Raw genomic sequence first — 72089 nt, forward strand, 5'->3', positions numbered from 1 at the left:
GAGCTGCTGTGTTGTAATAGCTGGAAAAGTTAATGTAGCTTGAACAAGGTTCCTAATTGTCCCTGTCTCTGTCATATTTGTCTACTTGAATGGTCCTAAATACCACAGCGATTAATTACTACAGAGCAGGTATTACAAGATGTTATCATCCTTCCCCAACTGTCTGGGTGAATGGAGAGAGGCAGTAGATTGTTGCAGTGTTTCATCTTTGCACTTCCTGTAAGGCACTTTAACCAGAAGATTTAATGTGTCAAAGTTAACTGCGTTCTCGCACAGATATTCACATTCTAATTAAAGATTAAGAACGTAGTACATTACACTGTGATTTGTCATACATGGCTTGTTAAATAGGAAACCTACCGGGATTCCCTAACATTTTATAAACATTATTCAGGGCTTTTAATGTGGGCAAAGGAAAAGATTATTCAGCTGCTCTGCAGAGTAGGAGGCAGGTCATTTTTCCCTCACTCCTCCATCCTGCCCAAGCTTCCCCTTTTCCAAATAAATGAATAAGAAAGCTCAGGTGGTTTTCAAACTGGAATTCTGTTGAGATCTCTTTAAACTATTTATCTTCCCAGCGTGCATGTGTGCACATGGATACATATATATGTATATATTTATATATATATGTAGAGAGGGACAGAGAGAGAGAAAGAGAGATAATATATATGTCTTAATTATTTTTTGGCATTTTTCAACTTTTGCTGTCAGCTATGTAAACTGAGGTAGGAAGTCTTTGTTTGAATTACAGTGGCAAAGGAAGGAAGAAAGATGAAACAGTTTTTCAATATGCAGAATGTGCTTTCAGATTATTCTAGTAATGCTGAGCAGCGTACCACTTCCAGTATTAGTAGCAGAGGACTGGTTCACATTCTTTGATTGCCTGAGGAATAAATTAATGAGGTTACTAGAGACATTGAACATTTGCATATTCACGGATGCTTATTAGGTATAAAGTGAATGCCAGGTGCATTGAATTTTGGGAATACTAGCTATGTATTTGGTCTTCTATTTTTAAAGCAATCACATCTTGCTTTTTCCCTAAAGTGGGAAGTTCTGTGAGTGGAAAAAAAAGCAGCTTTTATAAAAATAATAACACTCAAAAAAAAATCAAATTAGTTCAATACAGATGAAGATTTGCTGTAAGATATGCATCAGAATAAATAAGATACAGCATGAGGCTAGGGACTATCTGAATATTTTGTTTGGTACAACAGTTAGGATGATTACAAATATAAAAACAGTTGTTGCAAGACATAAGGAGAACAAATGTTATATTTTTCACTGTGCTCCTTATGGATTTTTAGTTTTAAATAGCAGTAGAAAAACTCATTATGAAGTTACCTTCCATGACATCCAATGCTTAATTTTTAAAACATCAATATTTTCGCACATTTTGTTCCAGCAAGTCTCAAACTCAGGCTGCAAAACACTGAAGATAGAATTACAAAATTTGCTCGACTGTTTCTCCAAGGAGTATCTGCACGTGGTTGCATTGTTGTCAGTGGCTTCCGTCATCGCAGTGTGAAAGCACATTGTGTGAATGATTTGCACTGTATCTCATTATTCCTGCAAGTTTTTATCTATATTGCTTATTTGGGATCTTGCATTTTTGCATTCTGTAAGATTCTATGGTATTTGGGTTTTCTGGGTTTTTTCCACCCCATTCTTTAGCTGTCCATAATCTACATATAGCGCAGCATTAGCACTGCTTGTCCCAGCAGAAAAATATCTGTCAATTGAAAACATGTATTGTTTGTGCTGCCTTTTGCTTCTCCTTTACAGTGTAAGCATCAAGCATGTACATGTACACAGACTACAGGCTTATATGCCCTGCACACAGATAAATACAGACACACATTCCCACACAGATGTGCACTTGCAAAATTATTGGTATCACCTACTTCCAAGTAGCTGGTGTAGCAAAATCAAGCAGTGATAAGTGTTTTCTATGGATAATAATATGTATCTACAAACAGGCTCCCTTCTGCCCCCTTGTTTCACAGAATACTGTGCTCAACTTCCCTTTCCTGGATGTTGCACTGTGCTGATCACTGCCCTGCCTCTGCAAATCCTATTTGAAAATCTCATTTGCAGCATAACTGACAACAAAGGCATTACACGGTGTATGCCCTGCATTTTCTGCAGACTATTCCTTGCCTTTGTAAGTTATTTCTAACTTCTAATGAAAATACTGTGTGATCAGTTGATGATCTTTTTTATTTATTAATAGTCTGTAAAATTAAGTGTGTCTAATCAAAGAATGGGTCCTTTTTTAAAAGTGCAAGGTGGAATGCATTAGATCAGTGGCACAAAAAGCAGATGTTCTTTACTGCAGTAGGCCTTTCTTTAGGTACTCTAGGAAATCAGGGACTTAAAAATTAAATTGATGAGGATTTTGAGGTGCAATCAGTCCCAGCCACTGCAAGACACAGAAATCCTCTTGAGATATATATTTTCTCTGCATTTATTTCCAAACTGTAATTCTGTTCCACGATTAAAACAAAAAAAACAGAAAAATTATTTGATATTTCAGTCTCTCAGGGCAGCTTCTGAATAATTATATGCAAAGTGATCTATTAGGTATTTATTGAAAATAGTATTGCAAAGCACAAATCCGCATTTTTTTTTTTCAGGAAGGTCATTTTTTAAAAACATCCTTTGTAGCTGCTTCTCTGACGTCCAGGGGTTTTTGCAATCCACACAGCACAGATTTTTTTGATTATGTAGATTTTTTTTTTTCCTCCTCTATTGCAGTTTCATATGCAAAGCATGCATCAGCCACATCCATGCTATCTCCTAAAGCAGTCATTCTGAAACCCAATCTGGGGACAGTGCAGACTAAATAAAATTTCATTTTGATTTGGCCTCCCGCTGAGAATGGGACTGCTTTGTTTCAGCCGACAGAACCAGCAAGCCAGAAAGGTATGTCCTGTTTTGCATGGCTGATGGTGTGACTTGAGGATCACAATCAGGCCGTTCATGCTCTCAGGGCTCGGCATCTCATCCACATCCTGTACCGTCTTTCTCTTTTCCTTGCCATTTGCTTTCCTTCTGTGCCGCCTGCCGTCTACCTGCAGGGCAAAGCTATGGCAGACCCTCACACTATTGTTTACTTTGGCATATGTTTAATAGCTGCATGGCTGTTTCAGGGTAGGGTTTGTCTATTCCCCCCCCACCCCTTCCCTCCCGCCCCCTTCCCCCTTCGCCTTTGTTTTTTCCCTTCCCTATCCACATTCACTTTCCTTATTTTCTAGGTGTTGAATACACAAATACTGACTTAACAGAAAATTATGTAAGTACCGCTTGCAATGCTTCAGAGATTTTACTAGGAGATCTGTAATGCAGAATTTTATTGTGAATCTGAGGAAATATTTAACAGCTTTGAAGGACTTCAGTTTTCATAGCCCTTTAGAGATGTTTAGGCAGAAAAGCAGCCACACGTTACAGTTAGTAGGAAAAAAATAAAAACACTCTAAGGAAGGGGTCTCGCTGCTTTGCCATCCTCACATGCCTTGCAGTTACAGCTGCAGCGTTTGGCATGGGGAATATCTGTAAATATTTCTTTATTTAAATATTAGTATTTCTCTTACAGCCAGTTTGCATTACTGTAAGAGAGAATGTACAGCACTTTCCTTGCTGCTGCTACCCCATCATACAGAGGTGGTGCTGGCATTGGGGGATGACCTCTGTTTTAGCCTCTGGACCATCTTTTAGACAGGGCACCAGGACCTCTGAAAGACTCCTTATGATACAAACTTACTCCTCAAAAGTGTATTTCTCTGATAAAGCTGTGCTATCCCCTGTCTGTGGTTGTTTTGTTGGGTTTTTTTTTGCGGGGAGGAGGGGGAAGTTTTTAATGTGAAATAAAATTAGCATAAAATTTACCTCAAACTAAGGGCAGATTTTAGTTTTGCTTACAGTTTATTTTAATATGGATAATGTCCTGTTTTCTTAGTAAGGTAGACTAGAATTATAACTCCAAAGAAAAATTCAATTCTTAACAAAAAAAAATTTAAAAACTAGCAGATTTTATAGAGTACTGACATAGTGCAAATTTATATATTCATGGTGATTTACAAACACAAAATTATGATTTTTGTGTGCAACATGACTTTGTGCTGGGTGATATTAGTAACAGCAAGTTTTTCAGCAAAGTCTTATGGAATGTAGATGGTAAATTACAACACTCTCTGCACAGCTTAGCAAGTTTTGTTCCCAGCTTTTATATGTTACTTCAACTCCACATCTTTCATCAGTTTCTGAATCTCCAAAATGACCAGGGATGCAGCCCCTTGGCAAAACCACACATATCCTTGCATGGCAGAGTTTTGTGACTTGAGAATTCTCTTTATTCCTAGCTTGGTTAATTAAAAAATTAAAAATAAATAAATAAATAAATACATATATGAGTTGGGGAATGAAAGCAGATCCAACCAAAGTTTGGGGAAAAAGAGGTAAAAATAAGATGACTCATTGGCCTCCAAGTAAGGGAGGGTATGCCAAATTTGAGTTTCAGCTACAGACATTCACCTTGATATACCACAACAGGATTTCCTGTACCTGACAGGATCCAGCCCAGCATGTTTTGTTATTCAGAGATATTTACAAAGTCAAATGGAGTTTCGGAAAAACTTTAAGAAGCTATCTGTAGTGATGTCACATTTTCTTTTAAAAATTAGGGGCTGTTGAGAAACTAAAAAGCAGCTAAATTTACAAGAAACAGGAGCTACAGCTTTTTAAAAGGATACAGTGGGGAAAATGATCAGTTCTGTGGGGTTTCATTCAGTATCTCCAATCCTCCTGCTTCACCCCTCAGGTATGATTGGGAAGTTTTCCAAGTTGCCACTTCTGCATTTTAATCAGAATTTCCAACTAATAATTTCATTTTAACAAATAAATTCAAGTTTTAAGAGAAGCTAAAATCAGTATTTTATTACAGAATATCCCGGTTTATTTTTGTCAGAACTCACAGTCCTGGCAAGATTTTTGTTCCACAGAGTATAGCTGAACTGAAATTAAAAATAGATTAAATAAATGCTACACGTGCATGAGTTGCAAACATATGACATTTTGATGTTAAATACTCAAGGAAATTAACAGAAGTATTATGTATTAATTCGTGAGGATGTACTACTTTTTAAATGAGTGATATTCATTATGGTAAAGTAAAATAATCTTAACTCCAGAATGTGCTTACTGTTCTGAATAGCTTTTTTATTAATTTTCTAACTGTTGTATTTAACCAGGAATTAATGCAAACCTTATTCTGGTACTCTTTGGAAATCAGAATGTCTTTTTTAGATTGGTTTATTAGAGCTGTATCTTGCAGTCATATCCTGGATAAGTAAAAGAGGTGTGTGGGTTTTGGAAGCGAGTTTTGCATTTATCAATTCCACAGAAAGAAAACTGTAAAAATATCCACCCAAAGTCCAGAAACAAAGACTTCATTCTTTGACAGACATATAAGGTTGCTGTCAGTGGACTTCTTAGAGCTCTTTCTTATATAATCTAACTATAATTCACTATTAATTGAAAAAAAATAACCAAAAAAAAAAGGCAAAAAAACCCCTAAAAACGCCCAACAAACCAAAACTAATAAACCAAACCAATCCAAAAACCAAGTATTTGGGCATGTAATAGATTTACCTTTGTGTATCTTTTTTTTTTGATGCAAAGGACTTAGGAATTCTAAGTTCTTTCATTTTTCTCTGACTTTTTTTGTTTTACCTGAATGAGGTGACATGGCTGAGATAAGTCATAAGCATGACCAGATGCCTTTGGAGAAAACAGATCATCTCAAACAGAGAATATATAACAAATAGGAAATTTGACAATCACACTCAAGACACCAGTGTTTACTTGTTATAATGCATATATATATATATATATGTAAATTGGCCCCATGATGCTACATATATATATGTAGATGTATATATATATGTATACATGTGTAAATATCTTTGTACAAATGCAGAGGATGAGAGAGAGAGGGATGGAGGACACTGTCACCAAAAAGTTCCTGGGCCCCATCAATGCCACATGGGCGAGTATTGTTACTGTGACAAAATCCTGCATGACCTGTGCATTTGCTGATCTCCAGACTATCTGAATTTCCCAGAAACTTCACAGCTGATTGTCTCATGAAATTCTTCTGGGACAAATTCATGGTTGTCTGATGTTAGCATCTGCTTAAAAACTTGCTGAGGTCAATGTGATCCCACACATGAAAATCTGACTGCAAGATCAGGGCCTAAAGTTTTGGTAGTAGCCCTTTGGCCAAGCCAAAACTAACTAACAAACTTGGGGAAAAAGGTGGCAGAATTCTGTGATAGCGTTGGACTTGGAACCTGCCAGCAGAATTAATAGGCAACTCATTCTCATTGAACTCAAACTCCTCGTACTGATGTTCTTGCTTTATACACCTGATTTGACCAACACCAATAAAAAAGGTCTAAAAAACCAGGAGAAGATACTATAAAATTGCATATCAAAGGGCAATTGACTAGCAGCAGATACTATAAAATTATATATCAAAGGAAAGCAGTAATATCCTGTCAGCAAGTATGAGCATAGGAATCCATTGTGTTCACAGTCCTATAGGGTTAAGGAGCAGAATTGCTTTACTCTGGGATATTTTTATTCAATCTCCTTAGATACAAGAAAAGCAAAACTCAAAGTTAGATTTATTTTTTTTTAAAGAGAAAAGTTAATCATAGGCTTACTGATGAAGTTCACTGAAGTAACAGAATGTTAAAAAAATTAATGCCATTGCTTAACCCTTCATTTGATAATGTTTCAGGCTTACAGAAAGTTGCATTTCTTGCTCACAAAAAAAGCAAAGCAGGGGCTTTCTTAGCTTTAAGGATGTATTCTCTACTATAAGAAGGTATTCTTCCTATAATTATTGTTTTAAATAAAAATTTAATAAAACAATCTAAGTAGCTGATCAAATGTCTGAGTGTAAACTGAAAATAAGCTTTGGACCAAAGCTAAAAAAACAGAGACAACAAGCTGGCATTAACTTTGTCTAGGAGTAGAGGCAGAATGAAAGCTTAGCCCAGGAGCTACTGAGAAATTTAATATTTCCTGAGTGGGGAGAGAAGGAAGTTTGGAAACTGTAGGAAAAAATGGACCAGAAAATCATGTTATTTGTAACCTATACACACCACTGGGATTTCCACTACTGGGATGACCTTCTCAGAAAAAAGCTACACCTAGGTAAACTGCTTCTAAGAAGTACATTCTGACAGATATTCCAAGAACAGAAGTCCTGGAAACGCGCATCTTGAAAGATTTTCTGAACAAAAATGCATAATGGCCTCCCATGTAACTGGGAATATAAATGTGTCAAAATGCTACTGATTATATTAAAAATAATATAGAAAATGTGTATTAGTCAACTGTTTATCAGCCTTTTCTTATTAAATGTTGAAAGAATATTTTTGTCTCCAAAATAAGGGTTAGATGGAAGAAATTACTGGTGAATGTCTAATGCATGTTATATAGACCAGAAATGGATTGCAGATTAATAGAAGCATCTTCTCCTTCATTAAATGTTCTTTACCCGATGGGGGTGGAGAAGGTTGGGTTATAGCAGCATTATGTCCTCACAATAAAAATACATTTAATCTCCTAGTGTCTACTGCAATTGGTAATTCATTGTATATAATTTTCTTTATTTTTGAAACCCTTTCCATCTACCAGCTGTCTGACAAAAACAAGCATGAAACATTCTGAAAATAAACTTTTGAGATTATTTGCATTCAATGGGAAAATTCCACTACTAAAAGAGCATTCATTAAATTTTTCTAGTGATGGACAAATCTCAGAAGATTCAGACTATTGTTTCAAACTTGTATAACAATATCAATGTTTGTCTACAGTGTTTCAAAAGACTGTCTCTGTCCTCATTTTATCTAGGAACCTCCAAATAATCAGAATTTTAGTTCATTAATGATGTCTAGTTTTACTTCTGTCCCCTCCTGAGGTTCCTTTACTTTATCAAGCAGAGTAATATTTCCTTATGGGTGACAGACTGCATTTCAGAGGAAATTCATTCCTTTTCCAATATATGTTTCTTTCAGAAGTAACCCACAAAATCTTGATGCAGAGGGCAGCTACAGGAGGTACTAAAAAACATTTTCTTCCATAGGTTTCATTGGTTGGTTGGTTGGTTGGTTGTTTTTTTTTTCTTCTCTCTCCCCTGAATAAAAATTTGCCTAGGTATGTGTAGTGTTCTTTCTTCTGTGTAGGTGATAAAAGGTGATTTTTTCACCTTGAAATGGGAACAAGAAAGGAAAAGCCACAGGAATATTTACAGTATTCTTACAATCTCTCCTTTTTTCAAATGGGAAATCCAAAATAAACCAACCATCACAATAAAACAAAACAAAAAATATAACCTAAGACCTCCTCTATAGGATATGGCTAAACAGGATCTAACATGATCTCAATTCTTTTGGACATACTGTAAATTATAAACAGTTTATCATCTAATAGAACTGAAAACTTGAAGCTATTTCTAGTGGGCTTGTGGGGAGAGAAGGGATCTGAGTTTTTGTGTTTCTTCTCTCTCTCTCTCTCTCTCTTTTTATTAAGACATTCCGTTAAGGTCCAAATTTGAACTTTAGGGAGGTAAGACAAAAAGACTAAAAGCTGTTTTAGTAGGATCAGCTAAAATGACAAAATAGATCTGGGTGTTAGCAGGTTAACAATGATAACTCACCTTAACGTCCTTAAAAATAGAAGTGAAAGAAGCACATCAGTAGTGAAGAGCAAGGGGTCCAGAACAAAATTCTAAAGATCCCCATAATTAACTGGCAGAGGGTCATATGAACACTTATTAAAATGCAACAAAGCACAACGGGGTGTCTCAAAGATGGAGTTTCAATCTCAGCTGTGAATTTCTTGGTTTTCTCAGTTCTAGCCAGGTCTGCCATGTTATTTTAATAAGTACTTTTCTCTACATAATACCTTTGAGAATTTGGGGAGAATATTTATATTAAAGGGTTAGAGGGCAGTTTATAGACAATTCAGGGGACAAGCCTCCTTAGAAAGTATAGGAAGAATGATATTATGGTGATATTTTAAGATGCATCTGTATCTGATATTGGAATGCTGTGAGATTAGTGCATCAATTTACCTTCCAGTTTCAAAGGCAACAGTAAGTCTTCAGTAAGAAATAGTGTTTCCCAGGGCAATATCCCTACCTTACTCTAATGCTGCTAAATACTATACATCATCAAATCCTCCTTTTACAACATGAATACAATACTCTTTAGCTGCCCCTGTCAAATAATTGCAATGAGGAAAAATATAAGCCCAGGCAGTAAATGCAGATCAGCCATCTTGAAAAAAGGATTTTATGGTTTTCTTGGACATAAATATTGCTTTTTAGCACAAACCACACCTGTGTTTTAAACCATAAAGTCCATCTAATTTCACTGACTTTAACACCATTCTAATTTGGCTGATCTCTTTTGGTTTTGGATTAAAAAGTGTTCCTGGAATTGATTAAAGATAACTGAAGTCAGAGAGAATTGTGGGAACCTCTGAGACACAGGAGATCTGAAGGGGACGGGACAAAGGTAGGGCAGGAGGAGGATGAATACTCCCTCACTTTTAAGAGCAGAGGGAAAATTACACTTCATTTCCTAACACTCAGACATGTTGTATGCTATATATTTGATATATTGGCTATTGAAAGTTTTTGGAATAGAGTATATCTCAGAGTACCTTCTTACATCATGATTTACAGATGTTTTCTCATATCATAATATGTTGGCAAAACCAGAGAATATTATGAGTAGCTGATCTGGCTGAAGTCCTCAAATTCACTGTTTCATGGCAGTGTAAGTTTCTTAGACCAGCAGGCTTTTCTTTATCCCAGGAGTATTTTGAAGTGCAGTACTGTTTATCTGCTCATATGTAGGAGGAGTTTTTTGGTTTTGTTTTTTTTTTCTTTTTTTTTTCTCTTTTTTTTTTTAGTAAGTAAGATTATGGCATCTTGGATTTTAATTCCTTCATATATTATTTTAAGTTTTCTTTACATATGTGAATACCCCCACACACATATTTACCACTTGGAGGACAAGTTGGATGAAGCAGAAGTGTAATATCACACCCCCGCTCTCCCGAATGAAGGACTGGCCGTCAGCGGATACCCAAAGTGCTATTTACTCTCTGGAACACAAAGAGAAAAATGCTCTAGAGGCAACTGTCAATAATCTGGCCTCAGATCCTCATTGCTGGGTGACTCCTAGTTCTCTTGCAGTCACAACTCACAGTATTGTGGTACACTGACAAGCAGGATCGTAATCTTCCAAAAGCCTGCCTTCCCTACCCATTATGTTAAAAGGCATTCAAGTAAACTCTGCCCCCAAATGTACAACCACAGCCCATGATGAATGTGGTGTGCAGCTTTCTAGTGGGAAAATCAGGGGTTGTAGGTTGTTTAAGATGGACTGGTTTTTGCTTCAGTGCAGGAAGTGAACTAGGAGAATAGGAGGAAATGAGAGAAACAGTCATGAGAATGGCCCAAAGCAAAGCAGAGACAAAAAGCCTTGGGAGATAGAATTGATTATGTGTGTTAAAATAAAAGAAATCTAGTGAAGGGAAACTTTTCACTCCAGCTTCTCATATGATTAAGGGGACAGAATTTTGTGCAATCTTTCTACCAGGTTTGCATCAAAGGTTATATTGCACTTGTTTTGGCCAGTCCTCAAAAGCTGCCAGTTTACAGGAACATGAGTATTTGGGAATCCACTTGAACCAGAGATTCACAAACACCTCTTTGAAATTCACTACTCCTCACTTGGGTATTTTCTGATCAAAAGAGAGATTTTCTCCTCACCCGTCTTCTTCTGTCTGTGAATCCTTCTCATCTTTGCTTCAGGTTATCTAAGAAGGGTGCAATTAAAGAAGCAAGAGGAAAGAGACAAGTCCTTGTGCAGTTCTGCTAAGAAGCACAAGAACCACAGATGTGGTTACAGCATAGGCCTCATGAAACCGATATTCATTACTTCATGTGGATGGAGTGGATCTCATCCAGTTTGCTGAGGAATCTGAGTCAGTTTGCTCTCAGAGTTTCCAGAAGCACATTAGAAACCAAGATGCCCCTATCATGGAGTGGTTCCTGAAATTAGTATTGTAATAAATGCACCTTCCTGACTCAAGATTCTGGAAAGTCTGTCAGTTTTGTTTGCAACCCTAGAATAGGACAATCTTACCTAATTTCCTTGAGTAGAGATGCAGATTTCCTCCAATATCTTCACAGTTTCCCCTGACTCTCTGGTTGTTTTCTACCTTCAGCTGAGACAACAGAATAGCCCTTACACTACTTTCATCAAAACCTCATTCTCTCCTAATCCTCTGCTGGCCCTCACCAGTATCTCAGCTCTAGATATACTTATACATGTTGGTTTTCATTGATCCCAACCTACTTTTTTCCCCTAGGTTTTCTCTCCACAGTGCCCAAAGCTGCCTTAGATAGTCATGTTCTGTCAAAAGTCATTATGCATTTAAAAAATTTGAATCCATAGCCTGGCAAAAGGACTGATATGTTTTCCTGTTCTAAGCAAAACCGGACACGAATAATTTGCTCAGTATTTTGAGCCATTCACAATTCATAAAGATAGAGCAATGAGCTACCATGCAGAAATCCTGTAAAAACATCCACTCACTAAGCACAGGCTATCTGTATAGCACCATGATCTATAGATCCAAACTTGTTACACCAGACATGCACCACATACCCTCACAGCCATGGTGGCTTGATTTCTTTGATCTCCCAGGCAAACCACAATTTTCCTGTGAGGAATAGGTAAATCTTAGTTGAAGCCCATCCTCTAGCCCAGGCTTATTCATAGAAAGAGAGAAACTATAACACATGAGTGATGCCATGTGGCAGGTGCAGGGCATTAAAGATAAGTGGAAGTCTTGACTGAGTACAAGTCTCCCATAAGGCATGCTTTCCCTGCAAAATTCCTTTCTCTTGGCCATTTTCCATCCCCATAACCTCTGCTTCAGTCTGCAGGAGAATTCAAAGCACTGTTTGTCTTTCAAGCCAGAGAGAAGACCTCAGTGCAAACTCTCAATAACTGGTCTGTCATAGCACAGAACCCCTCCTCTGAGATTTCAGGTTCCTTCCTGTCCTCCTGGAGCACAAATTCACCAGCATTCCATCTATTCAGTCTACACAGAGCTACTTCCTAGCAGATGCTTGTAAGTAGAAAGAGAACAATCCTGGGAAAGTCATCCAGCGATCTTGGCTACTTCACAGAAAGAAATTTCCAGGGAGAATTAATTTCCTGGTCCTTTTCCTGTCAGTCAAGCAGGATTCCCTCAGCAATAGGATATCACCTCCCCACACTGAAATGAGGGTGCATATTTTTGGAAGGTCCATTAGACTTGCTTTTCATTAATGGCTTTTCATTAGTGGCTGGTCTCTAGCTCTCACACAAACAAACCATTTCTCACTACCTGTACATATTATACAGCACAACTTAGGAAACAGGACTCTCTTCATCAGTTAGTCCCTGTTAATAGCAGGACCTTGGATGTACCCGAAAGATATCTAAGATATCTGCATGAGTTGTCCTTGAAATCACCCAGCGGTGGAGATCCCACAGTCTCCTCAGGTGAGGTGAGTGTTCTTCCCTAGTGCTTAACTTTCCTTACAATTACAATTTTTTTTTCCTAATGTTTAACCCAAATCCCTCTTGCTATGACTCAATGCTAGTATTTCTTGTCCTATCCACATTGGGCTTGTCATACAGATTATTCACTTTCTCTTACATATTTCTCTGCTGCTATCATTTCTTTCCCATTCTTCTTTACTTTTAGATAGAATAACTACAATGCTCTCACTCTACATTCAGAGGTGTTGCTTTCTGGTCATTCTCATTCTCTTCTGATGTCTGGTCTCCAAATAGTTCGCATCTGTTTTTAAGGACAGTAGTCAAAAATAGACAGTACATCACTGGAAATGTCATTGGTTTACAAGAAGAACTCAGATCATGGTTATGTTCTTTCTTCCCTGAGAAAAAGGTCTTTTATTTGGTTTAATTCACAATGCATCTGCTCTTCTGGCTGTAAAGGGTTGCTACCTAGTAGCAGTTGGATCTTTAAGACACTGTTTAGGCAGTAAATGAATGGATTTTTAACATTTTTAGCATTTTAAATGCTCTCCAAGCAGTTCTTGCAAGATTTTGTAATTATTAACATTTGCAATACAAGTGTAAGGAAGAGAAATATTATTGTTGCCATTTTTGCAATGAAGAGGTTGCAGGTCTTAAAAATGTGCTTTGCAAAGGTATATTTCTTCCTGTGCCTTGTGAAAAGAAAAAGCATTGCTGGATTCTTCTGTACAGGATTCTGCAATGCATTTGAATTCTTCTTCCACAAAACATGATTATTCAATGAGTGTGTTCATAGTGCAGATTTTCAAGCCAAGTCTCTCTTCTCAAGGGCTCTCAAAGGTGCTTAACTGTAAGCTCATATGATTAATATTTTGTTCATTTCTGCATTTTTCATTTAAGTACCTAAGTTTTGGTCTTTCATGCGCTCCAGAGCACTTTGCCAAATTCTTTTATCCCTCTTGGGACAGTTAGTCAAGGAGAAAGACAGGATGGCAGCTGGAGAAGATAGGACCACTAAAGAACCTGAGGGAGAGGCTTCAACACTCAGCAGAGATAAGTAGAAGCATCCATCTTTAGGTCCTACCAGATTCAGAACATGGATTTTTTTCCAAGTTTTATTAGTTTACAGTATCACTCTGATGTCAGCAAACACCTGGAACCCACTTCTGTTTTACTTCCCTCTTGTGGCAGATCCACCAAAAAAAGTTGGTAATCTGCTGGTGCTACTAGGTTTTCAACAGCTCAAATGAGAGGTCTTCATTCTGCAGCAGAGGTTTCCAGCTTCAAAAGGACATGTACCAATAAGAATGATTCTGTCTGACCTCATTCATGCCATGACTAATTTCTTTTTCCTTTTCTTTTTAATCTTAATTTATGTGTTCAGTGCATTATGTGAACAGATATGCATTGTAAAATGTGCTGTGACATCAATTTCCAGCACTGCTAGTTTTTGCACATGGTGCAATCTGGTGCTTTAGTGGCATGTTCTCATGTGACATAAATTGAAATCACAGTGGGTCATAATGCAGCACAACAGGTGCATCAGAATGTTTTAAATGGTTTCTATTTTTTTTAATCAAGTCAGAATCAAGAACAATGGCAGCCATTAAATTAGTTCTGCGTAGCAGCTGGAAAGAGAGGATCAAGGAGAGGATGCTTTTTGCTATTTGCAGTGGGGGTACAAATGCAGTTGTGCAGTGTAAATCACATATTTTTTTTCTTTCATGTGCTGTGATAAAAGTAGTTTTCTTACCAGTATAGCATGTTTCATTAATACAATGTTTAAATAATTAAATACATCAACTCTGGAGGCGATGGCTAAGATAAAAGTTTGTAGGCAATCCATTATTGTGATCAGACACTGCTTCTTAAAACCCATGGAGATACAATTTAGTAATTTAACTTCTGAAGTCAGTTGTTTAATAAACTATTACATTTTAATATGGTTTTGTTCTTGTCAAAGGGAATGATTCATTTCCCCTCTGTCAATTGTTCCGGCTGAAGTTATTAGTGGTTCCAGGGTTGAGGGGGTGCTGGGTTCTTGTTTGAATATCACTACTGTGCTGCTCCCTTTCTCTAGACTTTACCACTGGAACATTATATGAGTGATCTTTAGTGGTTATAATGATTTTGTAGGCAAAGCAACTGAGATAATTTCTGTCTTCAATATTAATATATTTCATTAAGTTTAATTCTGTTGTCAGAGAGTAAGATACTGGTTAAAGGGAAAATATAATTAGTTGTACTAGGATTAAATGTATATTAGTATAGTGTAATAATGGGTGTCCCAGAAAGAAACCTGGCAAAACAATTAAATGAGGGAATATAGACATAGATAAACTAAACAATACCTCTGCTGCTGAGCTCTTCATAGTTTTAACAATCATTGTTTGCTCCAGTTTCAGTATGATCCTCTCATTCATTTTCCTTTATTAAAAAACAAAAAACTTTTGTAAGAAATGTATTCCTAAAAAAAATGAAGGCTGTGTTTCTGTTTATTTGTCTCTCCTTTTCTATGAAGATTTTACTTATGTAATTTTGGGGTGTAGGTTTAGTATTGTCTGCTGGACTCCTTCTGCAAGTTACTGGCAATGGATAAAACAGTGTTAGAGGCAGAGCTGGTAATCAGTCAGATCAATTTCCATATGCCCATCCATTACTGATAGCAATCAAGGGTAGTGAACATTTCCATACTACTTGTGCACAGAGCAGCCCAGGGAGCAAAGAGCAGGACAGCAGGAGCTGCTGTGCCCTGTGCTGATCACTGGGACTCACCTGCTGTGGAGACTGTCCTAGTGCAGGGTGACAGGTCTGTGAAGATAGGGGCAAGGCCCTCTCAGTGAGCGTTTGCTTATCACTAGGCTTGGTGACATGTGGGATTATTTGTGGCCAAGCACACACCAGGGTCCCCACCGCCTCTCCAGCTGAGATGGAAATTGGCATTATTTGAAATTCAAGGAGTTTTTACTGTACACAGGAATAATCCAAATGTGGAACGGGATTTGTTATTAACTGTAAATCCCCTTTCCCTTAGGAAAACCAGAGTAAATGCAGGAAATAAGCTCCCATTTATATACCATAGAGACAATGCTTCATTGTCACTTATATTTTAAAGTCACAAGTGAAAAGTAAATGGAAAGTGGGAGCAAATATCAAGGTGTCAGTGGCATTGATCTTTCCACAGTGCAGTCAATAGAAATTTTGTAGCTTACTTGCGACCAATAAGAGACAGCTTCCATAGAGAGGATATTTGATGGTTTAGTCTTTAGAACATGTGTTAGTCTGTACCCAAGTCAAAAAAGAGGGGGAAAGATTTCATTCCTTTTTTTACTATTAGCTTAAAAATTTCATATTTATTTACTCTTTGCATTGCAGTATTTTAATAAACTTTTAAATATTTCTTCAAACACAGAGGTAGGAACCTATGTTAAAAGGATTCCACGTGTGTTCCCAGAATGCCTGAAGGTTATTGTTAGGTACTTATGAGGCAAGCAATTTTAAAAAGGTGCTATAAACAGGATACTACAGAAATTTTGCTCAGTCCAGCTTAACTCTGTTATCAGCAAGTTTTCCCTCATCTGGGAGCATTCCCAAAAACATTATTATTCTCCCACAGATATATGCAAACTCTCAGGCAAATAATAACTTTCTTTCCTTGCATTTATTTCTTCTTTTTAAATTTTATTTGGGATCGCGTAAGTCATAGCCTGCCTGGGGTCTCACATGGCAAAAGCCTTTCTGGTTCTCTCTATATCCTGACACAGAATTGTTTGCAGATATAGTGTATGTTTTCAAACTCACATTCTGGTCTCTAAAAGTGGTTCACAGCATTCCCATTCCACTTTTCTGTTGTTTGTGCTCCAATTTCCCTTTTCTTTTACAGTCCAATAATTTCAACCTTACAGGAGACAGAACACACTTGTTGTACAATTTTGTCTCCAGGCAAAGGGGCATCTTTTCTGTAAGAATCTGCACGAGTTACTGAACACACCCCTTCCCACAGTGATAATATTTTTTTCTGTTTTTTGGACACTATCTCAAACTCTCTAACCCAGATAAATGTTTTCTTCCAACACCTAAATTACATGCACTCTGCTCGTACTGAGTGAATCACACTGAGAATTTGTGTCCTAGGAATATTTGTCAATATCATTGTTATCTTGTTTGGTGTGGTTTTATCCTACTTCTTGTTCCTGTGACTCTGCAGAACTGTGGGTATAAAACCTGTGGCATGCTGCAAAGATTACAAACCTATATTTATTTTAATATTATTATCTCCATTAGCATTTACTTTCTTGGGAGGCCCTATGAGTTCTAAAAAAATGTTTTCTGCATAAGAGAATGTAGGTGCAGGGAAAACCTAGTTTGTTATCAGTATACTAGTTAGTGTGAGCATCTGCCTAATTACATCTCCCTTTTTTCCAAACTAACTTCAGATATATACATGTAAATTTTATCAAACTCCTAGAGCATGCATTAGTAAGACTAGAGGTGTTTAGTGTGTATACAACAGCAAAAGCTTCCTTGTTTTGCACAAAGTGGAGGCATAAGAAGCAGTGGTGCTCTTGATATCTATGCATGATGGTATGCTAGCCAGTGGCATAATAGAGGCATCAGATAAAATAATAATACTCAAATGATGTTTGCAAAGTTGAGCTCGTAAATGTCAAAGGTGATTTGAAGTGGACAAGAGTGAGTCTTAACAAATCAAGTAGCGGCTGCTGGCAATTGTTTCTTTTCTCCGTTCTTATTGAAACTAATATTGGACAAATTGAAAGAGTGATTGCCTTAGAGCCTTTGCAATGTCTTCACCAATCTGTTGCCCATTTCCATAAAAAATGGGAGTGAAAATGGCAGCTGACTTCTTTTGACCTCTCTCAATTTCACAGGAGCTCCTGTCGGAGGCCTGAAAAAGCAGGTTTTCAAGTAGGCCATTATCTTTCATAGGAAGTTAGTTGGCAGAGAAATTGAAAAATATCAGTCAAATAATCTATTTAAGCTTGGCCTTTCTGTATGCACTATGATGTGAATGGAAGCAAGCCGGCAACAGAAAAAAAAAAAGATAAAAAGAAGGAAAAAGCCCCTAACCTCCCCCCCCAAAAAAACACAACAAAAACCAAACAACAATAAATAAACAAACAAACAGAAAATCAAAACCTCAACCTGAAAGTGGATGAACGAGATGAGTTAGTCCCTTTACCAGGGTATTTTGGTTTTGTTTTGTCAAATTCTTTTTCTGCCCCTCTGTCCTCATTATTTGATTGTCAGCATCATAGCAAGATGCTACTTGGAGTCCCCAAATCCTAGTCCTCTTTATCTTCCTGACTGATTGGTTTCTACTCTAATAGAATCATGGAACATGGCTCTTTTGTTCCACTTGGCTTGTAATTCATTGTCTTTCCATCAAGTATCTTTCCCTAGGTTCACCAAGGCGTCATCACTCTCATTCCATAAAGTAGTTGCAGAAACAACTCCTTCTTCTAAGATTTAGAACAATGAATTTTTTCTTCTTAGAAACTTACAGTCCCAGTAAAGTTTATCTTCTTTACAAAGTCCAAGATGCATCTTCCATGCATATGAAAGGTGTGCTGATGCTTAGTTTCTCCCAACTTCATCTGTAACCAACAGAGATATTAATTTCCTTGAAACAAGGTTAGCTTATCTAGTAACAGAATTTACTCTTAGGAATTTTGTTTCTCTTCTTATTCTCCTAACCTTCACTTGCCTTTCAAGTACTTAAAATTAGGCAGAGAGCTGGAGGATCCATGAGTTTGGAGAACTCTTAAAACCCTTGGGACCCTATTCTATGCTGCAGATCACTCAGCCTAACTGGGACTACTCAGGAAACACCAAGGGAACAGCTTGGACCCTATTTCCATCTCAGCTGTCTTCCATCAGGCTGATTCTTTCTGTCTAAACCCCATGTTGCTCAAAGGCATCAGGAACCTGTAGTCATCTCTTGCCTCCCACATCTTCCAGTAATACACCTCTCTTATCCACTCTCAGATTAACTGTGGGGTTTCAGACGTTCTCTCACAGCTGTTTCTAGCTATCACTCTGCTTGGGTTTCTAGGTCTAATTTTCTCTGACTTCTGTTTAGTCACTAATGTGTTTTTGTCTTCTGGAAGTAGATATCTCTCAGTCTCCTTTCACAGAAAGTAGGCACTTTATACAGAAAATCGTGATTTCTTCTGAGAAAGGTGCTTAACCTTCCTTTGAATCGCAGTCACAGATTATTCTTCTTGGCTTAGTTTCATGGCTAGAGGTGCCCAGGTGCACTTTCTTAAAATTTCATTTGCTTCCAAACATAACCTTTCCTGCTGTGAATCTTAAAAAAGACATATTATTTGTCTTTAGAATATCTTAACTAAAGAATTTTGCTGAAATTTCAAGGTTAGAGAGATGTTACTGAAAGTAAGATTTATCTGGTTGTGCATTCTGGGTTATTTAATGTAATGTGATTGCTGTATCAGAAGAAGATTGTTTAAAAAAACAGATACAGAGCTTTTCAGTAACAAAAAAAAATCTTATTTCTTATTGTGAGAGTAGAAAGAAACAATTTAGACTTCAGAGAATCCTCACTTTTTTGCATTCTATTATGAATCTTCACCATGTTTAATTGAGGACTCAAACTTACTAGAGTTACTCAGGAAAAGAATATCAGGATCATTTGGTTTCAATCAGCAATATTAGGATACAGCCAGGGAAGGAACTGTGTGAACAATAAAGGAACTAAAATAGCAAACCCAGAAACAGTTCTGGCTGCCATTCTAAGACCCACTGGAGATAAGTTATTTACTGGCCATGTTATAAAGCTGTAATACCACAGCAGCAGCTCAAGTTTGCTGCAGAGCTGTCCTAATTTTCAGCGAGTTATAACATGGTTGCCATGTTATAGCAAAATAGATTTCTGTAACTAGTAACCATTAGTTGATGTGCTGCAGCTGAGCTGAACCATTTCTTTGACTCCTGATTTCAGAAAAGTTGATCTTCACAAAGGTGCAAATTTTAAAGGTACATCACTGTGGTTATGTGTGCTAAGCTCAAAAGTTGACCCATATTTTGCCAGTTTTGCCCTACTGTGTAGCTTTTCTCCAAATGATTATTTTATTTTCATTTAATTTATTTTCATTTTTGGTTTTTTTTGGACTTTAGAACGCAAGGGCTATCCAGCTACTAAGGGATAATATAACCAGATTAAGCACAGGTTCCAACAGACACTATTCTCCCTTGCAAAGCTTAGATGTCATGGATCTACAAAATTTACAGACTGAATATCATTATTTCACTCACAGACAACCTTCTATTTCCATTAGGCTCTAATATTAACGTCCTACTTTTCTGTCTGTCCCTTCTAAACTCAGAATTTTTTTTCTACACTCCCCACAGTGATTCTGAAAATGACTCAGTCTGATCAAAGGTTCCCACTAGTCAGAATCTAATTGTGGCAATATGTCTTCATAAAGATGTGTCTAAACCTAAACCTGACCATGGTTTTTATTTCTGCAATTATTAGTTCACTGCATGATGTAATGCATGCATATTTCGTATTTGTTTACTCCAAAAGAATGGAGTAAAACAAAACATAATATAGCTTTTATCTACATTTTTCAATCCTTGTGCAAGATTTAAATATCAGACAGTGATTGCCAGTGATATGCAGATCTCATATAAATATTTCCTTGATATTTAAGGCAAGAATCAGGATACAGTCTTTGCTTTCATTGGGTCCAAGTTTTTGATCTTGGTGTTTTGGTTTTCCCTGTATAAACTTTTCTGCATTCACAAAGGAAGAGGTAAGATTTTTGTGTAAGTGTTTAACAGGGAGGACAAAATGGGACTGTGTTAGCTACTGCAAGCAGTGGACTGACCAAATTGTGCCTTCCAGGACAGGTTCATTCTCTGCCTTTGCAGGTGCTGAGAAGTTAGAAATAGCATAGTTCACCTCTTGGACAGGCATGGCGTTAGATTTCAAAATCCTCATCCATAGTAAGAAACCAGAATAAAAGGGCATTGTCACAGACAGCAGCATGGGAGGTAGGGCTTAGAATTCTTGGAAAGTGAGCTATCTCTGCAAAAGTATTCAGTGTGACCTGCTGTCCTCTTACTCCATTTGCAAGGCTGTGGTCCAGCAGGTTTGCAGTCTCCAGGGTCATAAATCCACATACACAGACATTCTTCCTCCATTCCAGCAGTTCTCTCTCTGGAAAAGTATGATTTTTGTGCTGTTCCTCAGCTGATACAAGGGAAGTGGCTGGTGTTGAGTTATAACAAATTGTGACAGTGCCCTGGCCAAGGCACGACTCATTCTCAGGCTTGTGAAAGGGTGAGCAGGCAGTATCCTGCCCACCCCAGGGATGGGTATGACCAGCACCAACCATTTGGGGTATGAGATTGGCCTCCCCTTCTGTCTGTCTGTCTGCAGGAGCCATGGCTTGCCTCAGACGCAGCTTTGAGTACTTCAAGCTGCAGTACTTTGTGGGCGACAGGCTCTTTTCCAAAAAGTCTTTCTCACACAGACATCTCGCCTTTCTAGTCATGCCACCCTTCTTTTTTCTATTCTCAGAGTATTCTTTTTCGGGGGTTCAGTGGAAGCACAGAAATCCCCTGAATGTGACCTTTATAAAAGATGAGAGAAGGGTAAAAAGTACTTCTTTTTAATGTGTCCTTTAATGTGTCCTTTACTGTCCTTTATTGTGATTTATAAAGAAACAACAGCCACTGAGCTTACTCACTTATATATTTGTTTTTTCTTTTTAATTTTAGCAGTATCAAATCATGATACCCTCCCCCCTTTTAATGAAGACTTTCCAGGGAACTTTACAACTGGCAGTATTCAGAGCTCTTTCTCAAAGAGCTGACTGTCTTTTTCTCATGTGTTTGTCAAGAATTTAAGTAAGTCCTGTAATTGCTTATGAGGAAAAAAAATTAACCAGTATGATTCAAATATCCCACCCTCCTATCATTAAACATCTTCCAATCTTTTGTCCCTTTTGATGTCATAATCCTAGCAGTTCTCCAAACTCTTGGGGACTTATCTAGGGAAAACATGGAAATCAATACCTGGAAAAAAAAATGGGTTTGAAGGACAGAAAAAAAAAAAAAGTGATGGCTTTTCTATATGTTTAAAGGAGACAAATAAATACATTGTATATGCACACACACACATGTATATAACTGTTTTAAGTTCCTCTATACCCTGCTGTCCTCAAGGGAGCATGAAGAGACAGTTTTAATATTCTAGTTAATAGTACATACTGATCATAAGAATTCCAAATCTTTTTTTATATATTATATTCACTTATATTTTTGGGTTTTTTTATGTACTTACTCATGTATATCTGACATATTATCAAGTGCTATGTAAAATGTCATAGATCTGAATTGCTCATTCAACTTGCCAATCGTGTCAGCTCTAGATATGATTTTTGCTTCTCTTGTAAAATCTCACTTTTAAAATATGGATGTAAAATAGCAATTAGAGTACTGTGTCTATCAGTGTCCATTATTTCAACCTGTTGCTTTCTCTTAGAGCAGCTTATACATTACACTCTATTCATGCTGTGGAACTACCATGCCCTAGAATGAATACAAACTAGGGATAAAAAGCTTTTTGTTTCAAGGCTTCACAAATGTGGAATCAGTTACCAGTAAATTTAAGAACAATTGAGAGCTTTTCCTGTTTTAAGATGGAACTGAAACAATACTTCATGATGACTAGAAGTTGTTGTAATTGTTTTAATTGATGTTATTCTAGAGTTATCTTGAGTTATTCTTTATTTATATGCATTTGTTTATCACAGGTCATGCTTGAAAATGGGCTTTCATCTCAATTTACATAGTCAGCTAACAAATATATGTATGTATGTGTATCAGCTACACTTGTTTATATTTGACAGCAAAACCATATGTATTCTACAGCTATTTCTTGCCTTTATGTTTGTGCTATCAATTAAGACATATGACTTTGATTTCAGCTTGACTTTTAAGTTTTCAGGACAAACCAAACAAGTATGTATCTAATAATATCAGCCAAATTATTGTTTGGCTCATAGAGCACAAATTAGGTTAAAGCATTGATCAAGCACATATAACTGTGCTTTATAAAGCAGTTCACTCTTTTTTTTTCAGAACTCTACTCCTGTACTGTGCTGTCTTTAAGCAACCTTAACTTTCAGAAATTATTTCCATATCTCTAAAGGCAAAATATGTATTAAAAACAATGATAACATCCCTTGTAGAGAAATACAGTATTTATTAATTATTTATTATCATAGCTCATAAAGTAATGACATGTTTAATTTATATTCTCTGTGAATGATAAATATCTACATAAAAATTTGTGCCTGTCTTTAAATATCTAACAAGCAAACTAGCCAATATACAAGAGGAATAGAGAGGAACAGCAAGTCATTATTTCATCTGTTTCATTTACAAACTCAGAAGTCACAAATGTGCAGCTGGGAAATGTGTTTGTCTCAGAGCTTCAAATCTGTGACATGTTAATTCATAAATAATTGCAGTCACATGGTCTTCCTCGAGGGCATTAGTTCAGCGTTCCCAATACAGTACAATCACTTGTAGTAAGAAAGAGTGGACAAAAATGTTTTTCATAAATCAGATAAAATTGATCAATAAATCCAAAACATCTTTCATTATTTCTAATAGAAAATGAGCTTAGTTATGTAAGCAACATTTTTTAAAGTTGAATGATCTTTGGAAACTGGCAGGTGAGGAAATAAAGGGCAAGGCTACATTATTTTTGGTTATGGAATCTGTCATCTATATGTTTCATAATCCTGGACCAGAGAGTGCTCTGACTTGCATCCCATGCTATCCATGGACAACCTTATATCCAGATACTAAATACTTCTATTAAACAAGAGCACTTTTCTATTGTTGCAGTCACATGATAACATCACTTGTGTCATTGCCTAAATGTAGCTGTTTGCAAAAATATAGGCTTTTTCCCAAAAATTTTGTCTTTGGTAGTCTAACTGCAGAGTGAATGATACAGTATGAAAGGAACCTGAAGGAGCCATTAGGGTCCATTGTGTCAATCCAGCTGCTACACATGCGTATCAAGTCCACATTTCAAAATGCTTGTGAAGCTTTTTCTGTTTGTTTTTTTTTTTTGTAGTCCATTTTTAAACATTCATACTTCTTCCATTTTTCTTGCTAGAATACCTAAACTAAAAGAAAAATACCTAAACAAAGATTTGATACCAAAAAAATTATTTATATTGGTTACTAAAATAAGCATCTCATCTCATCTGAGAGCTGGTTGTCAGACTCCAGTCAGCTTTGGATGATTTAGTCTCCTGAAAGTAAAAATTAGAGTGGAAACCTGACTGACCCTAACTGTAGCTATTATTGTTCAAACCACCACAAATTTCTCTTTATAAGAAGAGTGTTTTGTTCAAATATCAGATTAATTCATTGTAGACATATGTTTGTCAGCCAAAAATTTCATATTTCTAATAATTCATTTGCTAGAATACTTTGAATTCAGAGAATCAATCTTGTGAGCGTAGCATAAGTACGGCATCACAAATGAGAATGCCAAATTTAAACTGTTTAGTCTGGGAATTTATTGCTGGCACTGGAATGGTAGTTGGCAGAACATGTCCATATAGGGGGTTCGTTCAGCTACTTCATTTCCAGTCTATGTCATTAAGCAGTGGTTTGAGGACACTTGGTATTTCAATGCAGTAGATAACAAAAAGAAAAACATCCCCCCTTTCCCTTTTTGTTAATTGTATATTTGTACCTCTGAATTTTGGCTTAAATATTAATCTGATTTGCATTTATACGTGGGAATTGCTTAGAGTAATTTACAAAGTTTTTCATTAATATAAATGACATTTATCCTGGATTTTGATAGTAGTCCTCATTTTGCAGATGTTGATATTTTAACTGCCAAAGCTACAGAAAGGGTGTTGATCCAGCAGATAGTATAGGGCTAGAGACTTTGTGTTCCTGAAAGAAATTTGCTTTAGCATTTGCCATGCTCCGTGAAAAGAAAGTGTATGCTTAGGGTATAGACTATGCTTTTACAAGTTAATGGAAAGTATGGAGGTGAAGGCTTGAAAGGGCTTGAAAGACAAACCTTGCCCTTGCCTGCAGCATGCTGCAGAAAGGTGTCAGGCACAACCAGTCACTACTTAGACCCAAGAGTCACCCTGTGTCTGGAAGGTATGAAAACTTCTGTTTCCAGCTGACACCTAAGTGCATACCAGTCACTGGCTGCTCTGAGGATGGGAAATGTGGTCACGGCTCTAAATGCATAAGGTGGATACATATCTGTTTTAATTAAAGCCTGGAAAATGCATTTCTGCAGTTTCCCTTTCAGATGAAGACAGGAATTACAGATGGGGGAAAAAAAAATAACAGTAGCAAATAAGCCTCTCATTGTACCACACAGGGTCAGAGAATCACAGTGCTATTTACCAGCAAACATACCCCATGCAGGTCATTCAGCCCAGTCTTTTTTTCTTTTTCCCTAATGCATTGTGTCAAGAGTGATTTCATTAAACTTAAAACATTGCTGATGGATCAACAGGAAGTCTGGCCTTAAAGCTGCCATGAAGCTGATTCTGCAAAACTTCTTGATGGTTTTGTCCATGTCCTTACTCTTCCTACAGTCATAAGGATTTTCCTGATATTTAACCCTATTATCTATGTTGCAGCTGAAATCCATTGCTTTTTGTTTTGTCCCATTGCCTAATGAGAACAATTTGTCCCTTTCCAATTAATAACGCCCTTTTATGCAATTATCAAGAGCTATTTTGTCTTCCTTTTGGTTTCCCTTCTCTAGCCTGAATGCATCACAACCTCTTAAGCTTCCTTCTGGGCCTTGTTTTTAAAATAACTTATAATTTTCAATGTCTTTCTCTTAAGTCCTTTTAATTTGTCTGCATCCTTTTGAAGCCCCTAAAACAGTTACTTTCAAGAGATGATAGGTTAAAGCATAGAATATAAAGCAGTTATGGGAAATATTCAATGTTAGAAAACCACATAGAGCAATAAATTGGGTAAGGTATGGAACACAATGACAGGGAAGAGATAAGGACAGACAGTGATAAGTTCAGTGCATTTCAGAACCAAGAACAACTGCTGGGTAAAGCACGTTTAGGGCCAACATGTCAAATTGACCCTGAGACCCTTGCCAAGGCCTGGAGACTAAGCCAACTACACCGGGAATTGACCAAATTTGGGGAGAGGTTCAAAAGTTTAAAGAGGAAGACTCCTCGAAGCTGATGAAGGCCGACCGGAACGACCCCTGAGAAGATCCTCAAAAGAGAAGTCCCCGCCCACGCTCCGCCTACACCACTCCCCATATGTATATGCATGAATATGATGTAATCCCAAACCTAAAACTGTATAAGAAGGTACGCTTTTACTGTAAGGATTCAGAAATCCCATTTTAGGATTTCTCCGACGTCGTAATAAAATACCTCCTGCTTATTTGACTGAGTCTCTTAAGCAGTAATTTCTCGCCTTTTGGGGCAAAAATCGGCATCACTTTGAAAAATGTGGTAGTCCAAACTGAATGCATCTCTCTGGATGAAGCTCAGCTGAACCAAGCAGAGTGGAAAAACAGTCTTCCTTGAATCAGACATGATGCTCCAATTAACACAACCTAGAGCAGTGTTTGCCTTTTCTGTGACAGCATTGTCTTTACTGCTTGTTCAATATATTGTCCATTATTACTTGTACTCCTTTCGCTGGAGTTTTCTGATCTAACTAGTTTTATCTGTAACTTTGATCTTTCTACTCTTAGGTTGTTCCACCATCTGCTTTAAGTTTCCATACAGCCACATATGCTTCCCATCTTCATACATATTTGTATGTGGCTTTTCCTGATCTGAATCTTTGTCCTAGTGCCACCAATGTGCCTGTAGCCATTGGAGTAATTTTGCTATATCATCTGTAGGATAGACTTGTTCCAGTAGCTGAATTCTTTCATCAGCAATACCAAAGCCCCATCAGATGCTTATCTCCATAAAATCTCAACTATTGCTACTATGTATGTTGAGATTAAAGAATTACATATATATATATATAGGTGTGTTATTTCCTTGGAATATTTCATTGTATGTAGCTAATCAATGATGTATGAAAACGGCAAAGAGGCTAGAATATAATCATGTCAAAACAAATTTTCTTATTTGCATGGACTTGTGTATTTTGATAAGGTATCTCATCCACCTTGACTATAAAATCAAATATTCAGCAATCTACTATGAACTGGAATGAAACCTCGTTTCAGAAACCTAGACAGGTGATGTTCCAGAACTGGGATATGCACGCATTCCAAACCCATCTGGGAGGCAGGCGGGAGGGAATGCAGCCACTTTTGAATTCCAACCCTCTGACTTTGCAGGACGAGCTACTTCTAGGCTTGCTGGCATGAAAGTCTTGGGATTCTGTTTTGTGTTGGAACTGCTACAGTATTACTCTTGAAACCCAGATTCGGGGAGATGCAGCTTAAGTTTTTAAGGCTTCTTTTCCTTCAGCAGTAAATGCGGAAGACTTCAGAGGCCCAGAATGGACCAAGGAAATACTCTTCAAATTAGATCTTCAACAGAACAATATTTTTCAGTTTTGGGGGCAAAATTCAGGTTCAGTATACTGATATTTTTCTCAGAATACATTGTTTTATTATTGTGCACACACTCAGAAAGACTTCTGAAGTACCATTGTTTATCTATACACATTTGAGTCTTTCTAGGGATTTTCATGGTGTTTTTGCTGCAGAGGAGGGCTCAAAACTTCTTTTTATTCTTACTTACCTTTTACTTCCCTTACTCTTTATTGTACATGAAAGAATGGTCTTTGCTCTCACTAGGCTAACGAAGATTTATACTCTTCATTCATTTCCTTTCCCCTCCTAACATGAACCGGAACAGTTTGCCTTACTCAGGTTTCCAGAGGTGTGTCTAACTCACTTGCTCAAAGTGCATTCCCAGGAGCAGACAAGAGCGCATTGTGCCTGCACGCAACCCACACCAGGGCCTTGGGCAGTGTGCCCAAACATGCCTGGCAGGGTCCTAACCATCTTCTTACATATTAATACTTCCTAAGAATGCCCCGTGTGTTTGGGCTCACGGGATCTGAAGAAACATTTTCCGTCCAGGCATTCACTGTGTGCAGAGCAAGGTCCAGCCCCACTGACACCCATAGGGCACCTCTCAGAGAAGGAGTTATTCCTCTTCTCAGGGTGAAAAGACATTGCCAGCACAGTCAGTGTAAGTAAGGCATTTTAGAGTGAGGAGTAGGCTACCCAAAATATGAGAATTAACAATGTGATTATAAATGTCTATACTTAAACATGTTAATATTTATAGCATTCATACATTTCTAGTGGAGGATGATTACTAGGGAAAGAGAGAACTCTTTTTCTTTTTTTGTTTTGTTCTTCTTTTTTTTTTAATCTTTTTTTTTTCTTTCTCTTTTTTTTATATCTTTTCAAAGGAGAAAAAGAGAAAACAAAGTCTGTCTTGCTATATTCTCACTCTGGAAGTACAAAGCAGTGCTGGGATTTCTGTAAGAAAATGTTCATAACTCCATATGGTAGAAAGTCCACGTAAACAATGACTTTGAACAGGCCACATGCCGAGATAGTGACACTAGGTTAGTGTAGCTATCCCCTCTAGCACAGCTGTAACTTATGCCAGCAATAAAGGCTTTCTGGTAGTGTGTTATTCCCCAATACTGAAAGCAAAGAATTTTTATCAATAACAGTACTTTTAGATCAATATAGTTGCTTAAACATTAAAGCTTCTGCAGCATAGCATTTAACAGCATAGTTAAAATTAAAACCATGAATAAACAGCCCATCTCAGACTGACATTATGTTATGAGGCTCTCCTAATACGGATCTGACCGTTATTTTACGACTGCCTATGCCAATAACATTGCCCGTAGGAGTAAAATCTTTGCTTGCACAGTGGGTCTGTACTTCAGACCCATTTCTTACAAATGAGAGTGGGAGTCAAACCCAATGTCCTGAGTCATGGTAAAGATCTTTTCAAGTCTGAGGAAAGTGTAACTCACAGCATAAATTGCCGTACACAACATTTGTTTTTAGGCCAGTTAGCCAGTTACCACTTTGCAAGAATCATTCAAGTGCTCTTATCTCCTGTTCTAAAAGGCTTGCTTTGACGTGTTCAAACATTAGCTGCTTGTTACAGGAAGACTTACTTTCCAGGAATACAAAGATTCAGTCTTTCATCAAACTGTTCGTAGCGGTACATTTACTCTCTCTGAAAAAATTGTTTCTGTTGATACAGTTCAACTACACTGAAGAAGAAGAAAAAGTTCAGTTCTGAGCAGATGGTTGGGATGACTGACTGCAAGCCAGGGCTAAGAAATTACTAAATATTGCTTGTGTTAAGAGCACTGTAATATCTCAATATATCTCTCTCATGATTCTTTAGCTCTTTTCTTTCTCCTCAAGAAAAATAAGAATTAGGAACTATTTCAAAATGTTTTCTCTGTCTTTTTTTTTACCTGTGCTTTTACTGTCTTCTATTTGTCATAGCATTTTCCAGCAACAGGAGCACCACAGAAAAATTTTGTTCTGTGATGTGGGAGGTAGTTCTCCAGAAACGGGACCAAGATAGAAATTTCCCTCAAATTATGAGTATACAAGAAAAGGCTCTCAAGATCTCTTCATTCTCAAAAATTTCCTCTGACTGATTTTAGACAGCTAAAAGTTTAGGTCTTTATCAGTGTCATTACTGGAAGTCTCATTCTTAATATATTAGGACTGATGAATAAGGCATGGGACATTCCACAATATCCCAGCTAGGGGATTATGCAGCTGGACAAAATTATCCCTATTAGTTTAGTTTTTAAAATAATAAACTTTCTTGTTGTAGCTGAGAAGTAGAGACATTGTAGGACATAAATAGGGACATAATAGAACAAAATAATTCCATAAAAATAATGTTTTAATTTTGAAAAAATGAGCCTTTAGCCAGAATGTTTGTGAGACGTCTTGTGGTTACTGAAAATGGGAATAGAAAGGGATTTTTGAATTCTGAAACATGATGATATAGAATAGAAAATCTGACTTTGAGTTGCTTGCACTCACAGAAACACAACATGCAATGTGTTCTGCTCAAATTAACCAACATAACAATATTGAATGCCAAAACTTGAATATCAAGCACTTGCAATGAAGTTCTCATAAATGTTACACCTTCATTCAGGGAATAATTCTGAATAATAAATCTAAGTCAAAAACAGCTCTAATACAATTTACAAATAGAAAAAGGAAATGAGGTTTGTCTAACAAATTATTTGGAGTGAATTATGCATCCAGCAACTACCTTGAGTCCCTAATCTGTATCTTCTAAAATTTGCATGGGACGTCTCCTCTAAAGATTCTGCAACATAACTACCTAGATCAGCCCTTTCCCAGCTGAATTGTCTATGGCAGCATCAGTGTGCTTATGTATTCCTGGTCAAGCCTGCTTTATACACCTTTTCCTTAGGCCACTTCCACATTACCTCTAAGCAGATTTGTCACCTGTTCTGGGAGACACTGTGGCCTCCATTTCCTTCAGTGACCTAAAATAATTAAGAGCTAAATCTCCTATCTTCAAGGACTTTTTCATAATCTGAAATTTATGCACATGAGTAGTTTCATTGATTTTAGTAGGTCTATTCATGGGAGCACATTTAAGAAAACTTATTTGAAGTTTTAGGCTTTTAGGAGGTTTGTCTTCAAATGTTACATGCTTCCTACTTTATCAGTAAATAGACTGTTATTGCCCAGCTATGTCTGAAACACACACTGCAACCAAAGAAACTAGGAATAACATAAAATAAAGATCCTCAATAAAATTAATGGATTTTGCTTGCATTTATATAACTATTTTCAGTTAGATGTTTGTGATTTAGATGGAAATTTATTGGATCAAAAAAAGACTTCACGTGTTAGGATTTTCTTCTGCTTTTGAAGGGTACTTTGGGTCAGATGCCCAAAGAAACCTCAGCATATCATTGCAGATTACAGAGGTGCTTGGTAGTAAATTTGGCTCTGTATTTTAAGAAAAACTGTGAATTTTTTCAGCCATTTGTGGAAGTAACATTGACACCTTGACAGGTATAAATGAGGATGGCTGTAATTCATTTCACTGCTTGTAACCTATGCAGACAGCGCTGGAGTGCAGCAGTCAGCTGAAGGAGCTCGCTTTTGGAAGGGAGAGGCGGAAGGAAAATCTAAATGGGTTGGCTGTTCAGAACAAGAAGCTTTTGATTTAAGAAATATTAAAAGTGAGTTCCTGGATTTTATTCCTGACCCACACCCAATTAATATATTTTCCATAACCAAGACACTGTATTTGCAGGATTTATTTAATATTAATAGAGATATTAAAGGGATAAACTAGTACTGGTAAGACGCTTTTAATTTTTTTTTCCCCAGGTTTTGTTTCAAAAATACAGAAGCTGCTTCTGACCTAATTGATCAAAACTGCTTTTCTTCAGGAAACAGTGCAAAATATCTTCTTTTCAAGGCAAATGAATTTGGGAACTGGCGTGAGAGAGAAAGGTAATATATGCTAGAAGATGTGCCAGAATTTGAAAGGGAAATGAACCTCTAGCATAACATGCATTTTGATATTGCGCATACAACCATTCAGAACTTGTATTTCTTCATTCAGAACTTGTATTTCTTCATTTGAATGCATAAAACTGGTTAAAAATGTCTGTTACAAGCCTTTTCTTCCTGCTACTTTTCCAAATTTCCTCGAAAGAGTATTCTTCAAAGTTATCTTATGACTCTTAGAAATTCCACTTCTAGGAAATCTCACACAAAAATAAGCTTGTTAATTAAATAATTTCACCAATTAAAGAAAAAGTGTTCAGAAAAAATTATTTCTTTTTGCTAGGGTTTTTTGCAGAAATGTCCAAGTACCTTATCCCAAACCTATGCAAACATTTATTTTTCTTCCAGCAGCAAAGTGCATCAGTTCACTTACTATGGTAATTATATAAATATTTTAATCACCAGAAAAAATACTACAAAAGGACTAGGCTTATTGCAATACAATAATTATCACCTCTCTGTTAAAGTATTTAATTTGAAGAAATTTTTCAGTAAAATAAAAAGCAGCAAAAATCACTACAGTATTACCTTACTGTGCACACTTATGTTTCATAAACGAAAGGATTGATTTTCACACACTTAGATTCTGATTTATAAAAACCCAAACTATTTACACAATATCTCCTCGTTCTTTAGATGAAGTACCAAAAAAAGAGTTCTGAGACCTCTCCCAAAAGGTTGACCTTTCCCCTGTGATCTAACCTCACTTTCCTCTCTTTTCTTCTTTTTAATAACTGCATGGACACCATTTACCGGATACAAGAGGAATAGCTTACATAAGGACACATAACCCAGGACTCATTTTAATATTCATGAGGTCATTGGCATTATTAAAGAAATTCAAGTAGGTAGTGAACACTGAATTGTGTTCTTCCACCATATATCTTTTATCTGGCTGTTAAAGTGAAGCATTACTAATGCAGTTTTAGCTTCTCCTTCTTTGGAATTGAACTCTTTGGTGGACATGTAATACATGCTCTGGATTCTCCAGTGTGTGTACCTACATTAACAACCACAACTATTTCTAGTTGCTACCAGGGTCCTAAAGAGATGAGAGTTGCCAGACCCAGCATGTTAGCTTTGAACTCACAGAAAGAAAGAAACAAATAATTTAGAAAGTCCTTCCCTCAAGTCAAAATCTAGAGACTCATTTCCCACATAATTTTTTTTTTTCAAAACTTACTACGAAAGGCCAGATTTAGATTTCAAAAACCACAAGGTAAAAAGGAACCTCTTATTGTTACTGGATTTTTTTCTGTACAAATCTTGACATTTTCCAATTTTATCTCTCTACAAAACAAGAGATCATTTTAGGAATAAAAAATACAATTACTACATGAAAGGAAACGACATTCAAATGTTGTTAATTAAATGAGGGAGTGGATGTCAATGTTAATGTGTAGGTACATAAAAAGAACCTTATTTTGCAGATGTATGACAGGGCTCCCTGAAGAACACAAGTTTTTCTATATTAATTCCATGGTAGTTGAAAGCTACATAATCAAAAACACCTTCAAAGTTTGGCAGAAATTTAACATTGGCTGTTTAAAATAAAAGGTCTGTATGGAAAGTTCAGTTTTGTTTTGCTGGGTTTTTTTATTCCCCTAGGGTGGTTGTGGTAGGGGAAATATTTTTATCCAGGCCTCAGGAAACGGTGGTCTGGCTGCAGTGGTGTGGATGGTTACATGAACAGAATTCACTCAGGGCAAAGCCTGCCATCACTTACATCTGCCCCCAAACTCCTGGCCTGCAAGAACTAATGTCAATATCCACCTGGAAATATCCAGTGAGGAAGGGCTGGGGAAGCTGCTACCCTGAAACCACCCTTCAAGCTCAAGTGAGGTGAGTCACAAATGTACAAGATATTGGTGTGGATAAGGAGAATCCTACTGACTTATAGTCAAAACAAAAAAAAAAATCTATGAGAGGTCATCACATACCTAATAAAAATGGAATAAAATGACCAGAAGCATAGTTTTCTGATTAAGTCTTTGTGCCTTTCAAGTGAATACTTACAGCAGAGTCAATGTGGCATCCTGAAGCTTGCAAAAATTCTGCAGATATTCTGAAGGTAGTTTTACCAGTTTTCATTGGAATTTCATTTCCTCTTTTTTTGGAAGAGGAATTTAATTTCCTCTTTTCAGGACTTTACAGCCATTTTAGCTTGCTCCTTTTAATACATGAAAGTCTATTTCCTATTCCAGACCAGAAATCTGGTGCATATAAATCTGTAGGTCTATCTGAGTTCTTCCGCTGTAAGTCTGCCCATTCTGAGCACCTTACAAACTGGTTGTCTTTTTCTTGGCTTGTTTAGAAAATATGAAATGAAAATGTTGACATCAGCTGTCAGGCTTAGAGTGCACATAGTTTCTTAATTCCCAAAGGGTCTTCCACATATAAAGTTCACTTATCATTTATGAGTTTAATCAACACTGATAACCAGTCAGATAACACTGATAAAACAAGCAGACAAGTATCTATACTGATGGACTTAATTTATGAAAATACTCTTTTAATCTATTATATTTCAGCTTTTCTTTTCTCTGTGTATTCCATTTTTGAGATACTTCCCATCACGTTACAGTTTAATTTTCTCTGCAGCCCAATTTTTAATTTGGCATTTTTTCTACAAGAAACCCCTAGCTTCCAAGCTTAAGAGCAATAAACATTGCTCCATCTTCCACTTTCTTCACCATAAAGTATGAGAAAATATACCTTATTTTCTTTGTGTGGTGTCCTGTGCTTGTAGATGCAGCATTCTTTTCATTTTTGATTAATTTTGTCAGCAATTGTCTCTTAGCTAAGTCATACATATTTGGAACTACAGGAATCTCAAAGGAAAACCTCATGGCAGGTCAGAAATAAATTTTGTAAGGGGCAGGGGGAGGGGCATGGGAAGAGGGGAGAAAAACTGTTAAAATATTACAGCTGATATCAAGCATAATTTTTACAACTGGCCAATACATTGAATTATTAATTCCATACAACTCAATTTAAAAACACTATAGTGCATTAAGAACAGATGATAAAACAGACTATATTCTGGTTTACCTCTTTATTTGCCAAACCGAAGTATTCCCCCTAAGAACTTGTATCTGGAAAATTGCTTGGTTTTAACATGTGATGTTTTGCTGGTGGTATGGGAAGCTGAGTTTTCACTGTAGTCGTGATGGATTAGCAGCAACATTGGTAACACTATTGGTAGACCAGCAAGAGTCCAAGATTCAGAATTCTATTTTACATTCACCTTGCTTCAGACTTCATTTTTCTTTCTTCAGATGTTTTAGACTCAGTAGTATCCAACAAAGAGTCCAGGGAGATAAACTTGTTTTGTATACATTGAAAAAATTCTAGTAGTCTTTCCGTTGAAGAATTCCAAGCATTCTGTTCTTGAGAGCAAAGTTTTAAAAGGATCCATTGGATTGATATAAATCTAAACCCATTCTAAATTGGACAACTGAAGAACTTCTAGGAAAATGTTTTCAACAGAGGTTTCACAGTATTACAGGGCTGTGTAGTTTTAAAGAGTATTCAGGAGGTCTCTGGTTCAACCTTCTAATAAGAACAAATTCAACATCAAATTCAGAAGCCAGGTTGCTCAGGACTCTGTTCTGTCAGGTCTTGAAAACCTCTAAGAGTGGATTCCATGATGATCTCCCTGGGAAATCCATTCTAGTACTTTATTTTCTTCAGTTAAAAACCTTTTTTCTTAGATCCAGTCAGAACACCTCCCTTTCCATCTAAGTCCATTATCTCTTGTTCTCTAGCCTCACACTTCAGTGATAGAATTATCTCTGCCATCTGAGTAGCCTAGTCATAAATGTTGAAAGTTGGCTTTGAGGTCCCCCTGCAGCCACCAGTCCAGGCTGAACAAAACCCAGCTGCCAAAAATGCTCATTCTTTATGGGAAACATGCTGTTAGTCCCTGGATTACACTCATTTATGTATTTCTTGCTTTGGGCTCCTAAAACCAGACACAGTTTCTGGATGTGATGATACAATAGGAGGATAATCATTCCCTCAATATACCACACACACACCCTTCCCACTAAGCTGGGAACTGGAGTGGGTATTTAGGAAATAGGAAGCCCTCACCCTCTGAGGTAGGGAGTCAGGCAACGGGCAAAGCCAGTAAAACCAGCACAGAAAAGGTGTAAAAAAAAGCCAACTGGGGATCTTCATGGGTAGAACAGAGATCAGGACAGCTTAAGGATGCCTAAGCCCAAGTAAAAATTCTGAGATGAGACTGTTACTGTGAGCAGTGAATCTCATGCTGAATTGGCAAAGGATTTCACTACAGTGAGTGAAAATGGAACTGAGTTAAAGGACTACCTATGAGGAAGACATTGAACTGAGAAGGCTGTGGCAGATTGGAATTTAGAGGGCATCAAGGTTTGGGAAAATGCAAGGTGACATCTGTAAAAATAAATAATATGTGAATACATAATCAAATGCAAAACATTATGCATATTTAAAAGGCAAATTTTTTTGAGTTCTTGACTATGTCATTAGAGCTTTTGGTTGTGTGTAACGTGTATCATTAAAGTCTATTTTTTATTTGCATCATATAATATGCTGTTATAAGCATTTGAATTTAAATGCCAAATAAAACTAAGAGTAGCCTATTTCTCCATACACCTTAGTTTTATTGATAAATAATGGAACATCAGCAGAGCTCTCTGAAGGAAGCTCAGAACCTCAGAGGTTGTTCAGCCTTTGTTCTTCTTTTTAAAACTGAGATTTTCATTTAAAGGAAATACTAAAATTTTCTACTTTTCAATTCCCCCCAGCTGGAATCAAGAGTCATAATCTCTGGCTTCTTGAAGAGCAAAACTTGTTTAAACCATTCACGAAGGTTACTATTTTGTGCACATGGGTAATGCAATGTAAGTTGAACATGATGTTATCTCTAGAAAAATTATGCATAAGATTTATCTTCAAAGATATTTCTGAACTTAACTTATGCATATCTTTGCACTTAAATTTGATTTGATAACCTGCAGAACAGATCTAATTTGTTTGTGATTTTCTGTGCGGTAACCATATTGGAAAGTAATCTTTACTAACTACACTTTGGTAAAAGTTGTAGTAAGCTTATTAGCACCATCCAGAGTTCCTCAACAAGAGAGAAAGGGAGACAAGAAAAGGCTGAGACAAGAAGTAAAAAAAAAAGAATGGATATGGAAAGGGATAAGAAAAGGGAAACAGAAAGGGAAAAGGAACACAGAAATCTAAAATATCATCATAAATCTATCAAAGAGGACTTGGAATATTATAAAGAGCATTGAAATACAGTAACAAAATAAGGAATAAGCATGCAACCACAATTCAGCTTTTTTTGAAGGCTGCATAAACAGTCTGGGTGTTGAGAAGTCAGGATGATTCTTAACTAATTTATTTCTTTTTTAAAAATGCCATGTGCATGTTTAAAACATTAATTTGCTATGATTGTATCAAAACTCTACATACTTCATTTAAAAGTGTGCCATCTTGCAGAACTTGTAAATTCACTACTTCATGCTTCCAGGCTCTCCTGCCTGACTCTGGCTGCTTAGCTGGGTTCATCTCTTGCAAGGTGTCACTGGAATGAGGATCCCAAGCAGCACAACCAAGATCACCAATGGAAGGAATCAGGATGAATCCTGGAATATGTAGACCAGGTAGAAACAGTGTCCTGGAGTGAAGGTTGGAAGCCTGAAGGACTGACCTGTCATTGACATGAGGCCACATGTCAGTATTTCCACAGAGAAATATTTTCTTTCTCAAGTGAAATATTTTGGGCGTTGATTTTTTTCATCAAATTGTCAACATTTCACACACATAATGTCAATTTTTCAGCCATTCTACAGTAAATTGCACCTAATACAAATGTATGTGTATCTCCTCTATTTTTCCATACTAGCTGTTTTTTCAATAAGAAATTATGGAAAAAAGTCAAGATATGTCAGGATCTATAGGCTCTAATAGTGGAATTCATCCAACAAAGTACAAAAATCTATAACTGAGACATCTACATCTGAATTTGTCACTCTGGACCCTTTTCATAATCAATAGAGAGAAATAGGCACTTTTAGGGTATGATTCATCTCATCCCGAAGTAGATGGGTAAGATAGGTCAGCTGAATCATGTTTTAAAAGCATCTCTTTCTCTCCATTGGCATTAGAGGGAATCTATGATGACTTCAGACACTGACAGCTCAAGTTAAATAAAATCACTTATGCCTTAAGAGTCCATAGAACTGTTATTCATAAACTTGTCCCTTTGCACTATAATTTCACCAGTTCATTTTATTTGTTTCCAAATATATGATGACTTTTTCTTCTCCCTTTTTTCCCTGTTAAACCAATTTTATCTTCATTTTTTTCCTACCTACATTGCCTTGCACATCCTTTTTCTATTCCCCTCACCATCAAAAAAAGGGTTTTAAGCCAGAAATTCCAAGCCAAAATCTGAGATAAATAAATGCATGCCAAATTACCAAAACTATTCTGAAGTACTGACTGCCTGCTTTTCTTGTAAGTGTCATCACTAGTCTGTGGTCTTTTGAAATACAAGCCCTGTAAACAAATTATTTATACCAGTTGCCTGATATAGGAGGCCAGGATCAGAGAAAATATTCTCCTGTTTTGTTTCCCTACCTGGACTACACAGCACCCTTTAAGAAAGGATGTCACTTAACACAATAATGAATTTCCAACTTCTTTGTACCTATCTTTGGATGCCACAAATTATAAAACTGTTCTTTTTGATGCCTCTGTTCACATATGGAGCAAGGATTTTCCAGTAATTGCAGTGGATTGGGAGTAAAGATTGCAAACATAGTTTGCAATCATATAATTAATGACCTTAATAGGTATTATAGTCAACACAACTTTCCTGCATTTTGCCATGCCATAATCCTAGAAGTACATGCCAGACACATTGATATCTCTTTTGAGCTCCTCTGGAAATGAAGCATGAATGAAAGTCTAAACAGTGGTTACAGACCTTTTCCATTAATTTCTCCAACATGGAGCAGCATTGCCTTAGCAGCATACTGAAAGAAAGCAAACAGCAATAAATCTGTCTTCCCTCTGGGTAAACCCTGCAAAGGAATATGAAAGAGTGAGGGATGGGGTATGAATTTCACTTCAATGCACCAGTAATCTGATTGGACTAAATCCGGGGTGGAAGACTCAGATTGACTCCCAGCTACATACTGCAGGTTTTCAAATTTTCATAGTGCAAGAAGCAATGAGGAACTCTTAGATCATCTAATCTACTTTCTTCTTGATCACAGACACTTATCTTTCAAAACAGTTATCCCTACCCTGAGCCAAATAGTTTCTCTGCAGCTAAAGTATATCTTCCTGAGAGTTATCTAATCTTGATTTGAAGATCTCAGGAGATGGAAAATCCACCACTTCCCTCTATAATGTGTTCTGATAGCTAATAGCTATCAGCATTAAAAGTGTGTGCCTTATTTCCAATTTGAATTCATCTGGCTTCAGGCTCCAGCCTTTGGTTCTTATTATGCCTTCCTCCACTAGATTACAGAGTCCTTTCATATCCATTATTTTCTGCCTGAGAAGGTATATATGCCATAAGCAAGTCACCTCTCAATCTTCTGCTTCATAAACAGAAAGATCCAAATCTCTCACCAGAAGGCATTTTTCCTATTTTTGAAACATTTCTGTATTTCCTGTCTACCCTTTCCAGTAGCTTCATTGAGTCTTTCCAAAAATGAGGACTGCGGAGTTGAGGCAAGGCTCCAGAATTGTCCTCCCCAAGTTGTAACAGGAAAATCAAGTCTCCTGCTCCCTCAGTGATCATTCAGCAATCATTTTGGTGATTTTCTACATCATGCTGGGGATTTTCTACACCACCCCATTCTGAGACATTGTTTGGCTGCTTACCTAGTGTGAATCTTCTGTTGTTTCAGCCAATCTTTTCAGTCATTCTGTTCTGTGGTTTTCATCCTCACTTCTAGAAATGCAAGTAAGGATTGGATTGTATTAAAGTATCCAATTTTTAATAACTGAGTTAATTAAGCATTCTTTTCTACCTCCACAGTGATCTCTTTTTTTTTTTACCACTGACTTACCCATAATTTCTTCCAGGAGTAATGTTATTCTGAATTCTGGACTGTTAACAAAATGCTTGCAATTATTCCTCTGGTACAAGTTCTTGAGAAATCAGAGGAGAAACATCCCATGTTAGCTTTGCAATGTTTTCCATAAGAGCAGCAGGCAGCAGGCAAAGATGTCTGAAAAGTAATATTGTCTCATTACCTTCTATAGCATTTATTATATGTTAGGACTCGTTCAGAATTACCATCACTGTGTTGAAGATTTCTCCAGCTGCTCATAGAAATTCTTAAGTGCTGGTTATCCAATACTTTGGATTTCAGAATGTTAATGACTATTTTTTGTTGTTCAACACCTTTTTGGATTACTAATGGGAAATCCTCTTCATTATCTTTATATGATACAAGTAGGCCTGAACTTTTTTTACCTTGAATTGTTAAGTCACCTAAAGACATTAGTTTTGATGCATGTAAAAGTATGCAGAATTTAAATGTCATGCCCAAACCATAAAGTAGTCTGATTTCTTTAACTTTTAGGTATATATATATTTATGTATATATATATATATATATATATATATATATATATCACCCATGACCTGGGGAAGGAAAGCTCAAATCTCCTTCTCTTGAATGGGAATAAGGTTCCTGTTCTCTTGTCTCATAGAAAATGGTGTAAGCACTGAGATAAAGTGATCTTTACTAAATGAATTCTGAAATTTCACCACATTTTCTAAGTACTTAGATACATATTTGTCTATTAAAAGCAAAACCAAATGATGTTTAAAATATTTGGGGGGTTTTGTGTTGAAAATATAAAGAAAAAAATACATCTGTTCATATTAGCCTGAAATTAAATATAACCCTTATCAAAGAACAAAATATCAATTATACATAAAACATACTTAAACATTTAATTTTACTTTATCAGATTCAAACCAGAAATGCTTATTAAGTCTGCATTTTCAATATCATACTGAGAAATGTTTCCTCTTCACCTTTCTGAAAGTTCTGCCCTATATGTAGATTATTTTTTGGCAAAAATTAAAAATGCTGTCTTGTTTATACCTATGTTTTTAATACATTTTGCTTGGTTTCTCCAGCCACTTATATTAATTTTCTGCAATTCATGGGTTCTAATGGGGTATACATAGCTTAGGTCCATATTACATTTGTCAACACAAAGCCTTCAGTTTGTAAAGTTATTTTGTATCATCCACAAGACGGTAACCTGCTCTGCCCGTGAGCTGAAGCCCACTCTGTCAATGCAGCTCATTGGCCTAGCAGAATTAGGTCCCAATGCCTCCAAGATCCACAAAAGAAAAACTTTCATCTTCAAAAGTATTGTGCAGCCAAAGTTTCAAGATAAGTGTCTTTTGCTCTTGCTTTTGGGGTCAGAAAGATTTCCCAGAAGATCATGTTTATTACCTCCTTCACAACTATGCTTACCATCTGCTATTTCAATTTTTTCTGGTGAATACAAAATTTACTGATTTTGTTCTTAAAGCTTCCCAGTTGTGATATAGTTAACTTATGGTTTGCTCTTCAGCAAAACAATTGTGAAATGTCTGGAGGTGATCTGAAGCAATGTGCAGTGGTGTTCCTGGTCTGTGTCTATAACAGTAATTAGAAGAGGTTCATGAACCTATCTCTTCCCCAGAGTCCAGTGATGCCAGTTGGTGAGGTCTACACTGTTTATAACTTTTCCTTTTTTGGAGGTGCAGATTTGTTTTTGAATCACCTTCAAACATAGTCTGCAACCACTAATCAGTGCAGACCTTCAACATGATACTTTCTGGATCACAAAACCATATCCATGCTGTGCCTAACAATTAGCACACGCTCACAATTCATTAAAGTCAGCCAACACACCTAGAAGTTTCCTATTTACTTAGCTACCTAATCTTCCCTTTTACAGGGTGTTAATTTAGAAAACTCAAAATTCATACCTTAAATGTCTTTGCTGAATCACTTTTGGGTTTTTTTTGATCACCTATGGCTTAGACTCTCTAACACCCCCCTTTATCCAGGGTCAGGCTTATCTGAGTGTCATTACTGAGCTCCATTTCTTCAGTGGCACAAGAAGAGTTTACACCTGATAGGATTCATCTTCAGATTATGCTAAAAATGGGAGACTTCCATTTGGGACCCTGTCAAAGGCACACAGATTTGAGCCACCCCATTAATGGCTGAGATGAACTCCTGGGGTAAGGAGGAAGCATCCGGCAAGGTCGATGACTCTGAGAGCCTGGCTGAAGTGTCCTGCCAAGCATTGCCACCCAGCACTGCTCCAGGGAGATTTCCTAAACTAGCTGGGAACCACCCAATCCAGATGCCTGAAGATAGAGATGATTTCCATTTTGTGGGGAAAACAAACAAACAATAAAAAGGCAACTAACATGCAGTTCAAAGACCTTTTGTCCTGGAATGGCTGCACATTCAGACACTGACAATTTCCTCTGAATCATGCTGTACTACAGCCCCAGATAGAAGAGTGAATTAAATAATATTGACAATCAGTGCCTATTCAAACGCCCATTTTAACTTAAATAAATACTTCCAGTACCAAAGAACAATATTTAGGTTAGAAAAATCGCACCTGTCTCTATTATGTAATGTAATATAAGTGCATATATTTAACTAACTAAAATGGTTACATACCACCTTGCTTCTTATGACATTTATCACAAAAAGCCACTCAGGGCAGTCCAGTACTGTGTTAGGGAAATGAGAGGAGCACTTATTCCTTCACATTAGTTAACATGTCAAAAGCTTTTTATCTCAAAGATATTAAATGGTAAGAACAGTGTGTTTCAACTTCTAAATTGTCATACATCAAAGGTTTTGGAGAACTTCTTTTTTAAATTGACAGTTGTCATTTAATATACCGTATGATCCAAAGCATATTATTTCTGAATGTTACCAGGGAGATTTCATTGGCTTTTGTGACATTTCCAGTCTTTGGTATAATTGGTTAACAGCTTTCTTAACTTAATATCTTTTAAGAAATAGTGTACCTGGTGGTCTGGGGTATCATATCTACTGTTTTCTCTTTTCTTTGTTGTCCAAAATGTTACCATAATGATAAAAAGTGACATTATTTTAAAAGATAAGAAACACCAAAATTATTTTCTGTCTGACCTTTAGAGTTACCAGAACAAGCGGCTTCTGTTAGCAAAATAGTTCAAGCTTTTTATTACAAAGGATATTTGGCAGTATTCCATAAGAAAAAAAATACATGTAGTTCTTGTCAAGGGAAGTCATTAAGCCCTCTCTCCTTATGCCATGCTAACATTTTAACAAAAATAAAATCCTGGGTATTTTTAGATAGAGGAGGAAGTTGACTGTGAGAGGCAGGGATATTTCACATAACGCTCTTTATGAGGGTACTAATGCAGTTTTATGTCTTTGACTGCACCACTTTGAAGCAAATATGGTGGGTTTACCCAAGAGTTCAAGGAGATTTTGGTGACCTTCATTTCCCAGCTACACATTTATGCATTGAGAGTTTTCTTCTTCACCCTGGTCTGTTTTGTTATTAGAATAATGTTCCTTCTTTAGGGGTGGCGGGGACATAAGACAGATAAATGGCTCAATGGCTCAATGCATCTAAATTGTTATATTTTTCATTTTTAAAATAATTATGGCTACTCCTCATTACTTCTGTTTTTCCCGGGTAAAAGCTTACAAATCAAATTGGCTCCACTCCATACCTCTCATTTTGGATTTTACAGGTTTCCACAGAATTTGAGAGGTGGAAGTGCTTGAGATTTCAAAGTTGCATCCAGCACAGATCCTTTTAACCGCTGCTGTTGTTGCTCTGGTTCTTCAGCCCAAATAAGGATGATATATGTCTTGCTTTCAGCTCACATGGCAAAAATATGACACTGTTGTCACTGATGCTTAAGAAAAACTCTCTGAGTCACATTACAACAGCAACAAAGTTAGAACAAAGCCTTCTTTTTTGTTGAAAGAGTTTGCTGGTTTGCTGGTTTTTTGCTCAGCTGGTGGTACTGAAGATAGCCTGCAAATGGATGAAATATATTTTAGGTGCATGAAAGCAAAAAAAATTTTGAAAACATAACATTCCTTTAGGAAAATAATTGGAGGCAGCTATAGTCATTAGCTCTAGAATATGTAATTCTTCCCATGATTCTTAATATAAATTGAATGCTGTTGCATGGCACAGTATTAAAGAATATATGGGTTAAATATCTTCCTGCTTAAAGACGAGTGGTCTAAACCCTGAAAAATTACAGTATATGCAAATGAACATAAAGGACTGACTATACTGACCATTTCTTTGTGTTTGGGGGATAGATTTCTGCATGGCATAATATTTCCACTTGCATCGGTTTCCTGGCATGAAAATGTTTATTGCACTCATTAGCTAAGAGGATGTCGGCACTGGTCCAATGAACACAGATCTGCCTTCTGATTTCAGCCATTAAATTGCAATGGGATTCATAGGCTTAACATTGTGGGTGTGAGAATAATAAAATGGAACTCCATCTTTAGCCCAGTTACCATGGATGCAGTTAAAGGTCATAGTGGCAGCTGCTAACTAGTTGCCTTTTTAGCTGTATTTCCCCTCCTGCTATGTGTTTTTGTGTACCTTAGTTTCTGCAGGTCTGCCTTAGAGCAATTCCACTTCCTTAACTTGGCATATGGGGTGTCTTCCTCAACACGATTGCTGCATTCCCATAAATATGCTTGTTATGGGCATCCCTTTATTGAATTATTTGTGATTTAATGAAAAATGAATGCAAAGGCCTTAGCAAAAAACCAGAAATGCAGCCTGCTCAGCACACTGAATTATTTCTGTTTTCTTCACTCTGCTTCACATTCCTAGCTGGGGGTGGGGGGAAGGAAAGAAAAAAGTCCTGTAATAGTGAATTCCCTTCTCCGTTTAAACTCATAATGGGTTCAGGCACTGAGGCATTCACAATGTGGAACATCAACTACTACTTCTCCATTTGGCCCAAAGTCCTAGGAGTTAATTCCCTGTACTGCATGAAGTGTCAGAGTAATTACTGCTGATCAGCCCTATTTCTCAGCATTCTGTCCTGCTTTGAGAGGCACCCTGTTTATTGATGCACCGCCACCTCATCACAGTGCTTTCATTCAGGCAAGCTGCTTAATCGAAAGGGCTTGGACAATGCAGGATTTTCAAAGAGAAGAAGTGGGAAAAAAAATTAAAAGTAGCCAAGTAAAATAAAGTGAATGGTAAAGAAACCTGAAAGCTCTACAAAATACTTCCTTATGTCAACACTTCATTTCAATAGATTTTAAACTCTTATTCATTTCCAAAAGAAGGTACTGTGAGTCTTTTCTGAGGTGACTCAACCATGTGATCAAATCTTTTGAAGATTTTTCAGAACACAGTGCTGGAAGCCCTCCTTGAGGAGCATTTATCAGGTTTTGTTCTGTTTATATACAGGCAATGACTGTGTCAACCTTATGAACCACAATGCAAAGAAATTTTTTTTAAGTTTTTGCCTCTCCGTTTTAGAGATACATTTATACAACTTGTCATTTTCTGAAAATAAATTAAGTACTATTTGAGCCAATTTATTCCACTTCCACACAAGGGTGGCTTCTGGTTATATTTGGCAGGATGCCACTTTATTCATTTTTATTTCAAACACAATGTGAATCTTTTAATTTGAATATAGTATAAAAGTAATGGCTATAAAGCCTACATTGTGACTTATTCATGCACTTCCTCTCCTTACACTTCTGTGAACCTTAGAGAGTGGCAGAAAGTTATACTGAATTCATTTCAGATTAAAGACTATCATGCTTTTTGTGTTTGTTAGAGAGAGAGAAGATAGAGTTATTTGGGCTAGCATTTTCATTAGGACTCGGTGCTCTCCTTGATTAAGTTGCTTTTGGGCACTTGTATATCTGGGGTTACCAAGACTGTAGTAATTTTCCAGCTGATCCTATTTTGACTGGAGGAGTGAAATATACTGCACCACAGAAGATGAAGCAAACAGGTAATGGCAAACCTAAATATAACCAAACCAGTTATCTAACTGTGTGCTGAGATTCTTTTAATGACATCACTCCCCTCTGTGGCATTGCTTCATTAAAAAGTAATTTTTCATAAGTTGTTCAGCAGTGCTGTTGAAAGTAACAGAATAAGACTGCTACAACTATTCCAGTGTCCTGTTTTACTATTTCCTCCACCATACTTTAAATCAGAGAATTTCTTCTTGTGCCTTGTTTACTGTTGATATTTTCTGGCTGATTGGATAGGAATGACATTTTGACAATTTACTGTAGCAGTAAGCACTGTAAAAACAAAAGGTGCTGATGAAAACTCAGAACCCATTATTATGTAAATTATGGCTGACTAACACAGATTCCATCTCCCCGTCACCATCATTGAGACCAGTTTTACTCAATGATAATAATTTTCATGATTGCAGTCTTCAGAGAGATCAGAAATATGCTCTAGCTGTTGCATTTATCTGCAGCGGGTACTTGACCCTTAATTAAATTCTGAAACTTTTTTATATAATAAGGTAAAATACAGCTGACACTTCTATTCAAACAAAGAGCATCAAACATAGATCTACCAAATAAGATAAAGCTATTTCAGACTTACCTTCTTGTAATGCTAGCAAACACGAAGACAACAACTTCCTTTGAAAGAGAGCTTAAAGTTTAAAATGCAAAAAAAAAGAAGGGAAAACATTCTGTTGGGCAATTTAAATGTTGCAGTTCAGTGCTGTGTCTGCTAAATGTTGGGCTTGCTCTGCAGAATGGTCTTGAACTTTACATTAAAATATGCATGACAGGTAAAAAACGAATGAGCTTTGAGTACATAAATGATGTTTGCTCCCCTATATTATTGCATTAGTAAATGCAGAAAGATTATAAGGTAAAATAATGTTATTCAATGTTCATTACTATCTTTTATATAACGGCAGTCTCCAAAATCTTGAAAACTGTTCTTTGTAAAACTATTCCTCCTAAAATCAACTCAATTGCAACTCAAGGTTCTGCACTACTGAGCTACTGTTCTGCTGCGAACTGAAATAAAAATCATTAAATATTGCACAAGCAATTAATATGACATATGTTTATATATATGTTTAGAAGATAAGACTGGGGGAAAGGGGTACACTGTAGAGAAAAGGAATTTGGGCTTTTCATTTAATATTTACATACTTTAAGACAGCCCTGTAAGCTTTTGGTATTTCTTTCCTTTCTCTCCTCCCCATTCCAATTTTTCCCCCTCCTTAACACTCTCCTCATCCATTTTTCACATGAGAAAATGGCCATTTCAGGTAAGCAGCAACAGTCCAAGTAAGCAGCAACAGTCAAGCTAAAAAGGTAGGATATTATAAAAATGGAGATTCAGTATTTCTTTAGACATAGCACTTTGCTAAACTGTCAGTTCATAGAGCCAATGAGCTAAGAAAAGTAATTACTTAAGTGGATTTCATGAAGAGTAGAAAGATGATTGTGCCACATTAAATAACAATTGTATCCTTAATGATGTGTTGGACTATAATACAAACATCCTTCTGCCATTATATGCACTACAATATACCTTTCTAATTACTCTGGTGGCTTCCTCTTCCTTTATTAAGATGCTATGCATTCAGAGACTATGTGAGCATTATATGAGCTTTTTTTTTTTAAATTACAGTGCATGCAGCTGCATGGTCATTGATAAATTGGTTATAAATTACTGACACATTATATGTGAATGGAATCTTTTTTTTCATTTTATTGTCTTCATAAAATATAATTTCTCTTTGATGATATGTAATGAAATTCAAAAAAAAAAACTTTTCTGTAGTTTTTGGCATTTCTAGATATGTAAGGAGCATAGTAATATAAGCCCAGATAATTAATAAGGCAGATCTGAGACAATATGTCAGACCTATGAAACAAAGCTAGAATAGGGTAGATAATTTGATATTATTAATTTCAGTTATTTCTTGCTTATAGCCTGTGACCCCTTGGGCATCCTTGGGCTTCCTGTCAGTGGTTCCTAAAAAAGCTATTTTATCATCTGCAAGTTTAAATATATTCCTTTCCACTAAAAACATTTTTAGATTGTCTCAAAATACAAAAAGGTTGAAAACTATTTTATTGCTTATATTCTGATTCATTGCTTATATTCTTATACCCTTAGAAATGGAAACCCTACACTCTTTAGCATAGCCTTCTATAAATCAGTATGGTTTCTATGATTTCTAGAGTTACTTTTGTGCACTCTCTGACCACTCATTAGACTTGATTTCCTAACATTTTGTCAGCACACAGAATACTTGGTTGAAATTTATACACATTAATAGTCCCACCGAAGGAAAAGGAAACATCTTTTATGTTGAACTTCTTCCAAATGTATAAAAGGACTGAAGAACTAGGGAAAAAAATCATAAAACTTGACAATTCGGGATTCTCTGTCAGAGCCTCACTTCACCCTTGCAACAGAATTTTTTGTGCAAAACCAAACTTGAATAAATGAGTGAACAAAATAAACCTTGAAAAATACACTTCTCTGTTGTCTCTTGGTAGAAATGCACTCCTTTAACTCATAACTCATGCTCTTCTGCTGTCAATTAATGCCATTAATAACAATAATTCTATGAACAGTTCAGACTACTTTTATGCACACTTCCTTGCAGTCCCAGATTAGGTAATCAGTTGGGAATTTTATCTGTAAAATCGATACAATATTTTCAAAGTTCCTTACCACTGTTGGGTAACCTGAAGTTAGTTTAGAGGAAAGAGGATAATATCCTGGTTTTGTAAATCACATCTGACCCCTCTGAAACATAGCAGTAATAGGAAAAATATATCATAGCATGACCAAACTATTTTGTAATTCTCATCAATATTATATTCCTTTTGTGAAAAAGTAGGACACACTATACAGCTAGTTTCACATTTGACTGTTCACACATTGTCAAAATAAGAAGAGACAATGTCCACAATTTGAAATAAAATCCATGTATAAACTTCATCTGCAATTAACATAATCCATATCCTACTAGCAGCTCAGCAAATATATTTCCTCTTTAGTCACAAATTCTACTGGTACAGTAAGAGCTCTGTGCTTGGATCGTGTGCTAGGTAGAATTATGGGAATCTTTATAAACTCCCTGCTGCACTGCTTCGTTAGCTAAATTCAAGATTAGTAAATGGCCCTTGGAAAGTAAGCAGAGTAGTTTCCCTGTTGCTGCATTTGAAACATATATACATAGCCATATATTCTTCTGAAATCAGCCATATGAAGCCCGAAGGAAAAAAAAGTAGTGTTGCCTGGTAAAACTGCAAGTCAGTGAAATTTTTTTACTGGGGTGAGCAAGTAGCAACTGAGAATAATCTGTCGGTTTTACCTGTACTCATTATGACCTGCAAACTATCCATTACTCAGTACTACTCAGAATTGGGCCCTCTGAGGTGACAAATTCTGTAGCTCTGTTTTCTATAAGAGAAGGGTGGAACAATCTTCTTTGTTCTGAAGTTTAGCACTTACCTACTTGGATTTCCTCAAATCCAAGAGCACTATATCTTGAAAAAAATGAAATAAATTATTGAAAATGTGTTGCTTACAGCACTTTCAACTGCTTTTAAGAAACAAGTACTGCTGGAAAAGGAAGCAAAATGTGAAACTGGACAAAGATAGCTGCATATAATGATTCAGGCACACTTTATAAATTATAATTGTCACACATATCACAGATCTTTCTGACTGCCAGAGAAGATGGTGAATCAGTCTCTCTTTATGTTTGGGAAAAGTTACTTCTTCCCAAATTAGTAGCTCATGTACAAGAATCATATGAATTACATTGAGAATTCTGTTCAGTAGGGAACTTCAACTGCGTTTAGGCACCTAATTGAAAATTTTCACTCTTAAAAATCCTCAGTCAGAGGATGCCTTGCTCCTAAGTGCTCAGACTCTGCTGAGATCTTGATTTTCAGCAGGGTGTCTAATATTCTTTGTTGTCTGAAGCTCTTGTACCTAGAAATGCTTCATTGTAAAAAAAAAAAAAAAAAGAAAAAAATTATAATTGCACAACTTTCATTTACTGCTGGGTTAAAGCATCATTTTTGGTTTTCAGGTGCTTGTTTTTGGTTATCTCCAGATCACATTAAATAGGCTAAAGATAAAACTCACCTCATCTACTTCCAAACATTGGCATCAAGCCTCCAGAACAGCATGAATTAGACTGAAATAGAGAAACAATTTCCTGGAACTTATCTATTAACTGCTACTTGCTAAAAAACAGATTGCCCACTGTGGTGATAGCAGTGAAGGATGCAGGTAGGGATACAGCTCCTAAAAGCTCAGCACTTGCCTTCTTGAGCACCACAGCCATTTCTGCTTATTTTCATCATCTCAGAAGCTGGTCAGACCTGTTAGGAGCCAGTGCTGGTTTTGCAACGATCCAGAGTAGATCAGTCTTATAGACAGATTTGCTGATAGCTAAAAGTCCTGTATGACTCTGATCATGAGAGTCACCTTTGACAGCCAAGAATCAGAATGCCTCATTGGAAATTATGTAAAAATTATTTTTTTCTGTTCAACTTTCTGATCAAATACTTGGAAATACCACCAATTTGTCTTGGCAACAGCTCTGTCACATGGAAAAGTCATGTTATCAACATTATAAAGGCAGTCAAGCTTACCTAAGATCATAAGGCAAGCTGCTGTGGAGGTTAGAGAACTGCCTGTGTTTGAAATCTGTATCTGAAGCACAAGTACATTCTTTTCCTTCTTAAAGGGAGAATACTAGGATAGTCTTTAAAAGTCTGGGATGGATTAATCTTTGCAAAATTCACTGTTTAAGTGTGTTGGCTGCTTAGGCAGTACAGAACATCTACCATGGTATGCAGCACTGCCTCCTCACATAAATGGGTGGAGAGCTACTTGCATATGCCAGCAGTGCACGACCTTTAGAAAATAATGGAAGTATGAAACTGGACTTGTAGGGTGACTTTTCACCTTGATTTTATCCAAATTTCAGGATAAAGTTTGTTGTTGCCACTTGCATGCCTTTGCCTGATCCTTAGCACAGGTCCTGAAGGTGCTGCAGAGGTTTTGCATTCCACCTTCAAGTGAGTTGGACTTATGAACTGGAACTAAGATCAGAACTGGCAGCTCATGCCAAATTGAAGTTTTATTTATTTGATCATTTCATTGCAAGGTAGACACTGTGTCTGTGGTTTATATCTTTAAAATCAAATAAACTATTTATATATAGTGAAGAACTGTAAAACACATAGGCCTTATTCACTAATATTTTTATGGTTTCTTTACACTTGACAAGTAAAGAATTTGTGAAAGTGTTTTTGTATCCAAATCCCACAGATTTCTTGGGGTATTTTTATAATTAAGAAAGGGTACAATCTAGATTAGTAACACGAATTTAACTCCTGTTTTTCCTTGACATGCAGCATGAAACCCTCTGAGTGAATTTCTAATACATATTTTTTTATGGGATACATTTGATGAAAACTTAAAATACCATCAACTTTTATCTATTTAACATTTTCATGTTATTAAATGAGAATACCTCATGTGAATTTCAGGTCAGAGTGGAAACATAAATTAGCTACTGTTTTCCTTCCCATCCTGATAATATTGTTTTGTTTACATCACCATGGAAAGCTTTATGCAAATTTTCTTGCCACACCGTATCCATTACACCTTAAAGAGAAAACAGTCTAATAAAAATTCTCAAAACAGCTATTACTTGTAGGAAAGGAAACTAAAGGTCTGCAGTCTTTCAAATTGTCATTGCTTCTAACTGGAGCTTCATAGAGGAAGAAATCAGAGTTGTTTTTTCAAAGAGACAAATTGCAGTGTGCTCCAGATGAAGACAGCAAAGCCATAGAGAGGCTGTAGTTTGCGTGCTGGGTCTCATGCGATATTTTGGTCCTTTGAACAAGGGGCTCCTGAATGTTTTTGCCATTCATGCTGACAGTTTGTCAGGTCACTCCTGCACACATCTTTACAGCTGCAACTCCTGCTGCATATGTTGCAGGACATGTGGAAAGCCATTAGTTGTTTCTGTCTGCATTACTGTCATTCTAAAGTACAATCTTGCCATGCACTTTGCACTATAGGGGCTAGGGAACCAGTATCTTTTATAGTAATGACTTCCAGTTTACAGCCTTCATTTGTTATATTTCCTCAATAGCTGTTGTGTTGAGATTAACTGCATAAATGGTCTGCAGCTGGCTGTTATGAATTAAGGGAGTTTAATCAAAGTATTTCTAATGTACAGCATAATGATAATACATGGGGGAAGTACTATTTAAGAGATAATGATGGCTTCAGAAGATCACTGTTGTAATGTTTAGTGCATATGCCTTCAGCATTGAATTTGTTGTTGTTCTGAATATGCTTAATGGATCAGTGAAAAGCTGCCTAATGTGGGATTGTTTGATGGGGCTGACAGAGCTGGAATTAGCCCATTGCTGTTTACTGCATACAGCCATTAAGATTAATTGCTGCCAGATAATTTTGACTGTTTTTATCTTCGGGAAAAAGTGTCACTAATGGGTTTATAAATTGGTTCACTATTACTAATAGTAAGGCCAGTGTAACAGGAGAGGATGTGAGCAGCTAATTCTAAAGATAAAGGTAAAAAGTATAAAGTACTATATGACTTGCTAGTTTTAAGGGATAATGTTATCTAATAACAGACAGACTGATATATGATGCTCATTAATGCTATTTCCCGGGCTTTGGGTTGAACCTAATAGATGCTAATAAAGTCTTATTTGATGTACCATTAAAAAGCTCAATCTGTTTTCTGCATTAATGCACAATGTTGTTTATCACATTTTCAGTGACTAAAACCCAAACCCTCAATCTGTTACATAACTAAACGGTATCAGGCTAGTTATACCTGTTTTTGTCTTTGTTTAGAGACACAGAAAACATTATAGGGCAAACACATTTCTGAATATGCTATATGCAATTCATATCACTTGACAGCTTCCTGTCAACAGTAACACTTCAGGTTTCATTTTAATGTATCCTCTTTTACATACATCATCACAGGTAAATTCAGTAAAGCACTCCCTCCAAGAGATAAATTAATTGGTTTGCAAATGTTTGAAAACAGTGTTGGGATGTGAGCAAAAGATTATCCAAGTAGGAAGAGCCCACATTAGAGGTTAATATTCTGGTACAGCACATATAAAGGGTAGTGCAGTGCCTCTAATTTGCTGTGTATTAAAAAGAAAGTTCTTCGTGCACTAAGTCTCAAATATATCCCTTGTATCTAAGGGCATTGACAAGGGAGTGTGAAGAACATGCACTAAATAGATAGAAACACAGACAAGGAATGCTTAATGAAGAAGGGAAAACCAATAACTCATGAGTAGTGAAGTTCTTCTCTTTTCAAGTAGAGATAGTGTAAATTATGAAGTAATTCCCTTCTCAAGTTGAAAGAGCATTTATATTTTTCATGACCAGTTTTTATTTTGTGTTGAGAACATCTTCATTTTTTGAGAGACTCTAGATAGTAAAACAGTTCTTGTCTAAAAAAAAGGCAGTTGCAAACAATACCAGAAAAAACTCTTTGCATTATTTTCCCCCTCCGCAATGTTAAGACGTGAAGACTTAAGAAGTTAAGAGGAAAAATTGTAGGGAGGTAAGATCATTTCTGCTGTATTTGCTTGTATTTGTTTCCACAGCAGTAATCCAAGTGGCATTCTTGCTTCTTTGCCATTAAGGACAGGAACCCTTTATTCTAGTTTAGACCATTTCCCCATGCACCCACTTTTAACTTTCATCCTTTTTGCCATATTTATACCATCTGCCTGGGTATCTAATGTTCCATATTTATGTGTTGGGACCTTATATTGTGTAGGGAACTGGCTACAATCTAAATATTCTTTCCCTTATTTATGTATCTGGATATTGCACAATACTGCCTGGACATATCCATTCAGGTTTTTTTCATTATGTCCGGATCCTGATTTCTTTCTTTCTCATATCCACCACCATTGCCTGCATTATCCATATTCAATAAATCATCTTCCAGTTAAACTTTTGTTTGTGCACAGTTCTAGCACAGCTTTGACTTAAATCAATTTAAAATCAGTTTCATTAATTCAGTAAAAACTCTATGTAAACACATTAATGTTGGGTTACAGACAGCTTATTTTGGTTTACTTTGAATGCAGTATAAGTTAAACCAAGCTCTGGCAGCCTTATATTGATTTAAAAGAGCTGACACTACGTACTTCAGTGTTTCAAACTACACTGATTATAAATCCTATTCTTAGTTAAACCAATGAAATTTTCACATTGAAAGTTCCAAGCTTTGTTCCCAAAAAGTGTTGCACACATTTCTGTGCAGGGCCCTGCATAGATGGCCATTAGCCTTTCCTTTCTATTGCTAATGATTCTTAATAACATCTTGAGGTAAACATTGATTAGGTTTTTAACTAAGCTATATGTGGCAGGCAATTTAGGATGATAGCTCACATGAAAATTATTCCAGAATAAGATACAGTGTTGTGGGTTGTCTTAATGCAGTGTAGCTATACTGGAATGATTCCAGGTAGAAACAACCTGAAGGAGATTTGAGTGTTCTTGTGCCAGTTTGGGCAAAACAGGTCATCCTTGCCTGCCTCCAGTGGGAATGGACCCCCTGGCTTAGATAAGCCAGAGATCTCGAGCAGCCTAGAACCTCACAAGAAATATGTGCTTGGTGACCTGAATCCTTTCTATTCTCCTGTTAAGTGATATCATTCTGAAACAAATGATCAGGCAAATTATTACCTGGGACGGGAGAGAGGGAAAGAGACAGAGGGAGAAATAGAGAGAGGAAGTGGCGGAAGTGGCGGAAGTGGCGGAAGTGGCGGAAGTGGCGGAAGTGGCGGAAGTGGCGGAAGTGGCGGAAGTGGCGGAAGGAAGTGGCGGAAGGAAGGAAGTGGCGGAAGGAAGGAAGTGGCGGAAGGAAGGAAGTGGCGGAAGGAAGGAAGGAAGTGGCGGAAGGAAGGAAGTGGCGGAAGGAAGGAAGGAAGGAAGGAAGGAAGGAAGGAAGGAAGGAAGGAAGGAAGGAAGGAAGGAAGGAAGGAAGGAAGGAAGGAAGGAAGGAAGGAAGGAAGGAAGGAAGGAAGGAAGGAAGGAAGGAAGGAAGGAAGGAAGGAAGGAAGGAAGGAAGGAAGGAAGGAAGGAAGGAAGGAAGGAAGGAAGGAAGGAAGGAAGGAAGGATATTTTAGGTGAAATTGAAAAACAGGCAAGTTAGGCATATCACACAATAGGATGCTATTTCACTAAGCAGAGCCCTCCTAGTCCTGTACCTTGCAGGTGCATCTGTTTTGGGTCATGCTGTACATGACACAGCTTGCTTCTTAATCTTCTATTTACACAAAGCTGCTCTGATTATGGATTTGCAGAAACAGCATGTTAATCCTGAACTTTCTTTTCAAACCAAACACAGATTTTGGACTGCTTAACCTAAAAACAGCAGTCAATGAAGTTACCCAGGTCTTTCTAAACTAAAATCTGTTGGGTAAAACAAATTTACATTTTGCGGAATGCAGGGCCTGATCTTCACTGCAGTAAAGACAATCTGACATTGAATAGACTTCACTAAGCATACACAATAGCACCAGTGCCAAAGTTCAGCGATCAAGAGGAACACAAGTTTACATTGTAGTGCAGTATAATTGCAACTTGAATAGGGTTTTTTTATGAAAAACATGACAAATCTTTCAAGAAGAGAGGCTGTCAAAATTCCTGTTCGTTTTCAAAATTGCAATGGACATGTGAGTTTCATGAACTTCCTGTGCATTCAGCTTTCTGTGGCTCTGCATTAGATCCACGTGACAAGGTTCTAGGACTTGAGGGAGTTGTAAGGATGGATCCTCTGAGGCACTTCCAGAAGTTTACTTTTTTTTATTGGTATAATGGGTAATTCCCCCATGTCTGAGAGAGCCAATTCCAAATGTCAACAAGATGGACCTGCCACTTGCAAAGCCAATCATCAGTGGCTCTGTGATAAGATATTTAAGAAGAAAGTTATTATGCAGGAGGAATTGCAGTCAGAGGAGAGTGGAGTGAGAATATGTGAGAGACACAATTTTGCATATGCCAAGGTCAGTGCAGAAGGAGGGGGAGGAGGTGCTCCAGGTGCTGGGACAAAGATTCACCTGAAGACCACAGTGAAGATCATGGTGAGGCAGCTGTGCCCGTGCAGTTCTTGGAGGTCCATGGGGGTGCAGAGATCCACCTGGAACCCATGGAGGAGATCCACACTGGAGCAGGTGGATGGTTGTGACCCCATGGAAAGTCCACACCAGAGCAGGATCCTTGTGGAGACCTGTGGAGAGAGGAGTTCATGCTAGGGCAGATTCCCTAGTAGGGCTTGTGACTCTGTGTGGAATCCACACTGAAGCAGTCTGTTCCTAAAGGACTGCACCCCATGGAAAGGGACTGGAGTAGTTCATGAGGAACTGTCTCATTTGGGAAGGATCCCATGCTGAAGCAGGGATAGGACTCCTTTCCATGAGGAGGAAGCAGTGACAGAAACAACATGAATTGACCGTAATCCCTATATCCCATCTCCCTGAACAGCTGTAGGGTAAGAGGAGGTAGAGAATTGGGAATAAAGTTAAGCCTGGAAAGGAGGGAGGGGTGTCAGGAAGATGTTTTAAAGATTTGGTTTACTTCTCATTATCCTACTCTGATTTTAATTGATGATCAATGCAGTCAACTTCCCCAAATCAAGTCTGTTTTGCCCGTGATAGTAACCAGTGAGTGATCTCTCCCCATCCTTGTCTCAACTCATGATCCTTTTGTTATATTTTGTTATATTCTCTCCCTGTCCAGTTCAGGAGGGGAGTTATAGAGCACCTGGAGTGCTGGCATCCAGCCCACGTCAAACCACCAAGGGCTCTAAGTGAAGGACATCTGTCCTTCAGGAGCACTGTAGGATTCTACCTCACATTCCTGGATGATTGTTGAGATTCGGCATAGCCCAAATCAGCTACTCAAAAACCTTAAATGAAGGTACCAGCCAGTTATTAATTTAGTCTAAGCAGTACTCTCTTTTGTCCATATGAGCTCTCTGAAGTATGAAGTCAGAATAGCAGAGCTTTCCAAACTTCCTCCTTCCCCTAACACTCTATAATTCCAAATACTTGCCTAAAGCAAGCCCTTTTTCAATGACTTTTGGAGCAAAAAGTAGTACTGCAGAGCATAGTCATATCCACACAGGTCTTGGGATTGTTCATTTTGCTACTCCTTTCCCATCACATGTCCCACACTAGTGACACATGAAATTAATGGAACAAGGAGCACTGCTCAATATGAGGCCTGCATTATGCTCCAGGAAGAAGGATGTGGTGGACATTGAGAGATGCCTTCAGAAAAGCAGATTTTCTCAATATCCACTTCAAAGTAGAAACTTCAGTAAGGTGTTTTACAGGACTGTCTCACTCTTTCTATGGATTAGACAGGAGGCTTTATGAAATTACCCTCCTACCTCAGGCACTTCATTTAAGGATCTTAATTTAAACACTGGGAAGTGCTTTATGATTTTCTTTTTTTCAGGAAAACTTTTGGTTTGTTTTTCTTCTTTTAGGATGACATTCACCTCTTTGCAGCATCCCAGTTCAGGACAGATTACCCTTCTAGTTTTCTGCAAACTCTGATTCAAATACCTTGTTACAAACTGGAGCAAGCCCCATATAAATCACAGAACCACAGAACTGGAAGGGACCTTCCAACCATCTAGACCCAATACCCTTGCCATGGGCAGGAACACTTTAAGGTTTATCCATCCCTGCCTTGGAAAATATCTGAACCTAGAGGGATGCATGGTGTTTAGTTTGACACCTTGGGCAAACATGAATTTATCACACAGCCCTGTCTCTCACTTCAACCTCATCAACAACTGTGATCCTGAAAAGAAAATCTTGTGGGAAATGTGTACTTTAGTTGAGGGGGAAAAAAAATCAAGTTGAGCCTCCAAAAATTATAAAGTGTTACATTAATTGCTCCTTTTCACTTTCCACCTTCTTGATTTAAGCTTTTACAGCTCATATTTTTAAACTTTCCTCTGCAGTCAATACCATTAGGAATGTTTTTCTTTTTCTTTAATAAAAACAGCGATTATCAGGTAATAACAGGATTTTTGAAGCTAAGACACTAAAAATACCGATTGTTGCAAAATGCATGATTAAATTACAAGTCTTGGCAACCTCATGAAGAGTCTTTCCTTTCAAGACCAGTTTTCTCATATTTCTGAAGAAATTTCTCAAATGAAACTGCTTTTTCTCTTTTTTTTTTTTAATGTATACACAGACTTTTTCAGTTTGGGAAAAAAAGCAAGGATGAATCCAGGCCCACTAGATGCTGGAAGAGCATCCATTCTATTTACCAACATCAAAAATTCTTTGTCTAATTCATGAAATGTTATTTTTATCACTACCCAAGGGTGTGTGGGCTGCTTTTTTCAACTAAAGTATGAATTTGCACTAGTAGATTGCCAAACTTTCTCCCTAAATTCGCACTTGAAAATGATGTGCTGAAATTTTCAAATTGACATCATTAAGAATATTAGGAACAAATGCAGATACTTAATACAGCACATGAAATAGGTTAGATTTTTTTTCTTTTATTCAAGTCATGGTTATAATATCCTGAAATTAAACTATTTAACATGTAAGATTCTCTCAGCTTCAGACAGTTTCAGGCCAATTCTTTCCAACTGCAGCTATTACCTCAAAAAAATTACATAACTTGCCTTTTTTCTGCAAATCGCTGAATCCCGACTGGTGCTCCAATATTAACATCAGAGCTGTCAGCATCTCAGGGAGCCAAAAGCAGAAAGCAAAGCACTCCTAGCAGCAGCAACAAAATCATGCTTGCACTTAGAGAAATCTTCTCTCAATCCTCTTTACACCAAGCAGAGAACTGCCTAAAGTACAGTGTGCTGAAGGTGGGATTAATTTCACTTTCACTATCTATAAGTTATCAGTCTCTATTAGATGTCTGTAAGTTAAAGTCAGCTTGACTCCATCTCTAAACATGGAGAGAGATGGGCACATACAGAAGGGGGATTCACCCCATCCATAGACAAGTATTCAAGAGAGGTGGAAGGAACCACCCTTTGGAGATCTCTCTCTCTCTCTCTCTCCAGTGACTACAAAGGAAGACTCTGGTGACAGCTAAAATTAAGTGAGATGAAATCTAATCCTAGGCAGAGGTAACACAGGAGGAGCCTTACTCTCCTGTACTGAAGACAGTGTTATTAATGATGGTTATTGGGAGCACTCTGCATTAAAAATGCACAACTTGCATTGTGCTTGTTAGCTAACATGAATTAATGTGACTGTGCATATAACCACACTGATATGGCATGTGTGTCAGAGACTGTAAAAAAAAGTAGGAAGGGTAAGTTTAGTAAAGGACATGGCTCCAAAACAGCATTACATTCAGCTGGGTCCCCGACTACCTTCTGAAGGCCCCTTTATCTCAGAGATAACTGTTTTACAACTGCCTTGCAGTAATGACAAACCTGCTCATCTTTTTTACCATCTAAGTGTAACTTGTCTTGTGTTTTACAAGAAGTGGAACTGTATTAAAATAAAACTAAGAGAGTCAGAACATATACTTTTCCCATGATTTGCATTAACTTTCCAGCCCATCAAATTATTCTTCATTTTAGATAAAAATCTGAAAGTAGGTAGAAAATATCATCCCCTAGGAACTGTAGGCAGTAGTCTGTGTGGCATTGACTGATTGGCTTTCACATTGCTTCAGACTAATCCTGTCTAGAGCAGGTGGGGCCTGTGAAGTAATAGCTCTTGACCCTGGCTCTCCTCTAGACTCCATACAATGTCTTCATGACCCTAAAGCTTCTCTTTATTTCAGTTCAAAGAGTCTGACATCAGAGAGGGTTGTGCTGGAGCCAACAAGACTGGTGGCTGTTATACCATGGAAGTGACCACACATGTGGCAGGCCATAGAGTTTGCTATGATAGCATTGTCTGATGGTACAAAGTCCGCTGAAAATATGTCTGAAAACAGGGAATAATGGGAAAATCAGCATGATAGAGGATCTTATCTTATATAGAGATTCTTATATCTGAACTGGTTCCTGCTGTTCTTAATATAGCAGCATAGAAAATTCCGATGGACTTTATCTGGACATGGTTTGTCTGTTTTAATGAAGAAACACAAATTTTACCTTTTGTCTTCACAGCCTCTAGCAGAGAGGACATCAAAAGAAGAAATTCAAGAGACCTCTGCAGCCTGAATATCGGTGTCTTTATTAATAATTTCTCGAAGACAAAAGTGAATAGTCATAATTTTGTGACTGCACCTAGGAGTTTAAGGCTCTGTCAAATCAAGTTTGCCATCACCCTCTCTTCAGTTTTACTCTGGGTATCTACACAGTTAAGCTTTCACCCCAAAAATTTTCTTTGGTTTACATCAATGCAAGTAGAGAATGAAAGCTTTTGCACTTCATTTCAAAACACTTTGTTGGAAGACATAATTCATGTGTATCTGAGTATTTCATCATTACTTAGATGCTGTGTCAGCATCACCTTTTAAATCTAGGTACTTTTAGTATTCTTAGTGTAGCACATGCATGAGAAAATACTGTAGCTGTGAAAGTCCAGATTGTGCAATCTACTAGCCTAGAAGGTACTGTCACTTTTATGTGCCCTATATTTTATTCATCCATAGCTCAAATAAATGCAGATTTTTTTAAAAAGCTCTTGCCTTGCTTTCTAGTTCTCAGTGTTTGGCATTTGAGAGTCAGGTCATCTAGAAAAAAACTCATATACCATATACCCTCAGTAAGCAGCAAAAAAAATTCGAAATGTTGCAATTAGATGGGGTTTATCTCATTAATCTTAAAAATATCCATTTTGGTTTTCATGATAGTCTCAGCCCCTGCGTAAGTAAAAATAAAACCAGAATCTTGTATCTAATTCATGCATCTAGACAGGAAGATTTATAAAGCACCATTTACTTGGTGCTTACTTACTTCACTCTAAGTTATCTAATGGTTTTCTAAAATTAGATTCTAGTTTCAAAAAATCAAAACTGTTGGAGTAATTAACATAGCACCTATTTAGGGATATTGTTAGATATCACAAACATCTGGGAAAAATACTAAAAGACAAAGTTCCATCAGCTTTGAATGTGTTTAAAGCAACACATTACAAGTCCTCATAAGGTTTCATTTATAGGAAGTAAATTGGTTGAAACCTTGATACCGCTGAAACCAATGAGATTTCACCCTCTTTATTTTGCTAGTCAGACACATTCCTAGTGACCATGACCGTAAGAAAGATTCTTGCACAAGGACAGAAAAATGGTAGACTCTGTCTCTTGAAACAGTAGGTTTATTTGACATTTCTCTGCTTCAGTATTTCTTGCAGTCAGTGCACACTATGTGTTCCAGCTTGAAGGCTTCTAATAGTTGATAGAAGATAAGAATAAATGTTTCTATTTACAGATCCAAAAAATTTTAAGAGGAGGAGTGAAAAATATTTTGACTGTTTCATAAAACAAGTGTGAAAAGTGATCAGTGAATAATTTTAAAGGGTCAGTGTTAAATTTGTTTTACTACAGTTAAATCCTAGCTAGAATTGGAGAGTAAATCCAGTAAAAAAATAAATGGAAGAATCTTGTAAGCATTCTGCAGACTCAGTCTCTAAGTCTCCAATATTAGGGTGTCAGGCCCTAAATATTCATGCCTTCTATAATATACAGTCAAGTATATTCTAGCATCTCTTTCTATTTAGTGATTCTAATGTGGCCACTACTTTCTTTCAATCTCTTCATTTTATGGGGTTAAAAGTCCATAATGTATTCCAGGATTTATCTGACCCTTGAGAGTCCAGTGTGTGAGAACTGAAGACAGTGAGTAACCTTTGCCCAAATGCAAGAGCCAGGATGCCAAAGAACATAAAACCACCACAAAACATAGAGATGGGCAAGATTTAGGGATGGGAGAGAGGAAAAGAGTAAAAGCATTACACAGTGAGGCAAACAGGCACAGAGTGACACCCATTCACATTTCTTTTGAGGTAGACTGGCTAGTTCCAACACCTTCCCATCACCACCTCCCAAATCTCTGCTATTTCCCAAATCCTTCCCAGGAGCAGATTAAAGACTAGCCGGTGTCCCGGGAAAAAACCCCCTCAGAGACCATTCAACCTTTCCAAAATGGATAATCAAGTTTCAGTCTCACTTCTTTTACTGTTACATTTACTACCACAAAAATACTCATGAGCAGCAGAAACGACCTTAAGGCAATGATGTATGGACCAGCTGACTTCTGTGGTTTGCAAGAGCTGTAATTCTAAACCTTTTCCCTGTGTAAACTGATTTCTGGTTTTGAAATGTAGTCATTGGCTTCCCAGCTGCTGATAGCTATAGAGCTGCCTAAAGCAAAGCCAGATTCTCTGCTGAGCAGGCAGTATGGTTTCTTGCCATAATGGAAACGACTTGAAAGGCAGCCTGTTGACTGTGTAAAGGATAGATGTGCATGGCTTTTGTTCAGAGCCAATGTTTTTCCTGCCATCCTCCCCAAAGAGACCTTAAACCTGGAAACCAGTGGTTTCATGGACAGATTCAAGACTCAGTCATAATCAAATAGGCTCAGCACAGCATGTTATTGCACATCAACAGGGCTGCGGTAACTGTCCACTACAAATACAAGATAATGTGACATACGTTAGCCCACAGTGAAAAGGGGCTAACCTAAGCCAAATTACTCTCAGTGTGCCATGGGCTCAGAGCATTTGCACAGGCATTTATTGAGACAGTTAACCAGAGTAATTTGATCATATGTCTGATTTCAAAGACAAAATAGACTCTAAATTGCTAGTATGGTATATGGGAGATGTAGCCATGACATTCTGTTGCACTATCATCTGACCTAACAAGAATGTAAAAGATACACTCCCTTCTTGGCATTATTTTAACACAGCATTTTACCAGCCTGAATTATGAACGTGGAGGAAAAAAAAGTGTTATATTTAAACCTATAAAAATGCAGTTTATTCCTATTTGATAAGGCACAACTTTTTCTAGCAATTGTAATCTGTAACATTACAGCCTTAGGAGGTAATTTACTAAATAGGACAAAATTAGCTGATTTTTGGACCATTTAAAGCAACACTTCTGTTGAAAGCATAAAAAATGTATTAAAGTAATCTCTAAAGTCTTTACCCCTGCTTGAGATTTTAATTTACTCAGAGTTAATAAATTATCCCCTTTCAGAAGCTATTGAAAATTTTCACTTAAATCCTTTTTAAAACTTAATGTGTTCAATTGAATCTTAAGCAATTTATACACACATACACAGAGCTTGAGGTGGCCACCATTCTAAGGTGAAGGCTGAAAAGAGGTTAGATTAGCACTAACTCTTCTTCCCTTAGGGATTGCTGGGGTGCTATTATGAATGTGAATTCCCTCCTTCCCCAGAGCCCTCCCCCTACTATGCACTGGTCTGGCTTTTGAGTAATTACTTTTCCACAACTGCATTTAGCAAAATACCCTGTTCAAAGCCCAGGCCCATTTTCTTTCCTGCTGAAGGATGTGACTTCAATCAGGGAAGAGAACAGCAAATCTGGGTCACCCCAGTATTCAGGTTAGCTGGGACACAAAAGCTTGCTTCATCTCAGACAGGGCTCTCTGTTACATTTGCACACTTATCAGAAATATTTTTTTCAGGCTATCAATTATTATATTTGAACATTGCATCCTTGCTCTAGGGAGCCCTTAGTGAGCTGTAGCAAAAATCAATCCACTTTTACAACTTTTACCTTGGCACAGCTCCAACTCTTTATCTACCTCTCACAGTTATTTAAAGATGCGGTGCCTTTTTTCCTGGAGTATAGCTATATTCCTGAGTAGGACTTGCCCTTTTTCCTTTATTAGGGTTAATTTGTGAATCTGCTTTGGCTTTGTTTTTCATGTTTGACAATTGGTGTGTCTGTGGCAAGGCTTGTGTGGCTGGGTACCCACCTCTCCCAGGCAGGTGGGTTTCTGAGAGTGTATTTCTCACGGCAACCAGAGACTCTTATTTCAGGGAATGGGCACGTGGGTGGTAGCCCTGTCTTGTTCAAATTGCTTTAATAATGGCTGCAACTGCAGTCGTGGCATCTGAAAATTTCTCCATGTGTTTATTCTGAGCTTTATTTTTCTAATGCCAACCCTACCTAAGAGGTGCCCAAGCCAGACATCCCTCTCTATGTGTGTAGGTGCACAAGGCATCACTGCAAGCACACCTTGAGGGCCATCTTCATCCAAGACATTATGAACCCCAACACTGGCAGCAGTTTCCAAAAGACAGACACTATCGCTGTCTCAAAAGGCTACTGACTCCCATATGGTGGGAACTTTGGATAGCAAACCTGGTCTTAGATACTATTGTGTCAGTGTAGGCTGCATAAACAGACAGCAGATGCTGGGCATCACTGGAGTTATAAAGTAAAAGGCATTAAAAGAGAAAAATCTATCTTAGAGCTGTACTTTGAAGGGGTTTTGTGTTTATTTTAGAAGCAGACACAGTTCCTATTTCTCTATTGAACACGCATGTGGAAGCTCACCAAGCCACTAATCAGATTGCACATATTTCCATGTTTCTAATTCTCTAGTTTTCAGCTCAAAAATGTGTTTTACCACTTCCTGTTAAAGTTACTTTATTAAATTCCCTCACAGCAGTTAGCTCAAGAGCTAAAAGACATCCTTTAATTTACACCATGCAAGTTTATACAGAGTGAATGTTGGAAAGTCCATAAAGCATGAGTTTGGCTCATTGCTTCCAGCCTGCTTGCACAAACCAGCCATGTCTATGCTCAGAGAGACTCTGAAAGGGTGCAGGTCCATAGTGGCACATATGCATCCTCTTTTTCTGGTGGAAAGTAAGATGCTTCCTTACATAAGACAGCAGTAGCCACCCTAATGTCATGGGAGTGTGATGTGAGTGGTGTGTCCAGTAACAACAGCTACACAAAGCAAACCAAATCCCTGCCCTCTTCATAGTATAATATCTAGTTTAACTAATCTCATTAATACATACTCTTTTTTCCAGCAGTGGCATTTCAAAGAAAGTAACTAATGAGGCTTCCCCTCCTCCCAAGCAATATGGAGCCAGCTACCTTTAAGCACATTGTGTTTAGCGCTCCTAAGTGAAGCAGGAGATAGCTGGATCCGTCCTATGGAGGATCCTTCCAAAAAAAGAGTTGATATCTTTTGTTTGATTCTATTTAGACCCCATTTCTCTCTCTTTCCTTATAGTCAGTATATGTGACAGCATGCCAGTGGCCGAGGCCCTAAATCAAGTGTTTAGCCACTCGCAAACAGTCACTGAAAAAAAAGGTTATTCTTTTCCATCTTTCACACTTTCTTACCTGTCTTTTACTTGTTTAATTTAAAATATTGTTTGGTATTACCCAGAGCTGTGTAGTGTTAGAGGCTTTGACAGCTAGCTGTATTTTAGGAGCAGATGAAATGGTTCATATTCTCAGAGAAAACATAAGGGATCTTTTAGAATAAAATGTACTATAAAAATACACAGTAGCATTACCAAAAACAATATTTTCACTTCTTTCTCTTTATTGTGGAAAAAAAAATTACATAAGAAACAAGTACATATTCTGACCTCAATGTAGGCAAAGAAGGTCTGGATAGTGGGAGCCATTCTTATTTACTCACGTAATAAAACTTTGCAGGCAAAACTAGGGGGAATTTATGTTTTGTGACTCATGCTAAGAAAAAAAAAGAAACTCAAAATTTAGGTTCAAGCTTCTGATTTCACTTTCTAGTTAAGGTTGGAATGCTTGCTGGAACTTTCTCCTTCCTAGCTTTTGTTGATTTCTGTCATTCAGGAATCATGAAGTAAATATTTATTAACATGGGAACTCTCCTCCCTTCCTGCTCTTCCTATTTGTGCTTCTTATGCTAATGAACTTACTTTAACAAGGGAACCACATTCCTCCTGGGTCTGCATCAGTTCTGGTGCCAACACATTAGTTATTTAAATGTAGTTTCATATTAATTTTTCATATTGCAATGCATTGTTCCCTGCAAATATACATGTAGCTGGTTTTCAACAGTAAACAAATATATGTTAAAGATATTGTTAGTTGAACACCTTTCATCTTTCATTTTGCTTCCTGTGATAAATGGTGGTCATTTCTCACTCTTGCCCTCTGTCTTTTCTCAACCACCCTCTTTCCCTTCTATACTTCTGTGGTGACCACCATAAGGGTTTTGTTTTCTCTTTTCTCAAGCAGGCTATTAAGGCAAATACAGAATTCTGAAGCTACATATTTTTCATGCATTCAACATCTACCTCTAGCATTCTCAAAGTCTGGGATAAAGGCTTGCAGTCTTTGATTTTGGAAATCCAGTAAACAAAACAGGAGTTTAGCAAAAGCTGAAAAACACATGCTCTTGAGAAACAAGCTTACTAGTACAACAATGATATATATAGCTGAATATACATCTGTATGATACAGTACCACAGTTTTATAAAAAAAATCTTCTTGCTTATTAAATTACTAAATGTAAACAAGTAAAAATGACAACTACTATTCTCTGTGAGGTGGGAACTGCTATTTCCAAAAGGCATTTTTTAAGACTAAAAAAGTAGAAACTAGACTTGATCACATATCATACTGCCAGGGCTACTATTTTGTATATCAAAAGTTCAGGCCTTGCTGCACCCAGACTTCTCCATTTTGAGTCATTTGAAATTATCAAATATTTTGATCTCAGGAGTGGGTTGCTCTTCTGGAATTTGATAAGAAGGCTGAAGTCTTCAACAACATTCTCCTAAGAATCCTCAAGAAACACAGACATTAAACAATTTACTGAGGTGTATGTGAGACATTGCTTTATGAGTTTCAGTGCTAGAGAAGTAGAAATCAGTTAATGAGTTCTCAGTCTTTTAAAGAGGCCTCACAAATGATTTGGACAGCTACAGTGAGTCTGACTGCCATATCAGGTAAATGAAAGAAACTATAACAAAGGAGAGAAATAACAGAGATCTAGATAAATATGATATATTACAGGGAAGAACCAGCTGAGCAAGGGAGTCCAGTCTCACAGATCAATGGAAGTTCTTTGAGGAGTCATAAAGGCTAAGGAGTGTGATGACCCAATGACTCCGCACTTACATTTTGAAAAAGCATTCAACAAAGTCCCTTAGAAGAGATTTCTAAAGAAATTAAGCTGTCATGGGTAGGAAGGAAGGCAATCTCTTGGATTAATAATTGCTTTAAAGTGAAGAAAACCTGGGTAGAAATAAAAGGTTGGTTTTCACAATGAAAAGCTATTAATAGCAGGGTTCTTTGTGCCCTTCGCGTAAGTGTTGTCCAGTGTGTTAATAAATGACCTCAAACAGAGAGCAAATAGTCAGGTGACAAAATGTAAAAGTGAGACAAAGTAATTCCAGACACTCAAAACTGATAGTAATGATAGAGTGTTTCAGAAAATATTTGCATGTCAATAGTAAATGAAGTTCAGTAAATGGCTACATAGCAGTGCACACCTGATGCAGACTAACTGCTACTACTCAGAAAACACATGCTTTTGAGTTGAGGGTGTTTCTCAGCAAATATCAGCTCAATGACAAGAAGCAGCCAGAAAGACAAACAAATCTGATTCTTAGTATTACATGCAGTTTAGCTTACTGGAATTTTGCTAGATAATAGGAAATTTAGGGAAAAACCTGTAAGAGAGGAGCAAATTGAGAAAGATTAGTTGGATGGGATAGTTTCTATATGAGGAAGGACTTGGTTAGCAGGGGGGGATATGACTGACATCTAGAAGTCCATCTGGAAAAGTGAATAGGAATATTGTTTTTTATAACTGGAGAACAAGTGGTCATCCACTGAAAATATTAAATACCAAGTATAAAATAGATGAGAAAAGTACTGTTTTTTCTCCCTGAATGAAATAGTGGAATTCACTGATGATGGAAAACCAAAAAAAAAAAAAAATCTAAAGTGATGTTAGAGAAATTAATGGATGATAAATCCATTAGAGTCTTAGACATTGTTAAATCTCACTTTTTTCATTGTTCAGCTCTTGAAAAGACTGTTCTACACCTAAACTTTTCTGCAGTAATACATGGAGGTAAGGTGAGGCCATTTTAAGTAAAAAAAAAAAAAATGGTACTTGATTAAATGAAGTTTAAGCCCAATAAATTAAGGTTACTTTGGTATTCCTATGAATGTAATAATTTGCAATTTTCAAGCAATTTTCAAGCAAAAATTACTTCCCTGTCATTCAAAAATGATAACTTTTAATGGCAGTTTCAGGAAGAAGAGGCAGAAAAATTCTTTTTTTTTTTTTTTAATTCTATTTTTTCATAGCCAGTGTAAACTACTTGCTAGTCAGCATTCTGAACTTTTGGACAGAGCAAATGCTCTAAAAAAAGTTTGACATACATGATCTCTATACTTTGACTTTTCAAGAATTTTCCTGCATTTCAGTTCTCTGACTAAAATCTTGCTTGCCTTAGTCATTATAGTATCTTCTATTAATTATATTAAACTACATAAACTAATCCACTCATTCTCTTTGTGTTAAAATAAATGTCCATAGAGCATAAAAAATCAAATGCATTTCTAAGGAGGGAAGAGACATTTATTATTTTTATTAAAACTCTGAAAGTCAGGAAGGTGTAGTTTAACCGCTGTCAGCCACATCAGTTCTTCCACTGTGTAAGAAACCACCAGAGGTCAAAGCATTGATCAGATCTGTTGGTGAGGGAGTGATAGACAGCAGCTCTGCCTCTGGAGGAACTCTACAGATGGGCAAAAGACAAAGCAAAGAGATGGATTTTCTGTCCAGCCAATCTACTAGTGAGGTACTCAAGCAGGGCCTGAAATATCTGAAGTATGTGTTCATGCTTTTGCTCTCCCATGGCAGTTATCTTTTTTTCTTTCATCATCCTTAATTTTGTCTATCAAAAAGGACTATATGGAATAAAGGACTATATGGAATGATGTATCTTTTTTTTTAATGCATACATCATGAGGATTATGTTTTGAAATATCTCCCATTTCCCACTCTCTTTCATGTCAAAACAACTGAGAAAGAATATAAACAGAAAAAAAACAGAAAATACAAAAGGATGTAATGCAAAAAAAAAAAAAAAAAAAAGGAGTATAAGATGGAAAACCTGAAAAGTTTCAGCCAGCATATAATTTTCTTGTTGTCCTTAGCTGCTAAACTTTATCTGTCAGGGAATTAAATTAATAACTTTTCTTCATCTCTAGTGACTGCAATCCTACCCAACGATAAGATTAAATTCTAGTATCATAAATCAACACATAGAATTAACATTAGGAGTCTGCCAACCAACCCTAGAAAATGTCAATTGATTATATTCTATTCCTAGGTCTTGATAATTGTAATTTGTCCTGTACATATGTGTTTTATATTTAAATGCATTTGTTTAAACAGGATGACAATCACAGTAGGAGCTACCTACAAAGTTCAGGGGTAAGATGGGAAAAGAGTTAAGTCATGAGACTGTCACAATTTTAACAGCTTTATCTCTTTTTTAGTTCTTGTTCTTGTTTTCTTTTTCAGCCATGGAAATGGGTTTTGTTAAAGGTTTGTTTTTAAAATACTCAAAAGATTTCCACTAGCATAAAACAGGTTCTCACTGGCTTGTTCCAGGCTCCAAAATCCTATTCTTCCTTAGCCACCTGTGATTCAGCATTGTATACTGATGGAGACTGTACACAATCCTTCAAGATAGACAACAAGGGCGTGGTTGGTTCATAAAGTATAATTCTTGAGAGCTACTCCCTCCTCTTTAGTGATATGGGCTGCAGAGCTATCTTGGCATTGCTCTGCTCTGGAACATGAACTTTTTCTACCCATTTTCCCAGGCACAGGGACAGCAAGAATTAAGAAACACCCATACAAAGGTATAGAGAGAGTTGTTAGTCATCCTTTGGGCCTTGCCAACTGCTGACACTGCCTTTCTCACTTCTGATGAGAGAGCACATGTGGGTTATAAAATCTGCTCCATGGAGCAGTTCAATGACCTGCAAATCTGCAATAGGCTCATGAGGTAGGCATGTTAATATGACCCTGTTTTTGACAATGGGGTGTTAGGAAATTATCACACGCCTTTTCACTTCCTTTGAGCTCAGTATTGATGCACTTCACTGCCTATTGCCTACCTAGTCACAAGGACAAACCCAGAACTGGCTGGATGGAGGAAGACAGAAAAAGAGACAGAAAATGTCATGTACCAGTCATCCCATACCTGCTAACGACTCTGAGGTTTAGACAGGAGAACTCAGCTTAAATTTATTACAGAAGTGGGACTTCAGTGATACGCACACTTTGAAGGATAAAGGCATCCCAGCAGGATGGGCACTGCAGCTTGGCCACCAGCCCCAGACATGCCCTCAACCCTGGAGAAATCCTGTGACACCGTAAGGCACAGCTGGGAAGACAGACTGGGGCAGATTAACAGCACTGACAGAGCTTTGAATTTCATCCCATGAAATGCCCACATTAATAGCCTACATCCTAACAAGATTGTACCTCTTGAGTACTGCACAGAGGCAGGTGTGTGTGTGTTTTGGTTTTGTTATTGCTGTTTGTGTTGTGGATATTTGTTGTGATGCAAGTAATTACATCTCTCTTTGTACTTTTTCAGTGGCTCAGAAACTTCTTTTTAACTATAATGCTATGTTTTTATAGGAATTGTATAAAAAGAGGTCAGAAGGAAAATAGTAAAGGGAATAAGTGGTATGCTTGTATGGTTTTTCGATTTTGGTCCCAAAATTATACACAGACATTAAGAACAAAAATGTACACAGATATTAAGAACAAAAATATCACCTATCTCTGCCTGAGCCTCAGTTCTTCCCATTCATTCATCTCATCTACCACCTACCAATCAACTTAGCTTACATTCAGATCTCCTTAAATGAACTAACAACTCAGTATTTCCTGCACTTACAGACAGAAAAACCCCAATATAATCTCTGTGTTGCTGCAATCAGTTGCAGTGAAGTTTCCTATTGCCTTTTCACAAATTTTATATCCCCCTGGCTCAGAAAGGTCAAATTTATTGTTGCCTATTTACTGGCATGTGAATTTATGAGTGTTCAGCTCTGAAGCCTGGTATAAACATACCAGCATTGTCTTGTCACATGATGTTGCTCACTGTTTTGGAGCAGAAGTCACAAAGTGTAGCACAGGGGATTTGCACAGCTTTCATCAAGCTGGTACAAAGAGAACCTGCCCTGCTTGTGCCTGATGATGCAAGCAATGATGGCTAGGATGCTCTCACTGAACTTAGAAAAGGAAAACTTCATAAGATAGATAAGATTTTAGAAGCTTGAATTATGACAAACACGTGATTTCTATCTTTTTGTTTAGAGTAGTTTTTTCCAATTAAAGTAGTGAATTACTGCTGACCTCTCTCTCTAAAACAATGAATTTATTTATAGTAGTTAATGAAATATTGTGTAGAAGGTTTTTTTTTTGATGCAATTTATATAGCCTTTCAGATGAGTTTTGGTACTCTATGAAAAGTGTTAAAAGAGTTATGTTAAATAAACTTAGTAACCAGGTAATGAGAGATAAGCCTTTCTGTGGATCAAAACATGGCTAGGAAGCAAAGGAAAAGAAAGTAAAATATGACTATATTGATCATTTAACCTTGCTGTCAAAAGATCATTAGCAGTGTTACCAGAAAGTTTCAGGGCAAGTTATGTTCAAAATTTAGCTCTAGAAAGCTGCCAAAATATATTTCTATTACCATTTACCTATCTGCATTAATTCTTTAAAATAGTAGCATGTCTTTACTGTATTCAGACAAAATTCATCTGTCTTAATACCACTTGATATCTTTCCAAAGACTGTCACAGCCTAACTATGAGGAAACATGAGAGCAATATAAAACCATGAAATCACAAAGTGGCCAGTGTTGGAGGAGACCTTAGAAATCACATTGTTCCAATCCCCTGCCATAGGCAGGGATCCCTTTCACTAGACCAGGTTGCTAAGAGCTCTATTCAACCTAGCCTGAAACACTTCCAGGAATGGGACATCTAGGTGTGGAATTGGAGCTAAATGATTTTTAAAGTCCTTTCCAACCTAGGCCAGTCTATGTTTCTATGAAATCATCAATGAGTAAAGAAATTGAAAGCTGCAGATTAGGCGAGGTCCAGTTTGAAGCAATCTGTGTTTTCAGTTACTTAAATTCTTTGGTGGGATCCTTAAAGTGTAAATTAAAATTGTGACCTAAAGGATAGAGGAGACATGATCATTGAGCCACATGTTACACGTGCCTATTTTCAGTGGTGTCATTAGCAATTGCTTTAGCTATTGTGTTCATAATCTAGCTTTTCAATTTCTTGAGTATTTTGGTTCAGATTTCACTTTTCATACAGACTCTGGTACCTTTCCCAAGGATAGAAGTGTCAAGCATGAAGTAATCTCTTCAAGAAAAACTTGAGGGATGGAAACATCTTTTTTTTTTTAACTTGTTTTTTGGCATTAGTGTTTGCAAGTAAAATGAAAGACTTGATTTGAAATTCAAGGCCAGATCTTAAGACATAGTGGGCCCTTGCATATCCCAGTGGCTGCAGTGAGATCAGTGCATTTCAGGACTCATCCCCAAGACTGGAATTGATGCATTGTTTTTGTTTCAGTATATCTCTGCTAAGAAGTAATCCATTGAGAATTTACTGCCCTTTTGGAGAATACTCCTAGTTTCATGTACATATTTGTCATTTTTTTCCTTT

The 72089-nt window shown here is 37.1% G+C and overlaps 1 long non-coding RNA gene across 3 annotated transcripts; it reads left to right on the plus strand.

The window, feature by feature from the left end:
* Positions 1–2784: 2784 nt before the first annotated feature.
* On the plus strand, positions 2785–60055 carry LOC136553605 (uncharacterized). Of its 3 annotated transcripts, XR_010783188.1 has the most exons (4): positions 2785–2925; positions 3258–3295; positions 30810–30929; positions 31081–31200. It is a non-coding gene; the product is annotated as an uncharacterized lncRNA (long non-coding RNA). The 3 variants fall into 3 exon arrangements; XR_010783187.1 differs by lacking the exons at positions 30810–30929; positions 31081–31200 and adding an exon at positions 59537–60055; XR_010783186.1 differs by lacking the exon at positions 30810–30929.
* Positions 60056–72089: the final 12034 nt, after the last annotated feature.

This window comes from Molothrus aeneus, chromosome 2, assembly GCF_037042795.1.
Source record: "Molothrus aeneus isolate 106 chromosome 2, BPBGC_Maene_1.0, whole genome shotgun sequence".
NCBI lineage: Eukaryota > Metazoa > Chordata > Aves > Passeriformes > Icteridae > Molothrus > Molothrus aeneus.